We start from the raw sequence: 72,089 nt of genomic DNA, 5'->3' as shown, positions 1-72,089 counted from the left end.
GCCGTGTCTTTTCGCTCCCAACCCCCCTTTCCTCCATTGGGTTCGAGCTGCTTTGATTATTCTTAACCTTAATAGGTGACTTTAGCCCGGTCTGGGAGTTGAGACTCAGCAGCATGTGACCAGCTCACTCCTGTGGGAACATTTGGTGGATGCCTGATAGATCCTATATAATACAATTAAGTAAGTATTTTTTCATGCTTACTGAAGTGCAGTGAGAGAGGTCCTCAACCTCAGTAATTGAGTCACAGAGTTAATCTATTAACCTCACATTTACCACAGAATAATCTATGTAGCCCTGGTTGCCATATGAAAATGCTCCCATACATTTATTAGTACCATGGCTAATTGAGTCCTTCCTGTGTCTGTTGGTGTTTATGTGATACCTATCATACATGAGATCTAGCACTGATTATAAATCCCCACCAAAAATAATTATACCGGTCACAAAGTGGATATTGTGTGGGAAGAGTTTTGGGGAAAAAAAGTCTTGTGATTATTGTTGAGAGTATAAATTAAGAAAATAGAGGCCTTTCTGGTATGTACCTCTCACACCATCTACTCTATCCTAAGGGCCTTCCAAAGTGTCTTCCATTGGAAAATAAGCATCTTTGATGAAGGGCCTAGAGACGGAGAGTACCAGAAAAAGAACTTCTTTGGTACAATTCCCCAGCATAGCAGTGTTGGCAAGGTGCTAGCAAGGAGTAATTGATCGCTGGAGTCTGAAGTAAACAAGTATGGAACTCTAACATGTGCTTGAGAAAATCAGGGTAGGTATGCACATAAACAAATATATATAACATTAAAAGGAAGAGGAGATGGTTAAGAAATATGAAATGGTAAAGGGGTTACTAAAATACAGCACTAAAGTTACAATATAATACTACTGAACTCTTAAACATAATTTTACCACTATCCCTGTCTATAATTCTTAAGACCCCGCCCAACATCAATATTTTAAGATGTTAAAATTATATCTTTGTTGTCAGTAAAACCTTAAAGAAGTAGATTTTAAACATGTGAAATATAGATGCATAGTCAGTGGTTCAGCCTATTGGTGAGCACTTGGAAATATTTAAATTGTGCTTTGCTTGGGATCGTTGGTTTTGCGGTAAAAAAAACACATAAAGAATGCATTTTTTCTTGGATTTGTTGCTCGCCACTAGGTTAAAAAAAGAGGAAACTAGAAACATGCACAAAATCTCTCTAGTCACACATAGTTGGCCTGAGTTACACATTGAGAAAATGTGACAACCCAAACCCTTAGGGTAGTACTTCTGAACATTCTGCGGGGCACTTACCCTGTCTAACAATGGCTGAAATGTGAACTTTAGAACATTTACTTTGTTTAAGGTTTCAACACTATTGGGCGTATTCACCGAAACATGATCAAATACTAACACTCCAATAGAATTATTTTACACACTCAAAAATGCTATTCACTAACATGTGGACGGAGATCTCTGACTATGCTTACCCTGTCTCTAATGTGGCATGAATGTGATGAATTCCACATATGGAAATACACGGTATTGGTGTACTTGTGGGAGAAGCAAGGAGAAGTGTTTGGGAAATGGGGAGTGTCTGCTACAAAATGGGAGGTATAAGGAAAATAAAAAGGCTTCAGGGAGACAGTTGACAACACAAAGCACATATGAAAGATCAACTTAATAGCTATTCTCAAAAGTTACACCTACATCGTTTTCAATAGTAGTACTGATAAACAGGCTCATATCTACCTTATCCAATCATTGAAGTCAGACACCACGCATGGTCACTCATTGATGCTACACTGAAATCACTGGAGGCAGTGAAAAATGCTAACAGCACATAAGGAAAAATAGGAAAAAAAGAAAAAAGAATGATTGAAAAATGTTACTTTTCTCATTTATGTTATTGTATTGATTTTTAAATGAAAACTTAAGCACAAAACAGTAAATATATTTTAAATTTATAGACAACATTTCTGTAAACATGCATTTATTCTGATGCAGCACACCTTCTAATGCGGGGAGAGGGAAATCAATAGGCCTGGCTACATCTAACCCATCACCAGGTGAAACTCACTACAACATCAACACACAGCTTGCCCACATAAGAAAGTAAGACACAGATAGAACAGTTTTTTTGCCATGTTGGTGAATATCTTTGTTGCCTTGCCCTTCATTTTGAGGAAGAGTCACTTAAAGGCAAATAAAAGGATATAAAGGCAGTGAATTAACACCTTTCAGATATCAAAGGAGCAGTAACTGCCAGTTACCTATTCTAACCTAGTGTGATTCTTGACATGGTTGCAACATGGAGCGAATCCCACCAAGAGCCCACTTCCAGGCCGTCACTTTTCATGTCAAAATAATGGCACTTCCCATTCTGGAAAACTGGATCATTCCAGAAATGTTGGTGGGGACACTGTGGGCATGTCACAGTCAAGTCTATCACTGTCCTTGCAATAGGTACTGAGATGCATCACAAGCCATATGCACCCTTTTTATTGTCATTCCACAGTCATTTTTGGAATAGCAATGTTCAGGAAGCGAAACCTATTCCACTACTAACTTGCTTCAGGTATTAAGTGCCATCAATTGCATCCATGTGGAACTTCAGCCACCCCATCACAGAAATAATTTTTGTAACACACACTCCTTCAACATGCATGCTGATTGTGATGACAGTTGCTGCTTCACAATTGGGACCACATTAAGATGAGGATTTGGTTATAGACTGGGCAATGGCAGGTTTGTTGGGGGTGCAGGTGGGTTGTTGATAGGATTTGTGAGTAGGGTGGACTTTGCAAGTTGGTACTGGTTCCTAGCATGACTTGGCGGTGAAGCTTGAGATGGGCGAGAGGGCAAGTATCATTTGCATGGCGAAGGCATGGCACCTTGCATCCTCCTCCCTCAAAAGTTGGAGTTGTTCCCCATGTAACTTCACAATATCTTGGAGACATTTCTTAATGTTCTCCAAGACACAGACCTGTCTCTCAAGCAACCTCTGCATTTGTTCCTGATGGGTTACCATATGCGCAGGGTCTCCCACGTTTGATGAACATCCCTCAGCACAGATGACTGCTGTTAGAAAACTGATCCTCCCATAGGACAGGACGCACCCATGCTAAGCACCGCACCCCATTATGTGTTGCTGTCTGAAAATTCCAGATGTTTGTCCACCATGCATAGGCTTGACATCTGGGTGATTGTGGGACAGAGGATGTTGAATGGGGAGAATTCCTCTTTACCAGTGGTTTCCTCTCCCTCAGAAGATTGAGAAAAGACTAAAGTGGTATTTGCTGTAATGGTGGCGCTGGGCAGTCAACCAAGGTACCCATAGGCAAGTTGAAGGAATGCCTGCGTAGGCCAGGGTGAGCATCTGTGGGTTTGTAGCTGTTGCCTGGGGACTTGCAATCTCCACAAGTTCTCTAGGAGGGAGACTGATGGCCTGCCAAGATATTATGTTAGATGCTTTCCTAGCTGAGACCAAGAAACTCTTTTTCTTTGACTGTGAAGGTTGAAAAGATGGTAGATTTTAGGAGAATAGGGATTTCTCCCAAAAATGCACACTGTCCTCCATTTATGGATGGTATGGCGTTTTGTCGGGCTCTTGGTTAGCAGAAACTGTTAGAAAATGTAAAAATGTAAAGTTATTAGGAAAATAGACTTTACAGATTGTGTAGGCCCAAACATGCCCTATTTTACATTAACTTTAAGAAACAGATGACACATGAGCATAGATTATTGAAACATTATATAGTCAGACAATGGTATTAGTTGGTTATAACATGCACATACAAATAATATATATTTCTGTCTTTACTGTTTCTGCCATGGATCCTTCCTTTGTGGATAGCCCCATGGTTGTCAGCCTTTGAACCAATATCCTTGAAGAAGCCTGTGGGCATCTGTGAGACAGCAGCTGGAGCAAAAAGTAAACATAAACCTCAGAGTTGTGACATTAGAAATGAAGAAATAGATAGGTAACACAAATGGTTTCAGGATTTTGGTCACAGACTTGCCAGACTGACTGATCAGATGAGTAGACAGCTTAGTTGATACTTGAGGATGCCCGCTGATGTCATCTTATGTGTGGGACGTGTATCACTAGAGCCGTTGAGAGAAATATGTTGAGAGTAAGGATATATTCCAAAAAATAGTGTGAGTATATGGTTACGTGTTATTGTTTCTCAGTACACACACACACACACACACACACAGATTCCTTTCCTGAATCACAGCTATTGGGATAGAGGTATCAATTGTAGGCATGAACTGGCATTATATGAAAGAGTGTTAGCTAATGTAGCCCAGTGCATCTCACTTAATGATTTTCAAATACAAAAAATCCATTAGAATTGAGATATGCTGAACCAGAGGACTTTATCATGTTATGGAATGTTCTCAATATCCTGCCACTTATGCAGAGAAAGATGTGATTAAACAAGTTACAACAGAGCAGATTGTTGACTTCTGTCTGGAAACTTTGGTAGGTCCACATGTCTAAGTAAAAGATGAAAGAGCACATTTGAAGCCTATTCAATTACAAAATAATTGTATGTTGAGTACATTGTCTAGACATACATAAAAATACATTAATGGCAGTGCTCAAGTACGTAAAACAGAGATGTACAATTTCGAATAAGGTGCTTGTGATATTGATAACAGTGCTGTATAGAGCACTAAAGCACTAACCTTGCACTCGCTATCCAAAGGGACTGATGCACTCTTCTTTCTTTCATCACCTCCACTAACAAGCACAAGCAATGAGGGCCAATAGCAGAAACACGAAAAGGTGAATGGGATAAGGAAGAAAAACAGACACTAGGCACTTCCACTCTGATTTGTCACTTCTGTTGGGCACTGATGTCTGCAGGTCAAAGTGGGTAACTAAAGGCAGTAAAGGATATCTTAGTAACCTCCCTTGAAAGTCCTGTATTTATTTGTAACATTGAAAAGGATATACCTTATCTCTATATCTGTGTAACCAACTATCTGTGTTCTGATATGAATCTTGCTATTCCTGAAACTGAAGCATTACAAGAGATGACAACCTTTACATATATTAATCAACACTTCTCCTATTTTGGTAAGATAATGGGCTCATACCTATGTGCTCTCTGATTAAGATAAGCTTAGTTTCTAATTGATTCTTGTGCCACCGGAAAAGGAATTAACAAGCATTAACATTCTGTGATTCCTTTCATAGCAGTAAATATATTACTTGCGAAGAACTCCTTACAAATAATCACATACATATGACGTGTAACCATTACCTTGGCACAGATATACTTTCTGTTGTGTCACAGGATCAAACTCCAAGTTTCCTGAACCGCAGATTCCTAAAGCCTTGCTCAAATGCTCAAAGACAAGCTGTGTCACCAATACACTCTCAAGGAAGCTATTGTTCTTTGCAAAACAAAACTGAATTGAAATAGTAACTCCCAGTTTCAGTGACATTGTAGAATATTTGGGATGTAGGGCAGTTTGACATGAGTAGTGTGTTGAAGTGAAAAGATAGAGATGTGTTACATCCTACCTGGTCATGACATTAGGATATCCAGAGGTCAGGAAGGCTATATTGCAGGGCAGGGTAGGAGATGGAGAGGTTAAGTTTATCAAGGTCGGTGTCACGGAGACAGGATCAAGTTCCTTCATCAAGAAGAGCCTTTGTCATCTCTATCCTGGAAAAGTTCTCTTGCACCTACCTCCTCTTTTTTAGGTGCCCCCAGGTGCATCTGTCCAACCCCAATGGATTAACAGAGTCTGTCAGCTCACTGTATGGAGAAAGACCATGTATTTCCATGTAATGAAGTACAAAAAGTTGACCACATAGCTCTCCTCCTCATTTAAGCTCCTCTTCCTCTTGAGTGGGGTGAGCTGTATCCAGTAGATTGTAGCTACAGAGTGTTGTCAAAAAAGTAATGTAGTCTACAAGGAAGAGAACTAGAACCAGGGTTTCACCCAACATACAGCAAGTTTGAAATGCAGTTGTACCAGTAATAGTAGCAATTATATTTTATATTTAATTTCCAATCGTAAAAGTCCTCAATCCCTTATGCAAGGAGGCAACGATTTGTGATCCTACCACTGGGCAGATAAGTCTGGCCGGAAATAGTTGAATTTTGGCAGACATTTCCACCAGGAGGAAATCTACATGTACAAAGATATCCACAGATAGATTCACCTACATGTGTTAGGCCATATGTTGCTTATTATTCTCTTTTTGTTTCTTACCAATATCACAGAAGGTCATGATGTAGGACTGTTTTTACACATGTTAATTGGCGATGAAATGTATGTCTGTACTTATTATTTACAGTAAAACAAAAATTTAAAAAGAATTAACAAAATATTATTTTAAGAGAATGACATCTACACTGATAACCACCTCACTATTCCAGGTAGAACTGTAAACATAACACTTGTGCATAACATGGGAAAAGTAATTGTGTCCTACTAAAGGTTCATAGTGATGTGTGCAGATCCTGAATATTGACTCAAGAATGTCAGTGGATCATATAGCAAAATCAAAATACTATGAATAACAAAATATTGAGGAATAGAATATTAAAGGTAAGTATATTTGTTTTCAGTAATTCTGCAGTTTAAAATATCAAGCACTAAACTATCTTATTTAATATTGTTTTTGCATTTTATTTAATTATTGTGTTAGAAATGATCTTAGAATTAGTAATGTTAAATATGTGTAAAAATTGTAATTAGTAACTTTTTGGATTGTACTGGGATGCGCCATGAGAAGTATTTTTTAATAATGATGTGGGTTTTGTTTGTATTTTCATTTAAAAAATTACTTTTAATTTAGTGTAACATTATTTTATTTATGACTTTGTTTAAACAGTGTTGTGGGATTTATAGGGAAATGGGGAGGGTAGATCTTTTGAAAATATATTTAAAAACATATATTAAAACTTAAAATAAATTAATAAAGTTGCAATTGTATGGAGTTCAACATTTATCAAATCTTATTTGAAAATATATTACATTTGAAATGTTTAGAATACTTGCAATATTGTATAATATAAATAATTATTTAAAAAATATAGACAAACGATGCAATCATTCTTTGGTTCAAATATGTAATTATGTTTATTAAATGAACAATTATTAACAGAATATTAGGAGTATTCAATTTAAAATATAAATTGCAGAGAGAAATGCAAAATGAATAACTGTATTTGAATTACATTGTTAATATTGTTTTAAAAAAGGAAGTAAGCATTAATAATAATCAAACAAAACATAAAATAGTATTTAAATTATATTTAAGGTTACATTTATTTGGAAAAATGTACCTGGAAACTTTAAAAGTAAAGCACATTATAATATACATTATATATTAGGAAATTAAGTTATATTGTGAGACAAGCTAGCAGGAGATATTATTTTAATAATTGTATATTTTGGATATATTATAATGCATCTGTACTCCATCAAATACACTATGCCACCCCAATGCTAGTAGGCCTTCAATTAGAATAATACATCTGAGCTGCTCCAAATAAATTGTATTACTCCACTATTGGTAGGAGTGGGAGTTAAAATAGGACATCTGTATAATTTTATGTTTTCATGTTAATGTTTGGTGATCTGGAGTTAGAATATGAAATATGCACTCCACCTAATATATTATGTTACCCCAATGTTAAAGGCTATGGTGTTAGAATAGTACATTTTCAATCATACAAATATATGCACTTAACCCAATCTATATAGGTCTTGCAGTTAAAATATGGTTTCACCCCCACAAATATCTGCCTTAACTCCAGTGTTTAGTGGTCTTGGACTTAAAAAAGTAAGAGACGGAATTGGAGTTTGGCGGAATGGGTTATTCAATCACAAACAAAACGCCTCTGTATTACAATCGCATAATAGCTTATGAAGATTGTAATACAGCGAATGGAAAGGCTTGGACAGACTTTTGTGACAGAGTAACCCATCCACCAAACCTTAATCAGTCCCTAAATATCCTTTCCCAAAATATATACACATACCACAATTTATGTAGATATTCAAGATAGAATAATATATTTGAACTCTCCAAAACATATACCCTTACCCCATTGTGTGTATGTGTTGGAGGAAGAATAGTAAATTGGCACTCCCAAAATATATTTGCTGTTATACCAAAATGGTTTAGGCCTTGGAGTTCGAATAGTAAGTTTTCACTCTCCAAAAAATACACACATCCCAATTTATGCAGGTCTTGGAGTTAGAATAGTAAATCTCCACTCCCCAAGCATATGCACTTAACCTAGTGTTTGTAGATACTGGAGTTAGAATTCTACATCTGCACTCCTGAAACTGTTTGGCGTTACCCCTATATCTATGGGCCTTGGAGGAATAACAGTCAATTTCCACCTACCCAAACATATGGATTTAGCACAATATAATACACAGGATTCTGTAATCCCTGTATATTTGCCTGCCTCCAATTTCTTTATAATCAGCTACTTGTGACGCACCCTGTAACTGATTATAAAGAAAATCTGTCAGAGCTTGACTATTATAAGTTATTACAGTCAACTTCTAAAGCCACAATGCCTGCTACCAGAGCAAGCAATTGAGATGAAAGGTAGGTCAGGTCACAGAGCATAGTTGAAGCAGCTGTTTAGCAACAAAAATTGAATATTGCTTTTCTTTCTTCTGCTCTATTTGTCTAACTTACAACGACAAGCAGAGAAAACATGTTTATTTTTGTCTCTCCTTAGAGAGTTAAAGAAAAGCTAGAATATTTGTGCATGTCTTTACACGTTCCGAGCTGCTGCAGCTTTTTGTTTTTACACTGACTTGTATTGAACTGTTTCTGTTTGCAACAAATATATATCAGGATTCTGAGGGGTTTAATTTTGCACTGGAGGTTTTATTCTTATCGTTCATGTTAGCAAATACCCTCGCTCTTTCAAATGAAAGAGCCACGCACCAAAGTTTTAAGTAGTTTGTGGGAAAGGTATTGCTGTGACCAATTATATTATATGGAAGAGTTTTACTTGATTAGGATAAGCCATCTATTCATGTTAACACCTTACTTATATTTTGCCCTGCGGAAGTCAATGAGATTAATTTCTCGGAGACGAAACACATGTTGGCTGTTGGATGTTGTTGTGATGAACACATATGGAATCTTTCTGATGTGATGAACATGTATGAAAACCTCGCCCAAGAATAAAGACACTGAACTTTAACTCCGTTTGGATTATATATTGATTTTCCGAAGACCAAGAACCTAACTGTACAGACTCTTATGTTATTTCATATGAGTGCCCTGGCCTTTTGAATCATTGGAGTTAGAATATTATGCACAACTCAAAGGCCTTTATTTCGAGTTTGGCGGACGGATAAGCCCGTCCACCAAACTCCTGACAGGGTGGCCAGCGCCTTCATGGTGACTGCCCCTCCGGACCCATTAGGAGTTTCCCGCTAGGCCAGCCGGCAGAAACCTTGGTTTCTGCCCACCGACCTAGTGGGAAACAGGCAACATCATTGTCTCTGGGTCGTAATTGGGCTGGCGGCAATGCTGTAGCCCACAGGGTGCACTAGCACCCTTGCACTGTTCACTGTCTGCAAGGCAGACAGTGAACCTTGAAACAGTGCTCGGCAGGGGGGACCCCTGCACTGTCCACGCCAAGTGCATGGGCAGTGCAGTACCCCCCCTGTGGCCCTCTGCACCTGTTCTCCGCCAGCCTTTTCATGGAGGTGAAACCACCATGAAAAGGCTGGAGGAGAACAAGGTTGTAATTCACAGGGTAGCGCGCGGCATGCAGCGCTGCCCTGGCGGATTACGATCTCTGCCACCATAAGTGATCCTGACGAGAAGGCGGAACCCTGGTGGTCAGATCACCAGGGTCTTAATGTGGCAGTCGGACCGCCACAGCAGAGGCGGTCCTGACCACCACTGTGGGGCTGGCAGTCTAAAGACCGTTAGCCTCGTAATGAGGCCCAAAATGTTTGCAGATACTTCAATATCCTCTAGGGATCGCTGTTAGGTAATCTCCACTTTCTCAAACATATGCACTTACTCCAATGTATATATGAATTGAAATTAGAATAATATATTCATGTATTTGCATTCCACAAATATTTGCAGTTACCACAGTGTTTTTAGGACTGGGAGTTAAAATGGTACATCTACAGTTCCCCAGATATGTGCAGGCACCCTAATGTATATAGGTATTGTATTTACAATAATATATATACACTCCCTAAATTATATGCAATCACTCAAATATATACAGGTATTAGAGTTGGAATTATGTATTTGCACTTCACAAAATATTTGCAGTTACCCAAATGTTTGTAGGCCTTGGAACTGAGTTGAGTATAGATTATTAAGTGTAACAGCGACCTTGAAATGTATTCTGGTGCTGGTGAAACACAAAAGACAAAACAGACCACCACAAAAAGAAGATAAGCAGAACAGGAGTTTAGAGTGAAGAGAAATAGTAATAGTAAACCTTCAGTTCCCAAAATATATGCACTTACCCGAGAGTATACAGGTCTTTTTGAACAACATATTTGCACTACCTCAAATAATTGCAGTAACATCAAAGTTTGTAGGTCTTAGAGTTAGAATAGTAAGGACCACATGTACAAAGTGTTTTGGTGGTCATAAACGGGCCAATTCACAAAATTGGCCCGTTTGCAAACACCAAAAGGCTTCTTAAAATATACAGAGCCCTACTTGTGATTCAGTAACCTATTGACGAGTCCCAATTTGGGATTGCGATTCGGTATTAGGAAGGGGTGTGCTTAGGGCATCCCTTCCTAACAACAAATCACAATGGTGACCAAACTGTGGTTGCAAAACATTTGCAATTTACAACCAACTTCAATTAGGTGGTAATCCATTTGCAAATGGGAAGGGGCCCCCAACCTATGTACATCTGGACCTAAATCTCCACTCCCCCAAATAATTGCACTGATGCCAATGCATGAAGGCCCTGGAATTAGAATAATACATCTCTACTCCCCCATTTTTATACATTACCCCAAAGTATTAGAATTAGGAGTAAGAATAGTATATTTAACCCCACAAAATGTGTGCAGTTACCCCAATATTTGTAGGCCTCTGGAGTTAGAATAGGAAATCTACAATGTATGTAGGACTTGGAGTTAGAATAACATATTCGAAGTCCCCTAAATTTTCACAGATACCCTAATGTTTTAGGGCTTGAGGTTAGAATAGTAAATCTACACTTCTTTAAATACACAATGCTACCCCAACAGATTGCTTTAGACTGTGGAGTTAGAAAAGTCAATCTCCAGTCCTGCAAAAATATGTTACCTTGTAGCTTGTAGGGCTTTCAGTTAGAATAGTAAATTAGCAATTTTCAAAATTTATAAAATTAGTGTAGTGATTGTAGTACTGATTTTGTAAAAGTAAATGAATACCACAACCATAAAATATTTTCATGTAGTTTAAAAGGGTGGCCGCTGCATTCTTAGCGACTACCCCATTCGGTGTTTCCAGCTAGGTCGGTGTGTGGAAACCTTGATTTCGTCCCACCAACGTAGCAGGACACAGGCTACAGCATTGCCTCTGGCTCGTTATCTAGCCGGCGGCAACACTGTAGCCCGTAGGGTGCACAAGCACCCTCGCAATGTTCACTGTCTGCCAAGTGCATGGGCAGTGCAGGCCCCCCATGCGGTGAAACCGCCATGGAATGGCTGGCGGAGAACAAGGTCGTAATCGGCAATGCAGCGGATTTCAGCGTTTTGATCAGCTGCAAGACAGTATCCTCCTGAACCACTATTAAACAAAAATAATTACTCTCTCTTCGAAAATTATCTTCACTTCATTGTATGGACTTGGTAACATGGTGTAGTAACATTAGCGTGAACATTTTAAATTTCTTCCAGAAGAATATCTGAGAATGAACTATTACAGGTATAACTGTCAGGTGTAATGTCAGTTTGAAATCTTTGTAGATTAGTTCATTTTTGTACAATTTGTGGGTGTTCCTTGAGTTTATCAAGAACTATATGTGTTTTGCCAAAGGCAAACTCTCTTTTAGCCTCATAAATATATTACCTTTATGTTTTATAATAGTCTTGCACTGTTCTGGAGACTCATCATTCTATAAATGTCTCTTTTTTGATTCAAGTTTTTAATATTCTGTTTACATGGCCACCAGACCTTGAGGTGGTGTTAGTACAGATCTTCACTCTTTTTTATAGTGCACGAGCACCCATTTCCTGTGTGATGTGTTGTGTCATGATACGCAGCATAGACTCTGCTCTAGTTCATTACGATCCCTCAAATAAAGCATTCACTAGACATAGTTTAAATTATTTTGAATTTCTTTTGGTCTAATCAACTGACAAGTCTATGTTTCTCAATTTTTGCAACAGGTCAACTAACATTATCCCAAATGAAATGTGGGAATATTCAGTCCAGCTAATCAGTCCAAATTTCAAATTTTTGATTTTAGATTGCCGTATTATTTGTGAGTGCAGATAATTGCATCTTCTGAGATAGAAATTTGAACAACACACCACAGAGTGTCTGTAATATTCTGTATTACTATAGACACAGTGTTGCTTGTATCTTACAGCTATCAATCACCTGTGATAAAAATAAAATAAGTAGATAAAAACAATGTTGACCAAAGTAGTGGATCACTTTAGAAGCACTTGGAGGGTGATACATACTTAATTTCATGATCCGTTTCCATGGCTCACCTTCCTGCGTTCGTTACTCCTTAGTCACTGGCATTGAACTCATTCCAGAGTAGGAAAGGCTGGAAGTGCGCCCAGAGAGTCTGCACCTCTTGTCAAAAGGTTTAGCATCTCTGGAGGATTCCCTAAACATTGCTGCCCAAACACAAACTTCATTTTCCATGAGTCCACATTACTTTTACTTTGTTTAGAAAATGTGGGGGTTAAATTGAAATTATTCAAGTCTAATTTACCACATGGTTCAGAGCATCCTTGCTTGTCAATCGATATACTCTGTTGTGGCAGCCAAGACATTGTTGTCACAATTTAAGAAAACCTTGCAGATTGCTTATTTTCTTTTAGAAATGCATTCTGATATCAACACTGAATACAGAGAAGTATAGTATCCCGAGTCTAAATATATCTTGGAAACAAAGTTGAATATTTAAAGGACTATTTCTTAGTTAAATCTTAAAGGAGTTTAAAGTGTAGTTTTTGTATTTTAGATAGTGATACATGTTTAGGGAAAACATTATTCATTGATTCAGTGTGAATTATAAGTAAGAACCTTGAGTATGTAGCAGAACCAGAGAGCATGCACTCACATACAAGAAGATAGTTACCTTATTATGATATGGAGTGAAATTGGGAAAAAATGTAAGTGTATACTTTACTAAGATTATTTATGTGTTTTAAGGAGAACTATTTCTTAGTTAAACCTTAAAGAAGTTTAAACTGTAATTTTGTAATTATATTGTATTTAAGGTAGCGATACACATTTAGGGAAAAGATTATTCATTAATTCAGCGTGAATTATAAGTAACAACCTTAAGTATGTAGTAGAACCAGAGAGCATGTACTCACATAAAAGAAGATAGTTACCTTATTATGATAGGGAGCAAGATTGTGACGAAACTCAAGTATATACCTTGCTAAGATTCTTGTGTTTTAAGTCCTCGGACACCACATGTTCCCTCCATCACTAGAGAGGTAGAGACATAGACATATTCTGGAGGTCTATCGTTTCTGAAAAAACAAAAAAAGGGAACAAGAGGATTTCTACATTCTGTCACATGTCCACCCTAAACATACACTGCTCACAAAAGATGAGTATTTTCATGAGGTTTTCTTTATCTACTTTGAGAAGAAACTTTTGTAACTTTTCGAAGACTGTTGTGCCTGGGTTCCTAGGGGTATCCTTCCTAGGTTACTCTGACCCTCACCCAATGGGGTGGCATTCTTCATCACCGGGCCACGCTTCATGCTGGGTTGGCAGTCCAATAGCTAGGGGCCCCCTCAAAAAGGGTGGATTTCTTGATAGAGATCTTTTCTTGCCCTTGTCCTAGTAGGTGAAGAGGGGAAAATAATCAGAAGCAGGTATGGTGATTCTAAAGTTGCCTACAAATGACCTTCATAAATTACTTTTATTTTTAGGGGGCATCTTTGGCTGAATTAAAAGCTGGTTTGGACCATTTGAACATAATCTATTCTTTGGTTCAATTTGTGGTAAATGTGTTTCACAGCTTTCTGACTGGGTGGGTGAATGGCGTTTCTTAAGGACCTGTGTAGGGAACCGTACGTTAATATTATATAGCGATTGTCTCGTTCTTCTAACTATATCAACAAACTCATCTGGCCTGTGTATTTGTAGGAATCATTAAGTGTGTCCCTTAATCTGGGAACCCACATGCTAAAAAATCTGAATTCCTAGAAGACAGAAGAACATTTCTATATCACAGGCAAACATATATGCAAAAAGATTTGGCATTGCCATATGACTTTAGTTTGAACCAATAAAATGCAATCACCTTGTCTGATGATGTAAGCACATTCTACAGACTTAGCATGCTCAACCCATGATTAAAAGCTTATTGCTACACATTTAGGCACTCAATGTCAAAAAGCTTTTCTGCAAGTTAAAACCCCTTCGCTAATGGTTCTTACCCAAATTATAGTTGGTTACGGCACCATAATATGCAGGGATTTTTTAATTGTTACAAGTGTAAGGGCAGCACTATATTTGGATTGCAGTGGAGGTAAATGTCTATCCTCATTGGTTCTTGTGTTCTGATATCTGTCTCCAAATGTTGATTTTGTTCACGCAGAGTGACTGTAGGATAATGGATCCTTATCCTAGCATTTGTGATTGAGTCATTCAGGAATCAGTAAGTTTGAGAGCCGCATAGGCCTAAATGGGTTTAGTGTATTTGTATTTTTGGTTTCTCTGATCTTTGTAAATAGTATTTTTTTAGTTACTGTAGGAGTTTGACATATAACAGTTGGTGGAGTAAGGGCCATTCTGTAACCGCTGGCTTTACTCTAAGGAAGAATGGAGTGCATTTAGTAACTGTATCGGGGCACAACACTAAACTTCTGCTTACTTTTTTGTTACATTTTATTGTTTATTGTTTGTTTCTTTATCTTGTGTATCCCCCTTTACATGGTTTTGTGTTCTGTTGTTTTGTGTTTTGTTATTTTGATTAGTTATTATGCTATTTCAGTTATCAAGGCCAGCGTAGATTTGATTCTTTAATAATGGGCTTTTTTCAACAACTGGTACTATATTCCACCAGCTCTTTCATCCAGTATGCATTTTCAATCTTATTTGTTTGTGCTGTGTCCCTTTGTATTTTCTTCCACTAATAGCCTGGTTCATAGTTCTCTCCGGCTCAAGGAGGTGCAACTTATTGAGAGATCATTAGGCAGCTATATATATATAGTTCGCAGAACGACTCATAGGTAATTTACGATTGTGAGGAGGTTTGACACGGAGGCGCTAGCAGTTATAAAACAGTCAGGTGCATTTGTTACTATTGTACGTTGTTGTAGTGTTTGACATTTTTGTTGCAAGCCGAGTGATACATTTTTCAATATCTGTGTTTTTCAGAGGTACAATTTAGTTTAGAGTTGATCAGTGAATTTTTGCAGCTATTAGGAGGAATAACGTGATCTGTCTAGTATTTAGTATTTGCTGTTTGGAATAGTAGGATGAATGTGGATTTTCAATGAACAGTTTTAGTTGTCCCTTGGTAAGTATGTCACGCCACATGCATATTGATTGCTATCCAGAGAGGGAGGGGCATTTTAAACCATTTTTTCTTTTTTCCTTTACTGTTTTAATGGAAATACATACAAGACATTACATATTATTAATGGGTGTGTGAGCATTGTTAGCGACATAAACCATGAGTCATTGTATTAATTTTTCCTTCATATACTTTAGTAGTTAGAAAAGCGCTGACGAAATACACAAAATTAGATTATTATTTTCTGTTGGTTTTTCGATTAGGCGCATGATGACTTGCCATTAGATTCTATGTGGTTTACGAGTTCACGTTATATATTTTTTTTACTTAATATTAGGTTATCTCACATTTCTACTGAAATGCGTGCAGCCGGACATGCTCATTTTTATATGAAAATTGTATTATTATTACTAAATACGAGTTTATGCCCTGATGAAACTACAAGTTATCATTAGATGTGCTTTGTTTGATTAAACCCTGACAGATTGTTACCATCAATGTTGAGCCCCTTGTAGAAAACCTTGAATAGTGGTAATGACTTATAGGTGCTTCAGATAGATCGTGAATGTACTAGCAAAGATGAGCACTGTACTACCATTTTCTTGCACATTTTATGAGTGCTTACTTTTTTTATTTAAAGACTCTGATTTTCACTTTCTGACCCATACTCTATAATGGTTTTCATGATGTAACTTGTAGTTGACCATGCTTTGGCCTTGTCATGTGTGTGACTGATGGTCTTTATGAACCTGAAATAAAAAATTTTGGGCATCATCATTTTCCTAGATCCTTTTTATCAGTAAGAATCCCATCACCTGACAAGAACTGAAATAAATAGATGTTCGGGTTTGGCACCATAAATTTGTACAGATAATGGGGGTCATTACTAGTGTGGCGCTCTGTAGAATGCCACACTTGCGGTGGCGGTTTGCATTGCCGGCAATGCGGTAGTCTGACTGCCACATTAAAACCAAGGTGGTCAGACCACCAGGGAACCGCCAACTCGGCCAGGATATTGGATCCCGACAGTCTGGAGGTAGCGTAGATCCTAATCCACTAGGGCAGCGCTGCAAGCTGCACTGCCCTGGGGATTTCGACCACGTTCTCTGCCAGCCTTTTCATGGCAGTAACATCGCCATGAAAAGTCTAGCAGAGAACAAGTGCAGGCAGCCTGGGGGGCCCATGCACTTGGCATGGGCAGTGCAGGGGCTCCCCTGCCTAGCACCCTCGCAATGTTCACTGTGACAGTGAACATTGCTAGGGTGATGGTGCACCCTGCAGGCTACAGCACTGCCGCTGGCTCGATTATGACCCGGAGACAATGCTGTAGCCTGTTTCCCGCTAGGCTGGTGGGCATAAACCAAGATTTCCGCCCGCCAACCTAGCGGGAAACTCTAAATGGGGCTGGTGGGGAGGTAGCCTGGGTGGAGGCAACCTCCCCATTCGGAAGTTCTGTGGACGGTGAAAACCATCTGCTGAACTCATAATGACCCCATATATCTTTTTTAAGTCTTTTATGGTAAGTTCTTTGTGAGTTTTTGCACTCTTAGAATACAAAGCTTGGTAATCTAATTAGTTCTCATTTGTTCATGTTGAATATTGATTATTACAGGTGGGATCTTGAAATTATTTTCTTTTCTTTTTTCTCTACTATTCTTCTGTCATCTTTGTTTCTCAACTTTGACTTTGTGTTTTTCCTTCTTAGGGTTTGTGTTCTCATGCATATACTGTGTTCTTTCACACACCACGTTATCTGATATTCTGCTTTTACTATATTTTGTCCCTAAGCTATAATCAGCATTTCACTCAGAATGCTTTTTTCTCTTATCTTCAGAAATCAATTATTCTCTGTCTTAAGATGGTCACATTCACAGTCACATTAGAAATTCAGTTGATTCCTTTGTAATGTTATACATTTATGTGGATTTTATAATTTTGGTTATGTTTTTTATTATTTTACTGTAATTTTCATATATATCGTTTTCCAGCCTTGAAGAAGCAGTTTCAGCTAAACAAGTGCCTGTATGATTGGCAACTTCAGTGTCTGTATAATTTGGCAGGTACAGTGTCGTATGATTTGTAGGCATGTGCACATAATATGGACTTTATGCTTTTATGCTTATATGAATAAAAGGCTGCACTTTATATATTTCTGAGTGCAATATTTCTGTATTTTTGAATTATCTGTTTATATTTTGTAATACAATAACGCACTTATAAATATATTTTGTTGCGTTGCATATTGTGAATTTGTACAGAATTCTTGACTCCTTGAGTCTCTTAGTGGTCTGGTTTAATATATGTGTGAGAAGGACAATTGACATAGTGGGTGAGTGTGCAAGGCCGTGGACCCTGATTATCCAATGCTGCTTTAAAGCCTTTTGGGTCCCTTCTGTGAGCTATTGTGTCATGAGGCCTGGACCCTTGGTGGCCTGCTGAGTCTGGAAAGTCTCTCCATCCGACAATCAATTCAGCCGGGGCCAGAAGTAACAGTGTTCCAGGTAGGTTCCCAAGTGGCCCCCCACAGCTCACATGCTGCACCCGCTGCTACCATTTCTCACTTTGCAAGGAAGCTACTAGTCCCAGTCCCACAGTATTTCAAATGCAGGAAACTTTTCCCCCAATTGCTGGACTCTCTCACTCAGGGGGTTATGTCCGATGACCGACTGCCATCATGGCTGCAATCTTGAAGTCTGGCCAGCCAAGTTCTGGGGCTGCTGACAGGATTTATGTGTCCCCCGAGGCCTTCTGCTCCTCCATTCTCTGTATCTCTCCTTCTGCGACCATTGGACGTCCTCTGCAATTGAGGTGACAGCGGAAGATTACAAGGCAGGTGCCACGTTTCTTCAGCAGTCAAGGCACGCCCTGGAGACACTCACAAAATGCAAATATTTATTGGAAAATATTACATAAAATATATTTATTAATGTTTCTATAATCCAAATGTAAATAAAATTATACACGAGATTGACAAAAATAATGTAACGTAAAATGTTTTAAAAAATATATTCTCAAACCACAGTAAAAGACAATTGTAATTAATTAAAATACACACAAAATATTACACCACATACAAACAAAATATAATATTACATTTTCACTTAAATATATATAATTAATGATTTAAACAATACCATTACTCATCCCAAAACAAATAAAAAAATGTAAACTTACAGTTTTGTAGCTGGTGTCCCTGATTACCTCCACAAAAAACAAATCCCCAGAAATATGCAAACATAAACCCCAAAATGCAAAAATGAAAGGTCTAAAAAGTAAAACCAAAGAAATGGTCCATAATCCTATGGGACCATAAAAAAGTCAAAAAAGTGAAATCATAAAAAGCTCTATATGTAACCAATAACGTTTTCTTTTTGTAAAACAAAATACATCAGAAAATTGGGAAAATATTCTACTCCAACTAAAAAACCTGTAAAAAAATGAAATATTCACCCTCACAGAACATACACACTAAAAACAATACATTCTAACAATGCATCACAGACATTATTAAAATGAGAACAACCATTCCAACTAACTACAGTATAAAACCATAGTAAGACCTTCCTCACTGCACTATCTAACACCAAAAACCTAACTAAAAAACACAAATACTACAAATTAACACATTCTCTCTACTCAAAAATCCTAAAGAACAACTTAAATATGGTTTTACCCCATTAGTAGAACAGTAGCAGTGAAACGCGACTGACAGGAACCAAAAGAGCTGACTAATGATATGATCAGAATACTAATACAGATAGCAGTTAGAAAATGGCCACTAAAATAAATTTGGCCCTCATTATGACCCTGGCGGTCTTCTGACATACATGCATTCACTCACAAGCATCCATACATGCATTCACTCACAAGCATCCATACAAAAATACACTCACAAGCATCCATACACACATACACTCACAAGCATCGATACACGCATACATTCACAAGCATTCATACACACATTCACCTCAACATTCATACACGCACTCACTTCAACATTCATACGTGCACTCACTTCAACATTCATACACACACTCACTTCAACATTTATACACACACTCACTTCAGCGTTCATACATGCATTCAACCACACGCATACACACATACATGCACACACGCAAACAACACCCACTCACACACAACACCCTCCAACCCTTCCACCCCCACTCCCTGTCAGACGTCCGACTTACCTTGTCCGGCGAGAAGGTCGCCCGGCAGGGAACGGGAACAGGCGCTTCCTACGCCGGCAGCGCCCCCGCCATCAGTACACCGCCAGGCCGTATTACTGCTCGTAATACGGCTAGTGGAGTCCTTTTGGCGGGCTGGTGGTGGAACCGGCCATTTGCATCCGACTGTCAGCACGACTACTGGAGGATTTCCCTCCAAAATGGGGCACCCGCAGCTCTGGCAGTCTTGGAAAAAGACCGCCAAAGTCAAAATGAGGGCTTTTATTCCTATGAAAAAAAAGGAAATACGAAATATAAAAAACAAATGTAGATAAACAAAATGTGTATGTTTAAAAATTTGTGAAATTTGTAACAGTGTGAAACAATGTAACAAACGAAAACAAATGTATATGTGAAATATATCTTTTAAAGTACAGTACAAATAGATATTAATAAACAATAATACTTCGTAATAGATATTAAAATATGCACATACTGTTACAATATTGGTATACATAGTATGTTTATTTACAATATACTTGCGTAACATGTAAAACCAGAGTAAAATGTGTATAAAAATTACACTACAATATGTTTGCAATTTAAAAAAAATATTTACATGTATATAAAAGTACAAGTATGTTACTTATGTAACCATTTTGTGTTATAAGAAATGTATACTTTACAATGCACTATGAAAAAGTACATGCAAGAAATACAATACATTTTATAAATGAAACATATATTAAGCTATCAAACTGTACTATAAACACCACACCTCAAATAACTACAACCAATTCAATAATGTAATAGTTTAACTTTCTAAAATATATACATACATAACCCAAATAACTCAGTAAACAAAACATAAAAATATTTAAATACATTTATCACACTACAATATTTATTCAAAACACTTACACACTAAAGGAATATGCTATATTATTCTCACACCAATCCAAACCATGTTGGGGAAGATGTTGGACACGAAATGGGTCAAAGTTTCTATTTTCACTTGATCTATACCATTTTGGTGTCACTGAAAGACTCATATTTACTATTCACACTCCAGTCCAAACCATTTTAGAGAAGATGTTGGACACTAAAAGGGTCAGATTTACTGTTCCTACTCCAATCTAAACCATTTTGGGGGAATGTTGGACACTAAAGGGGTACAATGTACTATTCCCATTCCATTCTAAACCATTACCAGGAAACAAGTTTAAAGTTAATATTCCCCCTCAGATCTAAACCATTTTAGGGAAGGGGTTGGACACTAAAAGTGTCAGATTTACTATTCCCACTCCAATCTAAACAATTTTAGGAACAGTGTTGGGCACAAAAAGCTTCCAATGTACTATTGCCACTCCAACCGAAACCATTATGGAGAAGTAGTTGGACACAAAAGGGGTCAGATTTACTATTTACTCTCGAATCTAAACCATTTTAAGGTAGGTGTTGGAAACCAAATGGGTGAGATTTACTATTCTCATTCCAATCCAAACCACTTTGGGAAAGGTGTGGGACACTAAAAGACTGAGGGCCTTGTTATGATTTTGGTGGTCTTCCGATCGCCAAACTCGTGGTGGTGGTCGGACCGCCGCAGTCCTGGCTGTCTGGCCGCCATATTACAACCGTGGCAGCCAGACTGCCAGGACACCACCACCATTGCCAGAACCACGGATCCCAATGGGGTGGCTGTAGTCAGAGTCATGGTCAGACACATCGGTGGTCATGGTGGCACTGCCATGCTGTTCATGAGTCCACTTTCCGCCAGCCTTTCCATGGTGGTTTAACAGCCATGGAAATGCTAGTGGGAAGCCAGTGCTGGGGTCCACAGGAGGGTCCCCGCACTTCCCATACCATGGGCAGTGGAGGCCGCCCCCCTGCCAACACCCTAGGAATGTCATTCCGAGGGTGCTGGCGTGCGACGGCATTGGCCTCGGCTCCCTTCAGGTAGCCAAGGCCAATGCCGTGGCACTGTTACAATGTTTCTGCCAGCCAGCCCGGTGGAAACATTGTAATATGACTGGGGCTGAGGCCGCTGGTATGATTGCAGCCTCACCCTCATGAGTTTGGGTCACACCGAGGCCCAGAGATTTACTATTCTCATTCTAATCTAAATTATTTTGGGGAAGGTGTTGGACACTAAAAGGGTCAGATTTACTATTGCCACTCCAATCTAAACAATTTTGGGGAAGCTGTTGGACACTAAAAGGTCCTATTTACTATTCCCACTCTAATCTAAAACATTTTGGGAAGGTGCTGGGCACTGAATGGATCACATTTACTCTTCCCTCTCCAATTTAGATCATTTTGGGGAAGGTGTTGAACAGTAAAGGGGTCACATTTAGCATTCCTACTCCAATCCAAACCTTTTCAGGGAAGGAGGCCAGGAGCTAAAAGGGATCAGATTTACTATTTTTACTCCAATCCATACCATTTTGGGGAAGGCTTTGGATACTATAGGGGGTCAGAATTACCATCCCTATTCCAATCTAAACCATTCGGCAAGGATGTTGGACATTAAAGGAGTACTATATCCTATTCCCATTCGATTGTAAACATTTGGACAAGGGGATTACACACCAAATCCCTTAAAATATCTACTCCTACCCGTACCCTACTGATATTTATATAAATCTAAAAAAATAACAATATAACACACTTAAAACACCTAAACAAAATACCAAATATGTTCAATATTTAACTTAAAAATCAATACTAAATATTTTTTTTGTACAAATTGACACTAAAACAATAAAAAAATATTAAAGAATCCAACAAAATATTGTATATATATCAAACATATTTAGCAAAATATAAATACATTTACACATAAGGTAATTTCAAAATAATTATATTTGCTAGACTTAAATATAATATTAAAATATATTTTGAGTTTTAAAATATTAAATAATGTTTTTAACTGAACTATTTTAGCAAAAAACTATAACAATTATTTTAATAATTATGAATAAAATTATTACAAATGGATTGAAAAATATACAAAATAATCTTTAAAAAATAAAACAAATGTACAAATGTATTAAAACATATTAAAATAATGGTAAACTTTTATCTAGTCCAAAAAAAAACACAAATATACCAACAATAAATATCCAAAATGTAACAATAACATCTATAAAATGTAACTCTATATTTAAAAAATGTATATATATTGTTTCAAAATGACCCTCACTTTTTTCCCCTATAGGCCCAACGCCCCGCTACTACAAAAAAAGTGCACAAAATATATATATATTCTTTATGTGTACAATGAATACTAAACAATACACTACTTATGAGACATTCCAACTTAAAAACATTACAAAATATAAAACACTGTAAAAACAACAAATGTCAATAAAATGATATTAGTAACAACAATATTTTTAAAACAATATAATTAACAATGACATTAAAAATAAACCTTTAAAAACTTTGGGGGTCATTCGGGGCCGGGGATGCGGGAGCACCGACAACAGGCTGGCGGTGCCCCGCCGGGCATTCTGACCGCGGCGGTTTGGCCGCGGTCAGACAAGGAAAACCGGCGGTCTCCCGCCGGTTTTCCGCTGCCCTTGGAATCCCCCATGGCAGCGCAGCTTGCTGCGCCGCCATGGGGGATTCTGACACCCCCTACCGCCATCCTGTTCCTGGCGGTTCGCCCGCCAGGAACAGGATGGCGGTAGGGGGTGCCGCGGGGCCCCTGGGGGCCCCTGCAGTGCCCATGCCAATGGCATGGGCACTGCAGGGGCCCCCGTAAGAGGGCCCCACTGTGTATTTCAGTGTCTGCAGTGCAGACACTGAAATACGCGACGGGTGCAAACTGCACCCGTCGCACATACCCACTCCGCCGGCTCCATTCGGAGCCGGCTTCCTCGTGGGGAGGGGTTTCCCGCTGGGCTGGCGGGCGGCCTCCTGGCGGTCGCCCGCCAGCCCAGCGGGAAAGCCTGAATGGCCTCCGCGGTCTTTTGACCGCGGAGCGGCTATATGGCGGTTCCCGCCAGGCGGGCGGCGACCGCCGCCCGCCGGCCTCGGAATCAGGCCCTTTATTTCTACCTGCGATTTCCTGTTGTTGATATTTTCAACATCATGATATCTAAGTAACAATAGTCTTGACCCCTGATATTTTAAACTCAATATTTTGTCCAAATACCCTCTGGCTGAAAGCTAACCCTACAAATGGTGGTGCCACACAGTACTCTGTTGGCAACATGCCAAGAAGAGAAGGAAGGGGGAAGAAGGAGAAAGAGGAAGAACAGGTAAAGAAATCAGCAACCTGGTTTTCATGATAGAACAGACTGTATACTCTATCATGAATTTTAAATGGTCAATAGTCATTGATACCAATGGAATTCCCCCAGAATTTGTGTAGGAATATTACCCACTGTGCCCCAGGGTTAGAGTGCTCAGTTAATTATTGGTAATTTTTATTTCTCTGATTATTCTTCACTTGCCCCATTTCTTACTCCTTGAGTGAGTGTGGCCATCCACTCTTTATCAGTCACCACTGCAAAGCTGTTTTTGATTTTCAGGAAAGGTCAAAGAACCTCCCATAAACCCCTCCCCCTCTCCAATCCCTTTATGTCTTATATTAAGCCCAAAGATGGGGCTGATAAAAGAACAGAGTGGGATGGGAGGGTTGCAAGTACAGCAACGAGTAAGAAAGAATTCCAATAATGACTATGATCCAGAAGTAATCTGAGCATTACTTCCTCTTCTTCCATCCTCATTCCATTATTTGCTCCTTGAAATATGCTAGCTCCAGAAACAGAAACTGTACACTAAACTGTGATCATAGGGTAGAATTGTTTTTCCACACAACTCAGTGCATTTCTTCACAAGGCAAGTTGAGCCCCTTACAGCTTCTCAGGTAATTGCATAAAGAAAAAAATGAGTACCAAGTTGGTATAAAACGGAAAAGAAAGAGAAAGAACAAGGCCCTCATGTAGACATTGAACCCTTTAATATTCATGAGCCGAACAATGACTCAAACCCTGAGAAAGGTTCAGTCTGTAATGTGAAATAAATGTGGAATTGTAAGAACTTGTGGCTGCTCTACATATGTCCTCAATGGGACCTCCAGCCCATGAACCTCCCATGTTTCTGGTGTAAAGGGCCTTTACTTCACGTGGTAAGTCCTTACCCTCTACCAGATAAGTGGAAAAGATAACCGTCTTCACCCATTTGGCTAGGGTGCTGAAAGACAGCTCCTTTCCTTTCTTCATGGAACCAAAATTAATAAATAGTACCAAAATTAATGAAATGTCAATCAGAGCTAAGTTCAGATGATCTTAATAGGTTTATTTAAGGGCTATAAGCACTGACCAGGCTTTAGCACTTCAACGATGATTTACAGTGAACCATAGACTTGAAGACGTATCTGATTAGAAGACCCTGATCCCTCACTGGAATCCATAGGTGCTACTGAACAGAATATCCCCAGTCCTGGTGATGACCCACTACTGATTTATGTCTACAAATGGGGTCGAAACGTCAACATGATTTTGAATGTGGATTAAAATTGTAAAGAAATTTTATGTGACTTCAGGGCTTCCTGGATTGACGGAGCCGTTAGAAGTCCATATTATTCTTAAACCACCTTCTGTACATATTGTATATATCACCATCACTTCTTCGCACAATATTCACTTTCACTGTGTTTTTATTATCAGGAGCACCTACCACCACAAGTAAAAAAAATATTTCTGGTTGCAAAAATTTATAATACATATTGCTGAAAATCTTTCAAAAAGAATTACAAAAGCAATAAAGCAAAATTGAAGCAACATAGATTGGACATACATAATTGCCTAATCAATAATTCACTCTGGAAGTCTAGGAATACTTCCCCCTTTCTTGACCATAACGTTTACTTTTGCAGGCCCACTAGTAGTATTTGATTTACAGGACCTCGGCACATCTAATGCACTTTACTAGGGACTTCTCAGTAAATCAAATATGCCTATTGTGGATAACCAATCACCAATACAATTTAGGCAGAGAACACTTGCAATTTAGCACTGGTTAGCAGTGGTAAAGTGCCCAGAGTATCAAAACCAGCCAAACCAAATTGCAGTACAGGGTCCTAAAACAGGAGCTCAGAAGCAAAAAAAGTAGAGGGAAACCACACCAAGAGCTGCCAGGCCTAACACATGTCCCATGCAGCTGAAAGTGGAGAGAACTACTCAACACCTTGGGAGTTCTCTTCAATAAGGCAACAAAAATCTAGAAAGACCATCAGCATTGGTGTGGTATGTTCTAGGGTGGTGTTCCACCATAAAGTCCATTCCCTGTAGGGAGATGGACCACCTCAACAGTTTAGGATTCTCATCCATCATCTGCATTAGCCATCTGAGAGGCCTGTGGTCTAGCTGAACCCAGAAGTGAGCCCCAAACAAGTAGGACCTTAGCTTCTTAAGTACCCAGACTACAGCAAAAGCTTCCCTTTCTATTGCGTTCCACTTCTGTTCCCTGGAACAGTCAGATCAAATGTGCTGAGGAACTAGGCAGATCCCAACCGGTCAATGAGCTTATCAGCTCAGGCGATGGGGTGTGCATCAGTCCAGGTGACAGCATTGAGTCCCCTGCAATCAACACAGAACCTAAAGTCAGGTGTGACACCAGGTAGAGCAGCCTTGGGGGCCACAACCACAGGACTGGGTCAAGGGCTCTTGGAGTGTTCAATCATCCCTAACTCCAGCATCTTAGAAACCTCATCCTTGATGCTGTCTCTCACTTTATCAGTCACCCTGTAAGACTTGAGCTTGACAGGTAGACTATCCCCAGTGTCAGTATTGTGGGTGCACCAATGGGTGACCCCAGGAGTGAGTGAGAACAGGGAGGGGAACTGACCCAGTAACTGGTGATTCTGCTGTTTTAGGGTCAGAGTAGGGGAGAGGTCCACACCCTCTACTGACCCATCCTGCTCTTTGGCAGACAGGAGGTCGGGGAGAGGTTTATTCTCCTCTTCCATCCCAACATCCATGACCAAGAGCATGGTCAACTCAGACCTCTCAAAGTGCAGTTTGAGGCAGTTCACGTGTAACATCATTAAAGGGTTCCTAGGTGTCTGCATGTCCACCAAGTAGGTGACACTACCTTTGTGCTCCTTCACCTCAAATGGCCCAGACTAACGGTCTTGGAGAGCACTGGGGCCCTACTGGGGCCATCACTCACACTTTCCGGCCAGGCTGAAACTCAACCAGAGTGGTATTCTGATCATACTAGCGTTTCATGTCTTCCTGGCTAGCTTCCAGTATCTCTTGGGTGAGTTGCCAGAAGCGGGCTGTCTGGTTCCTGAAGGCCAGCATGTAACTGAATACAACCTGGGGAGGCTTCCTGTGAGCTTGCTCCCAGCCCTTCCTTCATCAAAGTGAGAAGCCCTCTCACAGAATGCCCATACAGAAGTTCAAAGGGGCTGAAGCCAACCACCTTCTGTGGTACCTCCCTGTAGGCAAACAACAGGCATGGTAACAAGACGTCCCACTTACGTCTCATGGGTTTAGAGAGACCCATAACCATGCCCTTCAGGGTACGGTTGAATATCTCAACCAACCCATTGCTTTGGGGGTGGTAAGGCGTAGTGAACTTGTATGTTACACCACAGCCTTCATGTACAGCCACATGAAATTAGTACCCCAGTCATATACCACCTCCTTGGGGGGGGGGGGTAAAGATCCTCATCTGTGCCCTGGCCACAGTGGGTGTAGTCACAGTCCTTAGGGGGATAGCTTCTGAGTACCGGGTGACATGATCCACCAAGAACAGGATAAACCTGTTGCCCATGGCTGTCTTAGGATCCAGAGACCCCACAATGTCAATGCCCACTAGCTCAAAAGGGGTGCTCACGAAAGGAAAGGGTTGATGAGGAGCCTTGCACATCTTCCCTGATTTGACACTTGCCTCGCAGGTCTAACTAGTCCAGCAGAACGCATCTGAGGCCTTTCTCATTTGAAGCCAATATAAGTGGGTGACAAGCCTGTCAAAGGTCTTGCCCTGCCCCAAATGGTCTGCCAGTGGCACAACATGAGCCAGACCCAGTAAGAAGGCTCTGAAACACTGGGGTACCACCAGCACATGGGCTGCTTCAGGCTCTGCAACCTCAGGCTCACTATACAGGGGATCATTCTCCCACTAAAGAAGGTGAGTTCCAGAGGTGTCACCAGCTGCCTGGGCCTCGGCTTGTTTCGCTAAAGGGCGGGACATGTTTTCTGCACTGCGCAGAACTCTTCCATGATGGGACCTCCTTCCTGCTACCAATGGGTCAGCTCAGGCAGGTCTGCCAGTTCAGTCACCTCTTCCCTTGTAGGTTTTTGGGTGTCCCCTTCAGGTTCAGCCTCCTCCCGGAACGTGGGAATTTCAGGAGTGAGTTTTCTGTGCTCCTTGCCCTTTCCTTTCTTGGCAGGCACCTGGGCCACTGTTTCAGGCTCCAGGCCCTCTTGACTACCCTCTCTGGTGGCCATAGACCGTGTGGTCATGCAGGCCCACTCTGGCAATCCCAACATTTCCAAATGGGACCTCCTTCAGAGGAGAATGAGGTCTATGAACCCCCTTCTCAAACACTATGTAGGACCGTGTCAGGGGATCCATGATGAGTCTTATCAGAGTGCTTCTGCACGATCAGCAAACAAGTCTCGACTTAGACTGAAGCACAAGGAAAAGTATATATACTCTAGGGGTCCTTGATGATGATTCTAAGGAAGAATGTTCTCCAAGAAGGAAATGGAAGATTTTGTCACACACATTTGACCCAGAAGGGTTGAGAGTAGATGATCAAATGGAAAAAAAGCCAAGGTCTGAGGATGACACTGATGTATTTGACATGCGTCAGAAGACTTGGACAATTAATTTGCACATTTGGTGAGTATTTCCGTAGATAGATTTAATTTTTTTCAAAAGCGTCAAGGTGCTCAGCAATCTACTAATGACTTTATCATGGGTTTAAAGAAATTGGTGATACCCTGCAAATTTTGAACCTCATATAAAGACCTTATTAGGGATCAAATTATCATCAATGCTAATGAGTCCAATAGGGAAACAACTTTGAAGAATGCCATTGTGAAAAAGGCTGAACTTTCAATTCATTTTGCCAAAGCAGCCTTAAAAACACTGGCAAAGATGATACTGTCTATGCTGTCAGCTCATCCAATTCATCGCCTAAGGAACACAGGAAAGTGAACGGTTATCCTTCTGTGGTCAAGAATTCAAAATCGTTGAGTTAGGATGAAAATTTACAGATGTGGAAGCAAATACTATTTAGCATATTATAGGTGTAGTCCAGCCTTGAGACAGCATTGCTACAAATGTGACATAGTTGGGCATTTTGCCAGAGTGATTCACAAGCAAGAAGTGTCTGCCTCAGTGAAATGTGTTGTCAATTATGATTCATCTGGGGTAAATGATAATGATACACAATGTGTTTTATGTATTGATTATGAAGTATTAAGCCTGCATAATGATGGTAAGAAAAAGCCTTCCAGCTGGGTCGTGTTAGGAGGACTCCTACTTGGCATAGCATGGGACTTGGGATCACTTTCCCATACCATCAATTGCACGGTATGGGAAGACAGGTTTTGTAAAGTGTTCGGTGAGGTCTTAGGACCTTCTAATGTACATCCTGTGAGTTTCACAAGTGAACCTATTGGATATTGTATTTTGAGTTTTGAATTTAAAGAAAGGAAAACAGATGGTAAGCTATGTGAGGTGGAAAAAAGCCCATCTGTGCTGGGGTGGATAGATCAGGGAAATGTGGAAATCGCTTTAATTCCAAACAGCCCACACAGGTTTTAATTTCAGATTGTTCCTCAATTCTGCTTCAGCAATTTCCTGATGTCTCTTAGGGCAAAGTGGGAGTTGTAGATGTTCCAGTATAAGATAACTTTAAAAGACAAGTACATCTGAGATCCACACAAAGTGAGGAATATTCCCTTCAGTGTAAGGGAAGAAGTTAAACTTGAGTTGGAGACTAGTATCCAATGACATTTTGAAAGCATTGAGTGAAGCGACTGGTTGGCTCCCTTAGTGGTAGCACGTCAAAACCAATGGGAAGGTCAGGTTGATCATTAACTTCCATGATTTGAATTTGAATATCCTTGTGGCCAAATTTCCTTTGCCCAAAATAGGTGAAATGCTTGCTATGACTAAAGGGGTCAAATGGTTCAACTCACTGGCTCATACCGCAGCCTACATTCAGATTCCCTTACACTAGGGAAGCAAACCTCTCACAGTCTTCATAACACTTTATGGTTGTTTTAAATTCAAACTCATGCTTCTTGGGCTTGAATCAGCTGCTGGGGCATTTCAGAGATTGATGTATCAGTTATTTAAGGATCTAAAGAGTGATATCTTTTTTCAGGATTATATATTGATCGTGAGAAGAGAAAGACAAGAACATGACTGTAGACTCAGGGAAGTTCTACACATACTTAGTGAATAGGGTCTCAGCAGTATTGAAAAAATGCAAAATTGCTGTTACATCTGTGTCTTATCTGGGTCATGAAATCAGTGAGAAGGGTATGTTTCCAAAAAATAGAATTGTTTGAGACTATGGGCCTCATTATGACATTGGCGGTAAATCCCACTTACCGCCATGCTGACTGCCGCCAACATACCGCTGCTGCGGCTGATATCCGTTCACCATATTATGACACACACACACCAACCAGTCACTATTCAGCCATAGACACAAGTCCGCCAAACCAAAGGTCAGTGATAAACTGGCAGTATCAAAACCCACACCGTTACACCAACAGAACAATGCCCATCACACTATGACCCACGAATCACCACAGCGGACATTCAACTGTGGTAAACCATTGGCGGTATACACCGCCACGCTCAAAATACTCACATACACACAAAACAACACTACATTGGTCAATTTGAATAACACACACCTGACACCCATACACACACCACACCCACACACCCACACCACTATAAAACACCCACCCACATTACCCACAACCCTTTACAGCTACAAGTAATTGCCACCAGAGAGAGACAGCAAGAGCACTCACAGAACCAGAGCCACATACCACTCACACCTATACACCACTCACGCACCCCACATCACACACCCCAACACATTACCCTACACACCCTCACCTACACACCTTACACAACAACCATGGCACCATAAAGACACCCCCGATTCTCAGAGGAGGAGCTAAGGGTCATGGTGGAGGAAATCATCAGGATAGAGCCTCAGCTATTTGGAGCACAGGTGCAGCAGATATCTATAGCTAGGAAGATGGAGCTATGGTGAAAAATCGTGGACAGCGTCAACGCCGTGGGACAGCACCCAAGAACTAGGGATGACATCAGGAAGAGGTGGAACGACCTACGGGGGAAGGTACGTTCCATAGCAGCAAGGCACCAGCTCGCTGTACAGAGGACTGGTGGTGGAGCCCCACCTCCTCCCCCACAACTAACAACATGGGAGGAGCAAGTCTTGGCAATCATGCATCCTGAGGGCCTGGCCGGAGTAGGAGGAGGACTGGACTCTGGTAAGTCAACTCTATACTAATACTACCCTCATACCTGCATGCTATCACATACCCCCACCCTCACTCCCATCACTCCACCACTTCCCACACACCCCACCATCACATCCCACTCATTCCAATGCCAAGCCCTGCGTGCACTACCAATGCATGGACATCACTCATAGCCCTGCATGGGCACCTATCACCAAAGCATGCACACTAGAGAGAATCACCTAGCCCACCATATACCAGCTTACACAAGTGAAAGCTGCCAGGGCAAATACAACCAAAGAGGGCAACCCACTGATGCACAATATGTCACACACAGAAATAATAACACTTCATTTATATCCCCACAGGTATCCCAGCCAATGTCACCGGAGAAGAGGTGTCAGCACTACCCAGTCCCCCAATTGAAGAGGCCCACAGTGATGACAGCAACTCTGGTCGCCTGGATCTGGGTGACCAACCTGGCCCATCAGGGATCTCTGGACAGTCAGTTACCCAGGCACAGACACCCACCACCGCAGAGCCTCCCCCATCTGGTAATACAATCACAGCACCCACCCAGTGTACCCACACCTCTGTCCCTAGGACACGTCAATCAGCAGTGTTTCTACAGGGACCCCAGGGTACACCTCATACCCAAGACAATCAGGGACCTGGGGTCAGTGGCAGTGGGCACACGTTTCAGGTGACAGAGGCACAGGACAACAGTGAAACTGGGAGGAGTGCTGTATGCCAGGGGGAGGACAGGCCTAGGGAACCGATTCTCCAGGAGGCACTGATCCTGGGAGCCTACCAACATTCCCAGAAAACGATGGGCCAGATCCTGAACAATGTGCAGTAGAACAGGTGGCTGCAGGAGGGACAGTACCAGGGGATCAGGGAGGACTTGCAGGCCATCAACACCACCCTGGTCTCCATTGCAGGGGTGCTAGCAGACATGGTCAACATTATGAGGGAGGAAGTCTCACAACAGTGGGCCCCTGCCACTAGCCAGACATCTGAACTGCCTTCCACCTCTGCTGCCGCTACTGGACAGGAGGCCCGCCACAGAACTCACAGGCCACCAGCACCCCTCCCCTGCAGAAGAAGAACTACCCTGCAAATGTTCCCTGCGATCCAGGCAGAGGCCAGAGACTATTGCCAAGACCCCGCCAGGAAATTAGATTCTCCTGATTGTCACCCTTGTGTCCCACTCAGTCACCCTGTCCACCTTGAACTGCCATTGCTCCCTTTCCTATGTCCCCATGGACAATGCACCTGTGCTACAAATAGACTGGAACAATACCCTGGACTTTCCTCCAGATGTTGGTGCCCCACTATCGCTACTGGTGTGATCACTGCAGCCAAATACAGGTCTTTCCTGTACATTTGTATATACCAGTTACATTGCATATTTCTTATTTCTACAGTGTTGATCTTATTACACTCACTTTGGTAAATTCATGTTGCCCTTGCATTTTTCCTCCGAGGCACTGGGTATATATGTTTTATTACTGCAGCTGATTGTGTGTATGGTGTTGGGGGTGGAGGTGTGTGTTGTATGTGTGTGTGTGTCACTCTCGTTTTCCTCCCTCTCTCTCTTGTGTGCTAGACGGCTGTACTCACCGTCGTCATCTTCACCGTCGTTGGTGTTTGTGGTGAAGCAGCACGTAGAAGAGCATTGGGAACACATGCAGCTCGGGCTCCATGGCGGAGTGGTTATTCCCTGTGTCTCCAGTGGTGAGTTCTTTCACTTCTGTGCAGTGTTTCTACCAGGGTTTTGATGTTGTTGGTACCACCCCGGAAAAGGTGGCGGATTGCAGGGTCTTAATAGAGTGTGTGGGCCATTGGCTTCCGCCTGGCTGTAGGCGGCTACTGCCGTGGTGGCTATTGTTTTCGTCCTGGTGGTCAGTGTGGTAAAGTGGCTGTCTGAGTTCTCACTGCCATGGTGGTAATTACCACCAGCCTGTTGGTGGTACTACCGCCACTTTATCACCGACCACCAGGGTTGTAATGAGGGCCTATATGTTGTGCTCCTTCACCCACCTCCAATGATGATGTCAGATCCTTTCTAGGATTAGCAGAATTTTATTCTAAATTCCTGACAGTATTAAAAATTATATTTGTAATGCTGTACCCAACCGTGGTTTTGATCCTAGTGATATTACCATCATTACCACAGATGCTAGTGGGAGGGGCATTGGAGCAGGCTTTTCACAAAGTAATAAGTATAATGTTGAAACCACTATCACCTTTCCTTCTCACTCTCTAACTCTTGTTGGAGAAAAGTTCTCCACTATCGAGAGAGATGCTAGCATGTGTGGGGGTATTAGCAAGTTTAGACAATATGTGTGGGATTCCCAATTGTTATTTGCATGGATCACAAATCTCTTACAAAGGTTTTGATTCTCAGGCATGAATGTAACTATGCCAAGATTTGCACGCTTGTCTTTGAATCTTCTAGATTATAATTACAAGACGAAGTATGTTCCAGGGGTGAAAAACCAAGTTGCTGATTTTATGAGCAGAGTGCCAATGTCTACAGAATCTAACAATTCAGTAGTTAGGGGAAACGATATGCAGTGGTGGTGGTGGTAGACAGGTCTGAGAGTGATGATATATCTAAGGAGGAATGGGTCGAAGGGTACAATTCTGACCCTGTCTTAGTCAAAGTTTGTGATTACGTGTAAAAATAGGTGACCTCTAACAAGTGTATGGAAGAAGGAATCAAACAGTTTGGGGAGGTCAGCGATTAAATGTTTTGGGATGACACCGGATTTTTATTGAGAGGTTAAAGGATGATTCCTCCTGCATGTTTAGAGAAGAACATTTTGGACATTAATCATGAGTAAGTCAAGGAGCACATCCTTAAAGACCAAAAGTGTTATAAAGCCCACCATGATTTTAAACATGGAGTGAATGATGCTACATTAAACTTCAAAGAACCGTGTAAGAAAATCAAAGGGATCAGTAAGTTTATGAGTCAGTTTCAAGTTCAGTTATTCATGAATTCAGCAAAGTTGATGGACGGGAATGTGTGGCATTTTAATAAATTAGGCATTTACTGAAGATTCTAAGATTGCCAAACACAATGATTGTAAGAAGGGTGACAAGTGGTTGTTGATTTTGTTGGACTTGAATACTGGTGATGTGGGTGCTTCAGGTGATCCACGAGTGCTGATGACTTGAGTGATTCTGGTCTTCCCACAAGCAGTAGGGATTTGTGTGATCCCAGAAGGAGTGGCATTTGTAGTAGTTTAAGTAACTCAAGAGAACAGTTGAGGTTGGAGTTGATAGCTAGTTGGATGAGTGCTTCAGGAGTATCTAGCTCTTAAGGAGGGTCAGGGCAGGGTTCTTCCTTGGTGCCAGCAAAAAGGGAATAATAATAAATGACACAATTTCTGGTAGATGAGGGTATATACTAGGAAGATTTGCTGACTTCATAGTTGGAATTGTGGAGTAGCTTTTCTTTTAAGAGTCACAGGCACTTCATCCATGGTGCCTTCCATATAATCGTATTATTTATAGTAGTAGTGTAGCTCATTTAAGTTCACATGTACGGAGCTTTTTGTTGGTCGCAAATGAGCTGATTTGCAGAATCGGCCCGTTCGCAACCAAAAAAAAACATTTCCTGAGGTACAAATCCCTATTTTGAGAGTCAGTATGCAGTTACCGACTTGCATAACAGGGTTTGCGACCTGAGGGTGTCCCTTCCTAATTGCAACTCGCAGGGGGATGTATGATTGTTTTGTGACCGTGAATGAGGTTGTGTTTACTCATTCGTAAACGGGAAGGGGCCCCCAGAGGACCCCTTCCCCTTTGTGAATGGGGACACCAAATATTTTTTCAGAGCAAGTAGTGGTCCCACAGACCACTGCCTACTCTGAAAAAATGAAAAGGAAACTGTTCATTTTTAGGTTGAGCTTACAAGCACTCTGACAGATTGTAATCTATCTGTAGACTTTTAACCACACACACCACACGCCCATCACTATAACTCGTTCACAGGCTTGTCTTTCAAAAATGCTTTGTTATCATTGGTAAATGCTTTACGTTTGTCCCTCCTTGGGGCAGTTTTGTTACCGCCTTGGCCATCGACCTTGTTACATGAAAAATTGCACGTTTGCTGATATGTTTGACTGCGAGTAAACTTCTTTTTCCTTTTGTGTGTCTCCTTCACGCTCACACTCATGGTAGCTGTGGCACTTTGAATTGTAATGCTTATGTCAACTGTTTCATTTTTAATTTTCAATTTATGTAACAAGAAAAGTCCAGTTAAGAATTTACAATTCTAATAGCTCTAACTTGAGCAAATACAAGACCCATTATATTGCAAATGCTTGTTTTTTTAAAAATGCATCCCGTTTTCCTGAGCCAAGCACGCCACCATCCCTGTGAGTGCGGTCATTCCCAAATGGGGCACAAATTGCGACCTACCTCATGGATATTATTAAGGCAGGTCCCTTGCAAACCATTTGGGAATTTCTAACAGTGTCTGAGACACTGTTATACATCAGGTTTTACAACTCGCAAATTGTGAGTCGCAAAGCCTTGCATTTGTACCTGTGGCCCTAAATTCTTATATGATAGTTGCAACCATACGTATTACATTCTTATTGATGTAAAGTTGCTCACATTATTCTTATGTATTAAGTTGTATTCTTTTTTAACTTCTTCATATATTTTTTTATAATCAAAAGTTATTGTTTCATAGTGAGTCAAACAGCAAAATAAACAAAAAACTATAAAATTATAAAATTGCTACCCAGTCAAACCTCATGAATCCACCCGCCCAGATCTTCAGTGATTACATAGATGTTGGTTCACTTATGGGTACATTGTCTCGTGCTAAGGCACCATTTCTCCAAATCTTGTGGAATTTTTTAGGACAATCTCTTGCAATGTAGATTGGCTCCTCTTGCTTAGAGCACCAAACCATACTGGACTTCCACATTACAAGGCTACGTGGTAGTGTCAACTTCTTGCAATGTTCAGCTTGGCCACCAGCGTTGCCAAACACACTTATGTCCGGTGGAACCTGTTTACCCCTAATCCATCAAGGATCCCAAAGAGTACAATCTTTGGTGTTAATGTTACAGGTTGAGCCAAAATTCCAAACAGTGATCTACCAATTCTGGACCAATATCGGGTAATCAACGGGCATTACTATATCATATGAAAGAAGTTTGCTTACGAGAGAAACAACGGGTGCAACTAGGCTCAGGCAGAAAGTCCACATGCCAGAGCGTCTGCGGGTTCCTGTGGGGAAGGTGCAAATAGTGTAATTGAATCAATCTGAATCACAAGATAACAAGTTTCCTGAGAGCCATACAAACCTCTGCTACTGTGTATCATTCAGGTCTTCAATCCATCCCTCCCAATTCCGCTGTAGGTGATCCAACCCTGTCAGGGCATTGCAGACCAAGAAACGGTAGAGCTGGGAGATTCCTCTCCGACCCAAGCTGCCCATTATTCTAGCTTCTGAGGGACTAAATTCCGGTAAGTCAGTCAAGTCACGTTGATATCATGCGAGTGTGTGTGTCTCAGTTGCAAGTATCTTTGGAACTGGGTGGGGGAGAGTGCAAAATAGTACTGTAGGTCTGCAAAGGAGCATATATGTAAGCCCCGCCACACATCTCTTAACACTACAATCCCGATCCAGTCCCAGTATCGAAATCGCTCCAATTGGTCTGAATGTTACCTTCAAAGCGGGGGCAGGGGAGCCTGTTGGGTCAATTTCTTGTCCCAACAAAGAAATCTGTTGGCAGCTCGCCATACCAGGAAGACCATCCTAGTAAGTTCTGAGATAGAAAGAGGGAGGGGCCTGCCGTAGAAGTAATGTATCACCCCATCCAGGCCGAGATGAGCCATTTCCAGCTGGTTGGCCTGGCCACTCCAACCCTAGGTCAGCCACTCGTTGATAACCAAGAGCTGTGACGCCCAGTACAGTCGTAGACAGTGATATTTCCAGAAAAAAAGAATGGGGTTAAACTGCAATTTCGGTAAACCAAGTATTACGGATTTGAAGCAGAAGATTCTGTAGGGTGTATAAGGGCTGGAGTAGCATCACTTTTACGAGTGCAACTCAGCCAAGAATGTTGAGGGGAAGGGAGGACCAATCGGGGACTCTGATTTTGGTTACCCGAAGAAGAGGAGTGAGGTTAAAAGAACGCGTGAGCTTGGGTATTGTTGCTATTTGAACACCTAAGCACTTAAAGCTAAGATGGCGGATCGATATGGCAGATTGCCAGCTAACCAAGGCACTATTGCCTTGCATGGAGATTTGGAGTGATTTGCTTCAGTTCATCCAGAGTCTCGAGGCATGTTCGAAGAGATTCAGGATTTCAAGCATGCAAGGGCCTGAAGCTGAAGGATCAGCTAGGACAAGAAGGGCGTATACAGGGCTATTCTATTGTCCATTGACTCGTTCCACCTCCATCCCTGAAGTCGAGCATCACAACGCTCTATGCGAGCTAGGGGCTCTATAGCATGCGCAAAAATGATAGTAAATAAAGGACATCCTTATCTAGTCCTCTGCTGGACCAGGACATCACTGGATAATACAGAATTGACAAGTACGTGCGCTGAGGGGCAGGAGTATAGGAGGCCCACCAGTTGACGGATCCTGCCACCAAAACCCTTATAGTGCAGCACTGCATCAAGATAGCTCCAGTCCACAGTGTCAAAAGCTTTTTCAAAATCTATAGGCATCAGGGCCGTTGCCCCTTCAACACTATGGACATCGGCAGGGGACGCGTGGATTCAGTGTATACAGTGTCTTGTTCCACGACTAGGCATAAAACCGCACTGATCCGGGTGGACTAACATAGTGAGTACGGGTTGCAGTCTGTTTGCCAATATCTTAGCATAGATCTTATTATCAGTTTTGATCAAAGAGATGGGGTGATAATAGGCGCAGGTGGGCGTCGGGTGATCTGGCTCGGGGAGAACCGCGATGGTGGCAAGATCCCTCTTCAGAGGAAAAATACCTTTTGACCCAGCTTTGTTATATATAAGTGGGGCAAAGGTGTGGCAACAATGTCCCAGAATTTGGAGTAATATTCAAGGGGAAATCCAATTGGGCCTGGAGTTTTCTTGGGTTTCAGGTCATGAATCACAGCCAGGACATCATCCTCAGTAATGGGTGAGTCCAGCTTGACTTTTTGGACTTTTTGACTTTAAGATGGGGGAGAGGGACATCCGTCAGGAGAGGAAGAGCAAGCTCCCAGGTAGATGTTGAGCATATAGAAGTCCGCAAAAACATTTGCAGTTGCCCCTGGGACACTGGTCGGGGATCCAGTACAATCTTCAATGGATAGGATCAGTCGGGAGGTAGCATCTCTAGTTGCAAGTCTACAGAGGAGTGTGCTGCTCTTGTCCCCATGTTCATAGACACACTCAATGGATGCACACCAACACTGACGGACCTTGTGAAAGGCGAGTTGATGCAGGGAAGCACAATCTACTTCTAAACAGAGGATAAGGGATTCAAGGACTCCTCTGTGACATTATTGTTCCCTATTGGCATGTTTAAGGTATGTTTTGGGTATTCCTAAGAGCGTGGCTTCACTTGACGCCCATAGGGTGCTCACTGCTCGAACTGTACACTTATTCAGTTCAAAATAGGAGTGCAGTTCATCAGATAGGTGGTCAAGAAGGCCGTAATCCATAAGAAGCCAGGAGTTAAGGCGCCACATGGGTCTTTGATACTGCTCGGGCACGCCCAACCGGAGCAGCAGAGGGGATCTGAAATACCATGAGGCAGTACAGTAGGAACCAAAGTGAGGGGCACATCTGTGGCAGGAAGGAGTCTGTGATCAATTAGTGACATGTATTTTAGAGATGCCGAAGTGTGAGTATACCTCTGTTTCTGAGGATGCCAGGTTCGGCAAATATCACATAGGCCAACGGAGTCCATCCAAGAGACAATGGCTTTTGATAGTCACAACAGTAACAGAAGGGGGGCACAAAACATCTATATGTGGGTTGGTGCAGTGTTAAAGTCTCCCCAATAAGCAGCACACCAAATGGTAGCACAGAGATCACTCCTGTAAGGTCTCTGAAGGTTTGCATATGTAAGTGGTGGGGTTGTAGACACTAAAGATGTTGTAAGGCTTCCCCTCCAAGCTGCCAGTCACTGACATATCTGCCCTGAGTGTTGTCGATAATCCTGGTAATTGCCAGGGGAAGGTGTTTGTGTAGTGGCATTACTGCCCCTCTGGTTTCTCCTTTACTAACATCTGAGTGGTAGACTCAATCATATCCGAATCTGTGCAGAAATGGACATTGAGTACTTGGAAAGTGGGTCTCCTGCAATAAAGCAACACCCAGTTGGCGACGCTTAAGGAATTAGAGGACTGCAATACGCTTGATACAATCCAGAAGACCATTTGCATTCCAGGAGAGGAGCCTAAAAGTAGCCATGAGGAAAGTATGGGAAAGCAAGTAGTGGTGGATGGAACAACTGCTTAGATCACAGTTGGTGGTGTATGAGGTGTGGGAGAAATTACAACAAAGAATGTGAGAACAAACAAATTTGAAACCCCAACAATACTAACCTCTCATCCTACACTTCCACCCCAGAAGCATCTGTTGCCCAACTCCCATCAACAAGTTAATTAACCTGGCTATGATCACCTCAGGATCTCCACCCAACCCTCCAGCAGGTAGGGAAGCCTACCTGGTACCCTGTGGGCACATTCCATGTGAAACCAGTTTGAGGTCTTCCCCCAACAACACCCCTGATACAAACCATTCTTCTAGAAAGAGTTCTATACTCGGGCACTCTGCCTGTTCGGGTCCTCCCACTAAACAAATGCTGCTCTGGTGGGTGTGAATCTCTGCATCTTCCAGTCGTTCCTGTAGACAGATCACTTCTCTTTCTAGTGATTTCAGTCTTGTAGTATGGTCTAACACTGCTGGGCGGGTGAGGGCCAGCGTGGATTCTGTCTCTGTTACTCGCTCAACCAACTTCTGATGGTCGATTCGCAGGAGATTTAATTCTTGAGTGACTGCATTGTTGTTAAGCTCCAAGGCAGTCTTTGTATCTTTTGGTGCCACTAGTATAGTGGCAATATGGGCCTCCAAGTCACAAACTGCCATTGTCTCAATTGGTTGTGGATTCATAATCGGTTGCCGCAGCGGATCTTGGTGATCTTGGTTCTCTTTTTGCCAAGTTGTGTCCCAGCTCAATCCTGTGTCTAGTTCGAGGCCTTCTGAGCACTTCCCGGGCCCAGTATTCTCAGGTTTATACAATTGGAGTCCCCCCGGGCCAGCCCGTCACACTCTATGACTCAGTTGCCATTGTGGCCGCACCTTCAATCCAGGAGTGACTGTGAACATTGCCACGTTCCTTAGGCCTGGTGGTCTGTTTCAAGTCATTAGTCCTGTGGGGCTAGGCTCTCCCGTAAGGCTTTACCCGCTGTGTGGCTGCTGGCTTTGGAGGAGTGATGTGGCTACAAATGCCCCCAGCTCTTTTTGGGTAGGGGTGGATGTCTCAGATCCCCCAGTCTAGACTTCGCACCCCGGGTCCGGCCCGACATTCTGTATCTCCTTGCGGCTGATCAGGGCCACGTCCCCTTCTTAGGTGTTGCCGCAGCTCCTTTGCTGAAGGTAGCACCACTGGATCCCAGCTGTCCAGCAGGCCAGCATCAATGCTTTGGTGCACCTGGAGTCTCACATGACTCAGGGGCCCTCATCCAACCTGCTGGGGGCTAGGAGGATCACAGTATTGCCATAACTTAGGCCACGGGCACTGGAGCGGAGTTAAGGAACAGCCAACTCCTTTCAACAAAGTAAAACACATAACAGGGTATTTGAGGTAGACCTCCTCCTATGTAGACTCTGGCCATCAAAGAAAACAACAACAAACCCTGGCTTAGGGCCAGCGAGCAAAAAGAAAGTGCATGAAAAGTTACAGTGGCCCCTCGGGGTCCACCCTCATCAGAAGAGTCCACCACAATGGATCTCATGTCACTGTATGGTGCCGAAGGGGCACAAAGTGATGCAGCAAGAGTTTGAGAGTGATCGGTCTCTAAGTCTAAGGTTCCAGGGGAGCGTCTTCCCCATTCCTACCTATTTCAGGATTTAGGATGTTGATGAGTTCGAGGGTGGGTGAGAGCTGTGAGCGGTGAATCGCGAACTTTCTCAACAGCATGATCCAGGGGGTCAGTACGTCGAAGCGGTCTCTGTTCAGCTGCCCATTCCCATGCAGCCTCCCAGGTGTCGAAAAGGTGGGTACAAGATCCATGAATAATCTTTAGTCACTGCGGAAAGAGTAGCATAGAGAGAGTGCCAGAAGCTTCTGTTTGATGTTGTCAAATGATTATCATTGCTTCTGGGTGATTTTAGTGTAGTCTGGAAAGATCATGTTGTGATTGGATTGGGAATGGAGTTTGCCCTGTGCACAAGCCTGATGGAGGATGACATTGCAGTCTTGAAAATGTAACACTTTGGCAATCATGGGTCGCGGTGGTGCCCGGGAGGGAGTGTCTGCGCTAAGGATCGGTGTGCATTCCACCAGTCTGAAGTTACTTCATCTGGACGGATTTTCAGCATCCTCTGCTCGGGCCTCAAGGTTGCAATCCAAGGATATCAGTTTGGTGACCTTTGTTTTTAGGTCCAATGAATTGTCCTCCAGGGTGGACACCCGGCCTTCCACTTCAGTGACCCTCCAGTCACATTGCGGAGGTCCTGAGGAAGAAGCACTACATTAAATCTAACTTCACAAATCCTGGATTCAAGGGCTTCGTTAGAGGTCTGGATAGCATGTAGGATATGGGCCACATTTGTGACAGCAGAGGATTGTGAGCCTTGGTTTTCAGTAGCTTGTTGTTTGGTTGCGTTGGTAGAACAGGTCGAATATTTATCAATTTTCAGGTGTGTTTCTGCAGCTGAAGCCTTGTCCTTCCCCCTGGTTGCTGTATGTGGAGTATCAAGGGCCCCATCATCTGGACAATGGCTCCAAAAGAGAGGTTGCAGCCCCCTGGAAGGCCCCAGATAGTTTTAAGGAGGCAGCAGGATTACGATCCCCAGCCTGCTTAGCTTGTGGATGCGAACAGAGATAGCACAAGAAGTCGGAGAGAGATTTGTCGTTGGTGCCTAATTTCCTTGAGGCCAACACAGGGTGTTGGTGTCACACTGGACCACAGGGGACCGGCCTTCTCAGGCCATCCCACTTTGTATACAACAGATAGTCTATATTATAGCTGGAAGGGCTTTGTACTAACCAAGAATGCTGAGGAGCAGCTGAGAGCAGGTCATGCATGGACACAGTCCCGAAGTCCAGCTCCAGGAAGGTAGCACCCACAGCAGGTGGGGCCCAAGCCATCAAGTTGTCACTGCCTCCCTGCACCCACAGCTCACTCAGTGAGAGGAGGAAGCGGTGAGGGGAGGGAGGCACAGGCACGCCGCGGGCCAGCTTATGGTTCCACGCAACAATCGCAGCGGGCTGAGCAGGCAACAACCAAGCCGGCCTCGCTGGGGTATGTTAGGAAGCCTCACCGAGGATGTCTCAGGACTCAATAGGTTCCCAAAATCCTTGCTCCCCCTACTCATGGGTGGGCACCATTTGAGTGCTCTCTCGCAATGTCTGCCTTGATCGGTTACAGCCGGGATGTAGCAGCACTGTGAAAGTGAAGGCCCTCGTTGGCAAGATGGTATTCTGAGGGTGGTCCGGGACCAGGTGATGTCTATGTTTTGGAGGCCCTGGGCACCATACGCGAAGGGATGGTGGAGGAATTCTGCAGGGCATCTCTCAGACACATCCACCATCTTTGCTGCTTCACCCACGCCCCCTTCTTCATATGTTAATGCTTATTATATTGCTATTAATGTTCATTGTGAAGGAGTAAATGTGTGGTGTTGTGATGTCATGCTATTGCTTGTCATCTGGAATGGTGTGACGTGAAACATTTTGAGTGGCTGGAAGTGACACTCGTGCATGACTTCTTTACACCCAGCAACCCCCAACAGCCCTACTGCATACAGGGTACAAAAAACTAAGAGAAAGGGGGCGGAATTTATGGAAGGTTCTTTGACCTTTCATGGAAATGGAAAGGAACTTTGCAGTGGTGACTGGTAGAGAGTGGTTGGGCACACTCACTCAAGGTGTAAGGATTGGGACAATGATGGAAGAAGAAGAGGTAATCATGGTTCTTGGAAAACCCTGATCTTTTTGCCTTCTCTTGGAATGCTTGTGGTGAGATTTATGCCTCCCCTCACTGTAATTAACAGAGGAAGATTCAGAGGTCATATTATCTCATCAGCCCTATTTCTTGTACCAATACTCACACATATGAGGTGTTCCACCTCTACTCAGATCCACATGCCCTATCCATAACCAATCAAAAAGATATTTGCGCAAAGCCCCTCCGAACCCAATCCCAATCTCCAATCACCCTTCACCAATTCTGGTTATAAAAGGGCTTGAAACCCAGAAAACATCCTGTTTTTTTACTTCTGCTCAATTCAACGGATTGTCTATGCTGTTCTGTTCCAGTCAAAGGTGAGCTCTAGGAGGCTGGGCCTCTTGAGGTTGACTGTATGACTTTTTTTGTGCTTGCTTCCCTGATGGGGTGCTGTGTTGGGCACTGAGCCTGGGGTTGAGGTACTCTCCCTGGCTATTCCCCCTGGTTCTTGGGTTGGCTGGGCCTTCTTCGGGTGGGGCTTTTTTATTTGCATCATAGCCTTGGGATCTTTATTGTTTGGGCTTACCTGTTGTGTGTCCTTGTCAGCGTGTCCCCTCCTCGTCTTGGGCTAGGGGACTGCTGCTGTGATGGACTCTGCATGCATTTTTTCCATTGTGCGCTTCCTCCTGCTTTCGCACGGTGGTTCAGTAGCAGGTTTTTTGGCTTTCCGGATGTTTGTAGTGTCTGGGGTGGCCTGGTTGTGTGGCACCCGTTTCTGCAGATGGCAGTTTGCTTGTAGGAAATTTTCCACGCTGTTGGCGGTGGTCTGTTGTCGTTCAGATGGTTGTCTCTCTAGTAGACTGTCTCCCTTGTGTGGCAGGAAGTCTTTGCTGCAGCTACTGAGATGGTTTTGGCTGCGATTCACTGTAGACCTATTGTGACAGGGCTATAGCTTAATGGCAGAATTACATGTGCTTGGTGTCACAATCCTTCCTGCAGGCATTGGTTCAGTTCCCACATCTGGTACCGTCTTTCCAGTGTTTCTCTTTTGTTTTCATTGTTGAAGGCCATATTAAAAAACAAATACAATTATTGAATAAATTGGATATATCTATGAGGCTCATTGAACATGGATTGGAACTTGTTCTGTGTTTCGTTTATTCCAATTGACTGTGTCATGGCTTTTTTGGCGCTATGGCCCTGATTCTCACCCTGGCGGTAATTACCGCCAGGGCGGAGGTCGGCGGTAGCACCGCCAACAGGCTGGCGGTGCTCCGCCGGGCATTCTGACCGCGGCGGTACAGCCGCGGCCAGAAGCGGAAAGCCGGCGGGGTACCGCCGACTTTCCGCTGCCCGTCTGAATCCTCCATGGCGGCGGAGCGCGCTCCGCCGCCATGGGGATTCAGACACCCCCTACCGCCATCCTGTTCATGGCGGCTCTCCCGCCATGAACAGGATGGTGGTAGGGGGTGCCGCGGGGCCCCTGGGGGCCCCTGCAGTGCCCATGCCAATGGCATGGGCACTGCAGGGGCCCCCGTAAGAGGGCCCCGCAAAGTATTTCAGTGTCTGCTTTGCAGACACTGAAATACGCGACGGGTGCAACTGCACCCGTCGCACCTTCCCACTCCGCCGGCTCAATTCTGAGCCGGCATCCTAGTGGGAAGGTTGATTTGCCCTGGGCTGGCGGGCGGCCTTTTGGCGGCCGCCCGCCAGCCCAGGGCAAATGTCAGAATCACCGCCGCGGTCTTTCGACCGCGGTGCGGTGTTCTGACGGCGGTACCTTGGCGGACGGCCTCCACCGTCCGCCAAGGTCAGAATGACCGCCTATGTCATTTATTTCTGTGGACATTTCCTTCTGCTTTGGCTTCAGGGCTCTTGGGGCCTCAGTTCTTCTGTCAGGCTTCGGTGTGGCCTTCTAAGGGGTCCTTTTTGTCTTTAATAACCGGATCCTGCTGCTTCTTGGTGTCATCAGGAAGCTGTCAGCTAAGCACCATCATTGCTCCAGTGCCTCTCAGGATGGGGGTAAACGCCACAAGTCTCTGGATTCTCTTCCTGGGGCATCTCAGGGTATGGGTCTTCCAGATGAGCATTTCCAGGTACTGCTGTCATCCCTCTCTGAGGTCTAAGGACTTGGGTGGCTCTCGCTACACTCCCTCTTCTCCTACCTCGTCGGTGTCTTCCTTGGTGGTGTCTTCGCCCTCTTCTTCTTCTTCCTGGCCCTCTCCAGATTATGACGAAGACATTGAGGCCCTCATTATGACATTGGCGGTCCAGCTCCACCATGCTGGCAGTGGCGGTAACACCACCGACGCTGTTGTAGTGCCGGATCATCAGATTATGACCACAGTGGTGAACAGGCTGCAAAGCAGCCAGTTCACTGCCTGTACCACCAGGGCGGTCAGGCCACCAACGGTATTTGGAGCCTCCTTTCCACCAGGGAGAAAGGATACTTTACAATCCTGTCGCCAGTATGCGACTCCCCCCAGCCACCCCCACACAGCCACAGTCCCCCTAAGACCCTAGAGATCCCCACACCCCCACCCCATCCAAGCATGCACCCATCACACACACACATGCAATCACGCATTCACGCACTCATACAGACACACACATACACTCACCCGACCCCCTCCACCCGCATCCATTCACGCAATCACAATCACACACATACACGCACACAAACATCACCCCCCTCCAATCACACAAACGCACACTCCCATGCACGCACACTCACTCATCACCCCCTCCCCTATCAGACGGGCACTTACCTTTTCACAGTGGTCATCCAGGAGGGGATGGGATCCTTGGGGCCTGCTCCGCCGCCAGCGACCATCACCACAACACCGCCATGCCTATTACCAACTCGTAATGGGTGTGGCAGTGTTGTGATGACGTGGCAGTGCAAGCGGAGCAGCCTCCACTGCACCGCCGACCACCAGTGTGGCTGCTGGCAGCTCTCCCCCCAAATTCGGGCGGAGAGTTATGAATGTCGGTCTTGTAGCTGGCGGGACTTCGGCGTTATAGACAGTCAAAGTCATAATGAGGGCCTGAGTCTCCGGTGGCTGAGGCTGTGCCTATGTCCAAGTTCCTTCAGAAGTCTGATCTGTTGGCTTTGTTCACATATCTAGGGGATAAACTTAATCCTAGCTTGGGCCTTTTATAGCAGTTTCATTCCCGTCCACCTACTTGTTTGGCTGTCAACAGAGAGGTGTTGGACCTTCTCCTTCATGAGTGGCGGGATCCAGATCTGCCTACATTTTGGATGCATCTTTATCCTCTGTTCAAAGGCAAACTTGAGTTCCCATCCTCCCTGAAGATTGATCTCCTGCTTTCTCACCTAGCTGGCCGTCCTTCTATTACGTCAGAAGAAGTTCCCATTTCAGATTTTATTGATTGTTGGGTGGAGGCTTCTATGAAGAAATGTTTCTTTGGTTCATACCTAGCCCTTCTGGCTGCTATTTATGGTATTTATGCGTCTCAGTCCCTGGTTAAAGATTTCCATTCTTTGACGGAGACAATCCGGAATGGGGCGGAATGCTCCTCTCTTGTTTCTTCCATGAAGAATCAAGCTAAATTTCTGGCGGATGTTTCCTGTGATGTGTTGAAAGCTTCTGCTTTAGCCATGGCCTCTTCTGTTACTCCCCGCCGTAATGTCTATCCCTGAGATTGGAAGGTGAACCCTGCTCAATAGTCAGGGATGTTGCATATGCCTTTCTCTGGCAGCTATCTTTTTGGGGAGAATCTGTTGCAGATGCGCCACAAAGCCTTCGAGAATGAGAAACATGCACAGCTTTTTCATTCACACCATCAGGGTGACATCTCTCTGAAGGCACCACCTAAGAAGCACACAAGGGGTTTTTCTGGGTGGTTTCAGTTCAAAACCTAAGAGGTCTGCCTCCTTTCATGCACACCCTTTTTCCTAATCTCTGCCTCCCCCTCCACCTAAAGAAGGGAAGTGTTCCTGACTATTCCTCCCTCCCAGTGAGGGGTTGTCTGGCCTTTTTTCTTCCAACTTTGCAAAGACATGTCTCAGATGCATGGGTTCTACAGATCATCTCAGAAGGTTACTCCCTCAACTTCATCACCTGTCCTCCCCGTACGGGCATCGTACGGTCATTGAACACCTCATCGGATCTTCCTGTTCTGTCTCCAGAGATTGCGGACTACGTCAGAAAACGGGCTCTAGTACCAGCTCCTGTGGGGCAGTGAGGGAAGGGTTGATACTCTCCAGTCTTCCTATTCCTGAAACCTGCAGAGAAGGTCAGGCTAATTTTCAATCTCAGACAGTTGAACCTGTTTTTGAAGAAATCTCACTTCAAGATGGACAGTCTTCAGCTCATTATTCCCCTCATTCGCCGAGGCAAATGGCTGACCTCATTGGACTTGAAGGATGCTTACTTCCACATTCCCATTGCTCTGTCCATCATCGGTTCCTTCGCTTCTGTGTGGGCAGTGTCCACTGGCAGTTTTGAGTCCTCCCCTTCAGTCTGGCCACCTCTCCCAGGGTGTTCACCAAGGTGATGGCCCCTCCAGTGGCTTATCTTCATGGTCTTGGGGTGATGATTCATCCCTAACTGGACGATTGGCTCCTCCATCATCCTGTGCTGTCCGTCCTCCAATCTTAGATTGTGCTGGTATGCAGGACTCTGGAGGACTTTGGCCTGCTTGTCAATTGGGAAAAGTCACATCTGACTCCAACACAGGATCTGCAGTTCATCGGGCCATGTTTCCATACAGCAGAGGGCTTGATCAGCCTTCCTCCAGACAGGGTGCACAGATTATGCAATCTCCTTGAGGATCTAGGAAAGAGGGATCTAGTGACTGCTACAGACTGGCTACGTCTTGAGGGTCACATGGAATGTTGCCTTTGATGTTCCCTGGTTTTGTATCATGCTGCTGTCTGCTTGGCCTTTTTTAATTGTCTTTCCTTTTTTCTTTCAGGCATTCTGCATGTTTGTCGTCCCATGGGCTCAGCTGCACGTGGGTCCTCTGGTTCGCCATCTGCTGTCGCATTGGGTGCCTTGTCTGCATCCGCTGGACTTTCTGGTGCCGGTCTGTCGAAGCATCTGGCACTTGCTGCAGTGGTGGCTTCATCCCATCCATTTGGCCAGGGGCTTCCCTCTTTCACTGCCCCCACCCAGAGTGGTTACCACAAATATACCAGCATTCTATGTTGGGAGCTACTCTGGGCAACCTTTCCATTCAAGGCTAGTGGTCTCCTCAGGAGATCAGGCTCTTGTCGAATTGGAGGGAATTGAAGGCGATCTATGTTGTACTGATACATTTTTCTCCCTTGCTGAAGTACCAAGTGGTCCTGATGAGGACAGACAACACTGTGGCCCCATCCTATGTCAACAGGCAGTCTGGGACTAGTTCTCAGTCTCTGGCTTCTCTTGCATTTCAGGTGGGAAGTTGGGTGGAATCTCACCTTCTATCCCTCTCTGCCATGATTATTTGGGGGAAGGACAATGTCCTGGCAGACAAGCTCAGTTGGATTTTTCCTTCTTACCTCCACCTCTGTCTGGCTCCAGGTATTTTCTCCCAGATCTGCCACCAATTTGGCACTCCACAGGTTGACCCGTTTGCATCCGGGGCCAATCCCCTCCATCCCTTATTTTTATCCTGGTCCCTGGAACTGGGTTGTTGGGGGGTAGATGCTCTGTCCCACCATTGGCCTCGGATGCTTCTGTATGCCTTTCCTCTGTTCCCTCTTAAATCCCTACTATTGGGCAGGCTTTGGAGGGAGTCAATTTTTCTCATTCTGGTGGTGCCCATTTGGCCTTGTATGGGTTGGTTTCCTCTGTTGCGTCTGATGTTGGCAGTGCCAGAGTAGATTCTCCTGTTCCACCCTTGTCCTCTTCAGAAGCCCATTCTTCCCTGATCCACTTGCCGCCGGAAGTGTCTGACGGTTTGGCTCTTGAACAGAAGGTTCTGATGTTGCATAGTCTTTCCTCTCCTGTGTCTGCTTCCATTCATACCTCTCAAAAAGGTTCAACCAGGAAGGCTTATGCTTATCGTTGGCCTTGCTTTGTTCAATGGTGCATGAGCAGGTCTTTAGATCCTGCCTCTTGTCCTGCCTCTTTGGTTCTTCAGTTCCTTAGGATGTTTTCCAGAAGTGTTTGGCTGTTTCTATATTGAGGGTACAATGGGCAGCAATTTGAGCAACTCACTTTTCTTTTGGTTTAACTGAGTTCCTTCCTTTGGGTTCACGTCTCCTTAAGAGTTTTCTTTACTAAAGCCTCAGGTTTGTCCTGTGGTTCCTCCTTGGGACTTGCCTCTGTTTTTTTAGGAGCCTTCAGTCTCATCCATTTGAGCCCCTGGACACTGTGGGCTTGAAGTTTCTTTCCTTGAAGTTTTTTTCTGGTGGCCATCACTTCGGCTCGGAGATTGGGTGAGCTGGGGTCTTTGTCAATCCAACCTCCCTCTTTGCAGGTGTTTTCTGACTGACTGGTTCTTTGCTTGGGTACTGGCTTCCTTCCCAAAGTTCTCCTCCTTTCACAGTCACCAGCAAATTACGCTGGCGTCTTTTTTTTCCAGATCCTGCTGCTCCTGAGGAAGTGGCCTTACACAGTTTGAATGTGTTGAGGGCAGTGTCCATCTATCTCTCTCGCACCAAGGGTTTTCGTCACTGTGAGAGCCTCTTTGTGAACTTTGGTGTGTTTTGTCATGGACTGAAAGCTTCTACGCCCACTTTGAGTTGATGGGTTCGCTCTTTGATTTCCATGGCTTATGATTCTCAGAATGTCTGTTTCCTGAGTGGTGTGCAGGATCGGTCTACACAGGGCATGGCGGCTTCCTTGGCAGAGGCTTGGGGAGTTTCCCTGTTGGACGTTTGTCAGGCAGCAATTTGGCTACTCTATCTACTGTTGTCTCCCATTACAGGTTGGATGTTAGGGAGCCTTTGTCCTTTGGGTCTCACGTTTTGGCTACTGTTGCTCAGTGATCACCTTGGTCTCCAGTATGGTGCCTTCTGGTTTGCAATAAATGTTTCTGCAGTATCTGGAATTTGTGGTATTTCTCTTTTGTGGGGATCAGGTTGTTCTGTATTTGCTTTGGTGTAGCCTCAGATGTGTAAGTATTGGGGTGAGAAGTAGGATTGAGGAGGTAATTAATTCATTACTTACTGGTAATTCTCATTACTCCGAATACCCTATTTCTAGTACCATTACTTACATCCTGCCCTCCCCCGTGCTTCCGGGATCATAACCTGTTCCCTTTGTTTCTTGGGCTTGGGGATGTATAGGACGTTTTCTGGGCTCCATGCCTTTTTATAACCAGATTTGGTGAAGAGTGATTGAAGATTGGGGGTGAGGGGGAGGGGGCTTTGCCTAAAACTCTTTTTGATAGGTTATGGCTAGGGCAAGTGGGTCTGAGTAGAGGTAGAACACCTCATATGTGTAAGTACTGGTATGATAAATAGGGTATTCGGAGTAATGAGAATTACTGGTAAGCAATGAATTCATTACGCTTTTTTGTGTGCCTACCAGTCTCCATTTATCACCAAAATCGACAATGTCACAAAGCAGTGAAAGTAATTTGTCCACAAGACACAACTCATCAAAGGTACTATCTTTGTACTCCTTGCTCCCTCTTGTGCATTGGTAATAATGCAGCCCTCAAGAGGTTTATACGGCATATATGGCTGCCACTAGTAAATAGAGAAATCTGCATTTGCAGTCTGCGTTCGAGCTGTCTTTCTTCCTGCAAGGAGGGATGGCAGTCATACCAGTGTAAAATACTCCACATTCCAGAATTGCAGTACAGACCCTCATTGTATTAGGGCCCATAGTTCACCTACTTCATTTAACCCATTAGTAGCTGTACCAAATTTCTCAATCAATTTTGCTTCCCAATGATTCAAGATCTGTTGACATGCAGCCCGGTGTTCTTTTTCACAGCAGTACATATGAATGACCATTGAATCTCATTCTCTGTATGTTCAATCTTTTTATAATGTTATAAATAGTGTGCCAACTACACCACATTGAATCCTTGACCGATGTTGGAGTATACATGCTTTAACAGTCTGGGTGGACTTTCCTACATCGTCCAAACCACATGGACATTGTATACAGTAAATGGCATTTTTAGAATTGCAGTTAAAAAAATATTTTGGTTGATGCACTTTCCCATTAATAGTGATTACCTAAGAATTCACAGTGAACTGACATGCTGTACAATTTCCACATTTTAAGTGTCCTATCACCGGACGTAAATGTAACATGTCTCTCAAATTGTACTTTTTCTGTTCTATCCTAGCTGCCTTGACTAGGTGCTCTCTTAAATTCCGTGCCTTGCAAAAAGAGAACATAGGTTTAGGGATCTGCAGAGGTACCAGTATTTTCCCATTTCTTTCTATAATGTATTTAACCTTGTTATCTTTGGGATTATATGTAATGACACATGTCATAAACACATCTATCTGTGTAGTCTGGGGGGTATGAAGGTTTCTCTGGGTGTAAACCACACCCGTTTGGATGCTGACAACCAGTTTCTTGAGGTACCCTCTGTCTAATAGTCTTTGCACTAAAATATTGGCATTTTCAAAGTAATCTTCTTTTCCAAATAGTTCCTCCTGATCCGGAGTGTAGAAATGTACCCTCTTTTTGGAATGGGTACCCCTACGTTTTGCCGGCTGTCAGTGTGTTTTGACTGTGTTCACTGGGATCCTGCTAACCAGGACCCCAGTGACTGTGCGCTCTCCCTCTAAATTTGGTTGTGCCTGACTTTGTACACCCCACAATTGGCATACTGGTGCCCCCATGGAAGTCCCTAGTATATGATACCTAGGTACCCAGGGCATTGTGGCCCCATGGGCTGCAGCATGTATTATGCTAACCATGGGAGCCCATACAAAATGTGTCTGCAGGTCTGCCATTACAGCCTGCATGAAAAGGTGCATGCACCTTTTCACTACAGGTCACTGCACCAAGTCCCCCCTATGGCAGGCCCTCCTAGCCCAGAGGGTAGGGTGCAAGTACCTGTGTGTGAGGGCACTCCTGCATGAGCAGAGGTGCCCCCACAAACTCCAGCTCCATTTTCCTGGACTTTGTAAGTGAGGGGAAGTCATTTTACCCATGTACTGGACACAGGTCACCTGTATCCAGCTACATAATTGTAACTCCGAACTGGTATCAAACATGTCGGAATCATACCCCAATACTGTTGCCAATATTGGTTGTATGATTCCATGCACTCTGGCGGCTCCTTAGAGGACCCCCATCTTTGCTCCTACCAGTTTGCAGAGTTTTCCCGGGCAGCCCCTGCTGCTGCCATCCTACAGACAGGTTTCTGCCCTCCTGCTGCTTGACCAGCTCAAGCCCGGAAGGCAGAACAAAGGATTTTCTTTGGGAGTGGGAGGCAACACCCTCTAACTTTGGAAATAGGTGTTACATGTCTTGGCAGGGGTAGCCTTCTCAAGCCACGGGTATGCTTTGAAGGGCACATTTGGTGCCCTCCTTGCTTAAACCGGTTTGCACCAATCCAGGGACCACTGGTCCCTGCTCTGGTGTGAAACTGGACAATGGAAAGGGAATTGACCGCTCCCCTGTGCATCACCAACCTAGGGGTAGTGCCCAGAGCTCCTCCAAGTGGCCACTTGATTCTGCCATCTTGAATCCAAGGTGGGCAGAGGCTCCTGGGAGCATCTGAGTGGCCAGGTCAGGCAGGTGACATCACAGCCCCCTCCTGATAGGTGGTCACCCGGCTAGGTGACCAATCCCCCTTCAGGAGTTCACCCTGCTAGCTGACCAATCCCCCTTCCAGGGCTATTTAGGGCCTCCCTCTTGGTTGGGCCGATGTGTAAGATTCCAGCAGGACTCCTCTGCATTGTTTATTTCATATTCTGGCCATCGGGACTGCAACTGGACCCTCCAGGAACCGACAATCTGCAAGTCCAGCGATGACTCCGCCTTGCAACATTGTTTCTCTGGCTCCTTCCAGCAACTGCAACATTTCCCTGGCTGTGCATCCTCTGAGGACAATGAGTCTTCAACCTGTACAAGAGGTAAGAAGGAATCTCCCTTGGAGTGAAGGAGTGACTCCCCTGCATCCGCAGGCACCAACTGCAACGACGACTGGCTGCGTGGATCCTCTCTCCTCCAGAACTGCATGGATCCTGCATCACAGGTAGTGGTCTGGAGTGGTCCCCTTGGTCCTCTCTACCAGCTAACCAACTTGGGAGATAGTAAACCCTTGCCTCTCCATGCAGGACAGTACCTCGGTGCACTGCGACTCTTGCAGCTACCAAGGCTTGTTGGCTCTTCTTCCAAGGGATCTTCAGGCTCCTTGTAGACCCGGCTTCCAGCACTCTTCCCTGCAAAGCATAGTCTCCTGCCTGCTGCTCTAGCGCTGTAGGACTCCTGTCCAGGTGTGCTGAGTGGGCCTCACTGCAACTCTTGTTCCTGCTGCCTGTGTGGGCTGCATTCTCGGCTTCTGGCTCTGCTCACTGCTGAGGGTCACCTGGGACTTCCCGCCCTGGGTTGAGTCCCCCTGGACCTTCCTGATCCCCAGCAGCTCTGCAACTCTACATCTGCGACTCTTGCCTTTGCTAAGTGTTGTTGGTGATTTTTCCACACCACTGACTGACTGCAACTCTTCTTCCAACGTGGGACATCGACTGCATCACTTCTGAAACTATTCTTCTGCTCCTGTGCTGCATAGCTGACTCCTGGTTCTCACTGTCGACCTGGTGCTACATCTCCAGAAGGGTGGGTAGTGGCTCCTGCCCCAACCGGACACTCCAACTGGAACTGGACTTTGTCCTCTCCATTTGCAGGTCTTCTTCTGTCAGAATCTATCCTCTGTTTCTTCCAGTCTTGCTTGGGTCTTGCACAGTCCTTTTACAAAGTTTCTCTGTGGGTTTGGGAAAAATAGGTACTTACCTCTTCTCTCCTGGTCGCTGGGGGGGCACTCTGGTACTTACCTTTTGGGGTTCCTAGTTCCTCCATCTCCACTCTACAGATTCCACTTCCTTGGATGATGGACAGACTTTCGCATTCCATTTACTTAGTAAACGGTTTGGTCTCCACCTAGGGTCGCCATTATTTTCGGTTATTGCACTGTTTTCTATTGCTTTCTATGCCAATTCCTGACTACAAATGTATATATATAACAGTGTGTTTACTCACCTGCTAGTAGAGTATTACCTATACCGTATTTTAGTATTTGTGTTACCATAATAAAGTACCTTAGTTTTGTAACACTGTGTGATTCTTTCATCTGTTTAAGTGTTGTGTGACTACAGTGGTATTGCATAAGCTTTGCATGTCTCCTAGATAAGTCTTGGCTGCTCATCCACAGCTACCTGTAGAGAGCCCTGGCTTCCTAGACACCGCATACACCTCACTAATAGGGGATACCTGGTATAAGTTGATAATACCATAGGTTCTCACCATACACACAGGCCAGCTTCCTACACAGAGAAAATGGTCGTAAGGTAGATTTTCTCTCAAACTACGGGTATGCCTGCTAGAAGAGTGAAGTAGTGTGTTCTTGTCTGTAGGTTTAGTGTAAAGGCTGACTAATAATTTGCCCTCCTTTACCTTTATCCAGATGTCCAGGAAATTGATCTTCTTATGATTACTGGGCATAGTGAAATTCAGATCAGCTGTTCTGTGGTTGAGCCATTCGACAAAGCTAGTGAGGGTATGTATATTACCTCTCCATATCATAAAGATGTCATCAATATGTCTGAACCATTGTATGATGCTCTGATTGAAGGGGTATATACTGTTGAAAATCCAACGGTCTTCAAAAAAATCCATCACTAAATTTGCCACCTCTGGGGCGAAGCTGCATCCCATAACCACCTCCTTGATTTGCAAATACAAATCACCCTTAAATTCAAATAAATTGTTCTTCAGACATGTTGTAGCTAAAGTCACCAAGAACGCTGTAAGGATCTGTGAGGTCTAGGTCTTTTCTCTAGGACCTAATGGATGCATATAAAGTCTCATCTTGAGGGATATTTGTGTACAGAGACTGAATGTCCAATGTTACCAAAAACTGGGATTTACGGCAAACTACAGGGTATTAGACTGAGGGCATTAAAGTGCTTTATCAGAAAAGACAGCAAGTTACAGTTTTAGCCGTGGGGAGTTTAAGTGAGTTGCCCAGAATCACAGTATGTTGACCCAAAGCCGGGATCTAACCTTGGTTCCCCATTTTGAAAGTTGTCTGCTCCATTCACAATAGAAACAAATGAAACATAATACAGGCACACGAGTGCGGCCATGCTTTTAAAATACATCCCTTTCTTTTAATTCTTTTGTTGAATAACATCATCGGGGTAGTAAGTGTCATATAATTACAATTAATATGCTATTTGAATTTGGAGTTAAAAGAGCATAGGTACGCAAAAAGAAAAGGAACTCCTAATAATAAACACAGTGCATGAAAGGCAGCAAGACAAACCAGAGCAAAGATATTGGGAGGAATGTAAAAATACAAAGAAGAGACTGTAAGCACAGCAGCCACCCGCCGGGAGTGTGCATCTCAGAGCAATGCAAGCAAGCAGAGAAGTCCAGCACATGAAAGTTATTGATATAAATCACAGCACAGAAATCAAGCAACTGGGGAAAACCGCAAGTATTTAAACACACCGGAGACTGAGCAGGGGTCAGGGGTCGAGCAGTGTATTACATAAGCTGTGCGCTGGACAGTCACCGAAAAGAACGTGTTAGATTAAAGTTGTGAGGGGTGTCCAGCTAAGCGAGCCAAAGGCAATAACAGAGCCTGTGCAGAGGCAGCGCCGGGAGAAAACAAAACCGCCCCAGCAGGTTGGCTGGTGGAGGGGGTGTGAGTCAAAGCATATGGAGCAGTTGAGGGGGTGCGGAAACAACGGAATGCTGAAACAACATGGCAGGGTGGGATAAAAACAAACGGACAAGAGAGGGGCACACAGGCTTAAGCCTATATTTCAAACAAAATTGTAAGCAGGTGACATCGAATACAATGTTAAAAGACGGGTTGTACTGCAGTATTGTAAGACAATGGGGGCTCCAAGGAGGGGAGGTTTGTTGTTTTTGGCTGCCTGACCCTCCCTCACCTTCCACTGCTTTCGCTTTCCATGATTTGGGACAGATATGTTAGTCGGCGGTGCCGGAGATGGTGCCCACAGTGCTCTTTCTATCCTGCCGCCAACCCCGTACCTGGATCACAGTGGTGGGACCGGGATTGCAGGGGAGGCAAAAAAGGCAAGAGGAAAAATAAGGACGAAATACTGAGGAGTGCAGTGGAGCTACAGATGAAAAACAAGCATGTACATTTGGCATGTAGAAAATCTAGAAATGCAAACCCTTCTTGAATATCGCTAAAACTACTTTCTTTAATTTGCGCTTTCCAAAATAACCAGGAAGGTAGCAGGACGAACAGCAGGAATTACTAGCACAATTTAATAAGAGTTGCAGTGCATTGTTTGGACACTACTGCTGTAGGTTTAATCACAAGACCTTACAAAAGGGAACAACAGGTTCAAGTTGCAAACAGGAGAGTTGCTCGCTCACCTGGGGATGAATACTAGTGGGCTGAGGCACAGGATGAAACGGGAGCATAGTAGTGGAAGGAATCCACTGTTGTGAGCGCCCGTGTGAGTCCTTGTGTGCTGCTAGTCGAGCAGGGAGTGCGGTAATAAAAGGCAGCTGTGCCGCGCGGCTCATGGATCCGGAAGCAAGAAGGACTAGATTGTTGAATGAGCCTCGTGTCCAACTGAGTGACATATGCAAGCTTATGCGAGCCAGCAGCTGGACGCATATAATAAGGGCTTCCTGGGGAGACTTATGGGGTGCCTGAAAAGAAGATAGGTAGTGTGGAGTATGAAAGTCCACTGGGGGGGCACATTAAAATTGCATAAAGCGCTGTCCACCACCCAAGAATTGGCTTGAGGAGAGAATACTTACACATGGGGTGCCTAAATGATGATGAGGACCGCAGTCCAGAAGGGACACGTGTCAGGTAGTGAGGTGTGGGTAATCCCACACACGGAGAGCATTAACAATGGCGCCTGCACGTAGGCTTCCAGGCCCGAGACCATCATTAAACACAACTATCCTAAACCACAAACCGACTCAGAAGAAAAAAGTAGTGCGCCGACACTAATACATGGCAGATTGTTAAATAATCCATGTAATAGAGTCAGTCTCCAAGGCATGACCAAAACAGCAAAAGGAGGGACAAATGTAAACTATTCGCCAATGAAAACAAAGGGATTTCGAAAAGCACATGAAGGAACCATTCAAAATCAAGGGACGTGCTGAAAGCACATACAGTCGATACAGCATGTGCCGAGAAACAGCACATGTGCTGCCTAGGTGAGACCTAATAAAAACTTGCTAGAAGGGTGTCTGGAACAGGGATCAACCTCAATCCTACAGACTGTGATGAGGAAGGGGGAGTAGGAGTAATGAGGATCCCTAAACAAACTCTGGTTTGTACAGGAATTAGAATTTTCCCCACATCCACTAGCTGAAAGCTGATGAACATTAAAATAGCACTGTCTAGACAAGGAATAAACACTGAAAAAGGCACTTGCAACGTGTAGAATCAAAAACATAATTTTTGTGGGCTACTGTTTATTAGTCCATGGGCCTCATTGCTAGTGGCACAGTGAGCTGCAAACCCTTTGCAAACAGCTGTTTGCACATACATTGAAGCTATACATGCCGCAATTTTTTTCACACCTGGTAATTACAGGGTGGGATAAAGATCACATTCCCATTAAATTTTGGCAGATCAATACTGCCGGAATCTGAAGGGAGGAATATGCCAGATAAATACAGAGATAAGTTAGGCCCAATTTCCTTCCCTGTGCTAGGTAATTCAGATGTATGTCTAACTAAAGGAAACAATACTCAAGTAACAAATTCCCCCCATTTGTTAGGGAGCCACGAATAAGCTTTACTTCTGAACACAAAACAGAGCCCTCAGAAGGGTAATATAGCAGATTTTATAAATCAAATGTCTTCTAAAAACAGCTTGGACCAAGTTTGTAGCTACTATTATAGTTCAAATCTCTTTTAATATTTTTTAGGAAAACACATACACTCAACTACAACCTTTGGCCGCTGAGGGCAGTATATAAATGGAAACATTAATACAGTGGGGTGGTACAGAGGTATGAAGGTGGGGGGGTAGGGGAAGGAAGGAGGAGAGGTGTAAGGGGGTAGGGAGAAAGGATAGGGGAGAGAGGTGACCAGGAAGCAGAATTATGTCCATCAATTACTCTGAGTAGGTCCGTTAGATGTGTGGGCAGCAAGGTTGTAACTATGTCATTACATGTAGGAAGCTGGCTATCTATGCAGTGTACCAAATGTAGGATTACACTATGTAGGCAGTACAGGCGACCCTTATTAATCCCAAAAGCTCTTTTGTGGTAGTGTGGGCGAACAGTTAGGCTTATCAGAGGGTAGTGCTAAGCATTTGTTGAACCCACAGGGTCAATAAATGAGACACACATTCAAGACGGAACTCGGAACCAATGTTTAGAAAAATAGTTACTTTGGTTATGTTATATTTCAACACTAGAATACGTTCAAGAAAATAAATACTGTTGCAATTTGTATCGACTTAGCAAGTAAGTAACACTTTTAGTCAAATGCGCTTTTATGCGGTAAATGTTCCAAAGTACTTTTACTTGAAAGGGGTCCTTGCAAACACTTCTCCGGGGTCCCCTGTGAACAGTTGGTTGCTAGGAGTTCACGGTCACAAGCAAGACGAGTAATACAGTTTTACCTGCCCTGGGGCATCTGGGTGTACTCTTAGTTGAGTTGGGTGTCCTGCACGTTGCACATTTGGTGACGAGAAAGGCCACCTAGAAAGAGAGAGAAAGGGGGGACTTGGAGGCAAGTCCAGGAGCTACCATTGGAGGGTTCGTAGGTGGAAGTCTTTGACCGCAAGAAAACACCTTTGGATGTTGTTGAACTAGGCCAGGGATCTCGGGTGCAGCAGATCTCTGTCATCAGTGCTACTACATCAAGATGCCCACAGTTCTTTGTGAGACCTGCAAGAAGAGGGACAAAACAGGGCAACTGGGTGACTCTGGATGATGTCCTCCTTGATTCTTACGTCCCTCTATGGCTTGTCTTCACATGTGACGTTTGAATCCGGATTGGACTTCAACAAAGCCTTGGTAGTTGCAAAGTTCTGGTACCCCAGGTATTGGTGCAACTCCACTCTGGTTGATCCTGATATCTTCTCATTTGGAGGGGAGACAGGACTGGCTTCTTGGAGCATAGTGACCTCTTCCTGGGTGACTGCTACATCAGTGGTCCCGGTGGCCAGCAGATCAGTGGACCAGACTTTGCGGTTGGTGCTGGCAGAAAGCCGGTAAGTGGCTCCTTCACTCCAAGGGAGATGCTGACAGGCTGGTGAAGTGCTGGAGAACCTCCAAAGCTTTTGAAGTCCCCACAGCTGCAGGACAAGTCCTGATGTTGTGTTTGTTGGGACAGAAGCAGTTAGGTAGGCAGGGTTTTGCACCAAAAGTCCACTGGTCATTTACAGTTCTCGCTCTTTTGGCTCTTCTTTGTCCTCTTCTTCTTTGGGCCAGATGAATCGGTTCTTCTGGTGTCAAAGAGCCACCTATATAATCAATTTAGGGCCTTTGAGGGGATGTAGAGTAGAAGACAATGGGTAATTTACCTTGGGGTGCCTACACCCCCTATATGACCATTTCCTATGAAGGGTGGGCATAACCCTGTTCCAGAATTCCTAGGTCTACCATAATCAGGGTGGTGGAACCTTTCCTCAAGTGTCCACTTCGGGTAGCCCACCCTAGGGGTCTGGCTAGCCCAAAGGTGGTAAATGCCTACTGCCTAATTAATGTCTCTACCTGGTTGTGGTGCCAAGTAGGACTTCGGGCAGGGGACTGTCAACTCTCAGGTCTGAGAAATTTGGGTCTGCATACCAAAGGCAGCAGGGTCTTTGAAGTCACTGGCCTTGGTATGTAGATTCACTAGCCATCCTGCTGGAGTAAATGATAACACCTACCTCCAAAACAGGCATTGTTTCTGGCCTATGAGAGTGTGGGCTTTCACCTCCAGGCGGTCAGAAACATGCCTGTTGTGGCAGACTGGTCGAAACCAGTCAGCCAGCACACTAGTAGACTTGTAGGTTTCAGACGGGCAGCACCAAGGTGCCCTCTAGGTGCATGTCATAATAAATGCAAGGCTGGCATCGACCCGGATTCATTAAGATGAGGTGTTTAATACCAAACACCATATGTTTCAGGGAAGCCATTAGGTAGCTGGGAACTCGTAGTGATGAGTGTCCACTGCATACCTTAAGATGGCTTCCCAGTTCACTTGCAATGTCCAGAAATCAAACTAGGCATTACAGGGGCATATCTGCTCATACAGATATGTCTTCACATCAGATATAATGCACCCTGCCTCAGGGCTCCAAGGCCTGCTGTAGGGGTGACTTACATAGATTTAGATGCAGCAGTGGGGCATGGCACACAATGGGTGTGCCATGTTGTGTTTTCACCTGGCTTACACCAGGACCGGGGTAGCATTTACTAGAGACTTAGGGCCAGATGTATCATGCATTTTTGCAGTCGCAGATGGCCCGATCAGACTGTTTGTGACTGCAAAAATTTATTTTGGTATGTATGAATTCTAATTTGCGATTCGGTAACTTGCTACTGAATCGCAAATTGGAATTGCGACTACATACCGATTCGGTATTAGGAAGGGGCGCCCGCCACCCGCCGGGGTCGGAATGACCCCCTTGGTGTATTCGCCAATCCGAAATCCAGAGGTGAGAAGTCCAGCGCAGTACGTGACAGATTGCAACGCCAAAAGATTCTGCGTTGCGAGAGCGCCATGGAAGATCCACAGGGAGAGGTGTCAGAAAATGCTCAAGCTATGTTACAGACTGTCCAACAACAAGCCCAAGAGTTACAATAGTTACGGGCAGAGAACACTGCACTACGACAGGTCTTGTCTTCCCGATCAATGGACATACCACCCGTATCTGCTACTATTCCTCAATATTCCGGAGATCCTTTAAAGATGAAGGAATTTTTGGATGCCCTGACGGTTTTATTTGCCTTTCGTCCACTCCAGTTTTCTTTGGATAAGACTAAGGTGGGCTATCTGATCAGCGCCTTGTCTGGTCCAGCGCTTGCTTGGGCGACTCCTCTGGTTTCTGCAGATGACCCAGTCCTGGCTAACTATTCCGCTTTCCTGACTGTTTTCAAACAAATGTTTGAGAGACCTGGGGTAAAAGCAGCAGCTGAAGAAGCCTTATGTGACATTCAGCAAGGTAATCAGGATGTACTGCAGTATATAACCCGCTTCAAACAGCTGGCAGCTGAAACCTCCTGGGTAGAACGCACCTTCGTAACCCTTTTCCGCCGAGGCCTGCGTGAAGAAATTAAAGATGAGCTTGTACACTCTTCCCCAGCTTGTTCTTTGAAAGAATTAATGGATCAATCTATGAACATCGAGTATAGACTTCGAGAGCGCAAGATGGAAAGACGTAGAACTAGAGCTCCATACCAGCCCGGTACCTTTCGTGCTAGCAGTCGGCGAACGGAAGATAGTCCATCTGAAGCCTCTCCACCTCCCCATGAAGAGCCCATGCAGATAGATCTGGTTCGTGGGCCATTGACGGATTCAGAAAGGGAGGAACGACGATGAAGGGGACTTTGCCTATACTGTGGTAAGGCTGGCCACTTGATCCGTAGTTGTCCGGTACGTCCCTCAAGGCCTGCGGGAAACGCCAGCTCCCGTCCCCTGTAAGGAGGAAGGAGACGGGAGGAGCTGAAGTACCATCAATATGTTCCTCCAAAGAAAGCATGTCCACCCTGTTTATCCTCTCGGTCAAGTTACAAAGTTCACAAGATCAAGAAGAACATCTTCTGGCTCTCCTTGATTGTGGAGCCAGTGGACTCTATCTGGATGAGACCTGGGCTACTAGTAAAGGAATTCCCCGCATTCCTAAAGAAACCCCTGAGCAGGTTCACACAGTGGATGGCTCTCCGTTAACCTCAGGACCTGTGGTGGCCTCAACTCCTACTCTTTGTTTGACATTTGGGGGGCATCAAGAACACGTTGCCTTTGATCTCATAGCCTCACCAAATCACATCATGATTTTGGGAATTCCCTGGTTAGCCCGACACAACCCCTATATCAATTGGGAAACACAAACTATATCCCTAACGTCTTCATTTTGTCAACAGAACTGTTATTCTACTACTTCTTGTTGGACCCCAAAAAGGTCCTGTCAGTCAACTAAGGATAACACTAACTCTATCAATACTATCCAGGGGGTTCCAGATTGTTATCAGGAATATATCAGGATTTTTCAGAAACCTAGTAATCCTATTTTGCCACCTCATCGCAGTTATGACTGTGCTATTCCTTTAATTCCTGATGAAGTCGTTCCCTTCGGTCGAATGTATTATCTGACAGACCAAGAAAATAAGGTGTTAAGGGAATATTTAGACGACAACTTACACAACGGTTTGATTGCTCCTTCCACGTCCCCCGCTGGGGCTCCTCTCTTCTTCGTCCCAAAGAAGACTAAGGATCTGCGTCCTTGTGTGGACTTTCGTGAACTCAACAGAATAACGATTAAGGATCGATATCCACTGCCTTTAATCAGAGATATACTGGATGCCATTCAAGGAGCCAAGATATTTACTAAATTAGACTTACGGGGTGCCTATCATCTCCTTCGGATCAAGGAAGGAGATGAATGGAAGATTGCTTTCCGTACCCCTTTTCAGCACTATGAGTATCGTGTTATGCCCTTTGGACTGACCAACGCCCCTTCTGTTTTTCAACGATTTATGGATTCAGTGTTCTCTGATGTACTCAATCAATATGTAGTCATTTATTTGGATGATATCTTGATATATTCCCGTGATCCTGAGCACCATGTAGATCATGTCCTACAAGTCCTGGAAAAACTCAAGAAAAACCAATTGTTTTGTAAACCTGAGAAGTGTGAGTTCCATAAATCTGATGTAAGGTATCTCGGGTTTTGTATTAATCAACACGGAATATCCATGGATCCTGACAAGGTCAGTGCCATATTAGATTGGCCTTCTCCAACGTCCATTAAAGAAACGCAATGTTTTCTTGGGTTATCAAACGTTTATCGTCAGTTTATTCAGAACTTTGCCCACCTACAAAGTTTCATAACACAAACAATTAAGAAAGAGAACCTGAAGAAGGGTTTCATTTGGACCAAGGAGGCTGAACATGCGTTTCAAGAATTAAAGACAGCCTTTACCCAAGCACCCGTGTTGCGTCATCCTGACAATACCAAGAAATTTATTGTTGTGACTGATGCCTCAGACAGAGCTATTGGAGCAGTTCTGCTGCAGAAGCAAGACAATGATGGATTGGAACATCCTATCTTTTATCTGTCGCATATTCTATCAGAGGCTGAACAAAATTATTCTGTACTGGAACGAGAACTACTCGCTCTCAAAGTAGCTTGTAAGGAATGGAGGCATTTCCTGATAGGTTCCAGAGAGACTTTTGAAGCTAGGACTGATCACCGTAATCTCCAGTGTCTTCGGAGCTTTCAGTGTCGCAACAGTCGTCAGGCTCGATGGGCTTTCTTCTTTAGCCAGTACGATTTCGTGATCACGTACATACCTGGTTCCCAGAATTTAGTGGCAGATGCCTTATCCCGCAGATATCCTGACATAGCCCAGAACTCCTCTCCACATCTTATTGAGTCTAGCAGGATCATCGGAGCTACTTAATCTTTTCAAGAACGCGTTCAATCCGAGTACCAGTTTCTGTCTGCTTCAGAATGGGATAAAGCGACTCCTTTTTTGCAGAAGAAGGACAACTACTTCTATCATCAACATGCTCTCTTCCTACCTACCAAGAAAGTGCAGACAGAAGCCCTGCAAATGTGCCATGATTCTCCTATAGCCGGTCATCGAGGTATCAGGAAGACCCAGGAACTGCTTCAGTGATCTTTTTGGTGGCCTTCACTAAAGACAGACACTGAAACCTATGTGTCAGCATGCCCAGTCTGTGCCCAGACTAAGACACCCCGAACTAAGGTGACAGGTTTATTAAGACCTTTACCGGTTCCTTCCGCTCCTTGGTGTACTCTATCCACGGACTTCACATGCTCTCTACCTACTTCCTCTGGTAACCAAGTAATCATGGTAACCGTAGATTCATTCACCAAGATGGCCCATTTTTCAGCCTTGAAGAAACTACCAACGGCCCCAGAAATGAGTCGCATTTTTCTACGAGATATTTTTCGCCTCCATGGTCTTCCTCTAGAGGTCATTTCGGACAGAGGGCCTCAATATGTATCACGTTTCTGGAGAGCCTTTTGTGCCTTCTTTAACATTGAGATTTCTTTATCCTCGGGTTTCCATCCACAAACGAATGGGCAAACTGAATGAGTGAATCAAGAACTTCAGCAGTATCTGAGATGTTACTGTAATGCCACACAAAGCAATTGGTCAGAATATCTTGCTCTTGCCGAGTTCTCCTATAACAACACAATACATAGTGCAACCAAGACCACACCCTTTTATTGTACTTATGGATTTCATCCGAGGACTTTCACTACTGTTTCTCGAACATCCTCTTCTGTGCCTGCAGTCACTTCTTTTTCACGACAGATCCGTCGAATCCAGGGCCTACTTCACACTACTCTCCTAGCTTCGAAACAAGCTATGAAGCGAAAGGCGGATCGTTATCGGCAAGCCGCACCTTTGTATCAAGTGGGCCACAAGGTATGGCTTTCTTCCAGATTTCTACCATCCCGGTTTTCCACCAATAAGTTCAAACCACGTTTTTATGGACCCTTTCGAATTTTGCACATCCTGAATCCTGTAGTTGTGCGTCTCCGCTTACCTCATACCTGGAGGGTTCATCCTGTTTTCCATGTGTCCCAGTTAAAACCCTTTGTTCCTGATCCTTACCATCGCCAGTTCCAACGTCCACCTCCTCTTTCTATCAACGGACAGCCTGAGTATGAAGTCCAGGAGATCTGTGATTCCCGAATTATTCGCCGCAAAATACAGTTTTTGGTCCACTGGAAAGGATACCCCCTCAGTGACTTTTCGTGGGAAGATGCTTCCTCCGTCCATGCTCCCCGTTTGGTTCGCCTGTTTTTTGACGCTCATCCTGACAAACCTGGAGCCTCGGGGAGGGGACCTACTGTAACACCGCGCTCTGACGTGGCATCTTTTTCTGTCCTCACGGGTGGAACACGCTACCGATATTCGGAGCGCCGTTCTCCGCGTTTTTTGACTATGCTTTCTGGGAAGCATCCATTTCGCTCCCGGTCACGCTACACTTACTTGTAGCCTTTTTTCTTCTTTTATTGTTGGTGGTGGGTTTTTTGTTGGGCCTTTTGCCTGTCTCTATCCATGTTGTGTCCATCTTGTCTTCTTCGGGATTTTGTCCCAGCATGCTCTGTTTTTCTTTTATACTACTTCCTTTTTCCTATACTGGTCTATGGGCTTTTCCCAATCCAAAATGGTGTTACTTCCCTTTCCTGTGATGTCACTTCCCTTTTCTCAGTATATAAGTCAGTCAGTCTTGTTCCTCCTTGCGTTGCAAACACTTCCTTCTGGTTGTGCTGTTCGCTCCTGTTCTTTGTTCCTGCTTTTTTGCCTTGGGAGATTTTTGCCTGTTCTTTGTTCCTGCTTTTGCCTTGGGAGATTTTTGCCTGTTCTTTGTTCCTGCTTTTGCCTTGGATATTTTTGCCTGGTCCCTTTTTCCTGCCTTGTACCCTGGATATTGCCTATTTTTGTTTCCTGTTGTCAAGTCCTGTTTTTTCTTGTTTTCCTTCAGGAGTTCCTGTTAGAGGTTTTTTCCCCAGTTTTGGGGTTTTTTCCCTCTGGGACTCCTTCTGGAGGATACGGTCTGCTTTGGCGTAGCCTGTAAAGCGGCACCGTGGCTACTAGAAGGGGTCGCCCTTATCTGGGAACATCCAGGACCTGTAGAAGACTTGGGCCCTCATTCTGACCTTGGCGGGCGGCGGAGGCCGCCCGCCAAAGTCCCGCCGTCAGGTTACCGTTCCGCGGTCGAAAGACCGCGGCGGTAATTCTGACTTTCCCGCTGGGCTGGCGGGCGGTCGCCTTCAGGCCGCCCGCCAGCCCAGCGGGAAAGAGGCTTCCACGATGAAGCCGGCTCGGAATCGAGCCGGCGGAGTGGAAGCTGTGCGACGGGTGCAGTTGCACCCGTCGCGTATTTCACTGTCTGCGCAGCAGACAGTGAAATACATGTAGGGGCCCTCTTACGGGGGCCCCGCGACCCCCCCTACCGCCATCCGGATCCCGGCGGTCGGACCGCCGGGATCCGGATGGCGGTAGGGGGGGTCGGAATCCCCTCGGCGGCGCAGCAAGCTGCGCCGCCTTGGAGGATTCAATGGGGCGGCGGTACACTGGCGGGAGCCCGCCAGTGGTGCCGGTCCGACCGCGGCTTTACCGCCGCGGTCGGAATCCCCATTGGAGCACCGCCGGCCTGTCGGCGGTGCTCCCGCGGTCCTCCGCCCTGGCGGTCTTTGACGCCAGGGTCAGAATGACCGCCTTGGTGTATTCGCCAATCCGTAATCCAGAGGTGAGAAGTCCAGCGCAGTACGTGACAGGTACTTGTTATAAAATGAGTACGAGTGACATCGAGAATGCAAAGCTATCCTTAGAATATCCAGGACACACAGAGAAACAGTTATCAATTACACAGAACATGACAGGAGGGCAATAATTTACTATCGGTTCTCACCTATTTAGTGTTGGTAATTCAAGTTAATATTCGTTCGCGTCCATCGCCATTTTAAAGGGACGCGCCGGCTGGATGGAGGATCTTTTATTTGTAACCGGTATTTTTTTAATTTTATTTTAATTTATGTTAAAAGTGACAGATTTGCATGATGTCTTACTCCTTCACTAGTGTGAATATACACCAGTCTGCTTCTTTAAACAAAAAAAATGTGATAGCCATACATTTTTTGTAAAAAACATGTTTTAATTTTCTTTGTTATGACCAGATGCTAAATCAATAATGAACAAAAATAGGATACATAAAGGGACTTTTGCAGATGGAATGTTCCTCCACATTTATGCTGGAGTATCCTGTCTGGAAAAATCATAATTAGGCACAAGATGTGACTTGTTAGGAAGCTTTAGGAATGGATCAAGGTTTAAACTGTTGCATATTGTGATTTGCATTTTTATTTATTTTTAAATTTAATTTTTTTTAACAATGGTAATCCACACTAAAAATAACTCAAAATGTTTTAGAGGTGAATTTCAAACATTTTAGCTCTGTAATAAAATGGATTAGAAATGTATCAAGCCCTATGTATTTACATATGCTGTAGAAGTAATTTGAAAATCCTCAAAAAATTATTTCTGCATTTCTGCACCAGCATTAGTAAATACATAGGGTGTGATACATTAATAATCAACTTCAGTACTGAATCCATGAAAATAATTTTCACATTTTTAAAATACTTAGGTTACTTGAAGTAATTGTGAAATGCCCTAACAAAAGAAACAGTCCTTCGGTTTATACAAATTTTGGCACAACATTGCAGGAAATATTAACACACCTTGATTTGTGTTTATTTTTAAAAGTTGTAATGAATCAGCTTTTTTAGCCTTGTACACACAACATACAAAGGAATTTTTGATTTATGTTATTCTTTGTGACATAAGTTCACTATTCAAAACAACAAATCCAAACCATTCTGTGGTGTTAAACAGTTCCTGGTGAGAACTGGAAATGGTTAAGAGAGATTATAAAAAATGTGAGCAGTAATCGGAATTTACAAAACTGTGCCCAAATGGTTTCTGAAGATGTTCCCTACATGCAGGGGATAATGGTAAAAATGAACCAAAGTTTAAGAGTCTTGAAGCATGTGAAATAAATAATTTTTGAAAATGTTTTGAGAGAAAAATTCATGATCAGTTATATTTACACAGATACTTTAATACTATTGTCTTTACAGCATCTTCAAGAGCAGGTGAGGCATTGGCCAAGAAGGAGGGGAAGCAGCTGGTCACTTTGTTTCAGGTGGAGAAACATCTAACCCCAATGGACACAGTGGCATGGAGGGTGAAGGGACTGGAATGGAGGCCACCAACTCGTCATCATCTTCAGAGGCCTCCACAAGCAACCAGTCCATAGTGGTGGTAGGCCCTACAGGAACTGTACCAACATCATCCTTGTTCACCACTCAGAGACCCGACCCCACCATCCCTATTACCCTCTCCCCCACCCAGTTGGCCAAGGCCAACCCCCTAAAAGGGCCGGGGTCTCCTTACCACAGGACATCACAATCGGCCACGTCAACCCGGCTACGCTAAGTTAGGAGGCTATTGACCTCGTATGCAGCTTCTCTGTAGGCCAGACTGCTATTGGTGATGGCATCCAGGGCCTTAGTTGCCAAATACAACAAATTGTTGCATTTCTGGTACCATTCATAGTTCAATGTCTTGACGAGATCACTTGCAAAAATAGCCTCCTTACTGATCGCAGATTCCCAACCAGCCAAACCATTCCAATCTTGTGCCCCAACTCCTTTGTGAACCCAAATCACAAATCCCACTCCAATTCCAAGCACACACACTTCTATGCAAGTAACCATTCCAAAAGACACAAGCAGTACACTCACACACAGATAAACACAAACACATGTGGAAACTCAAAGAAACACAAACAACATACACACACTATTGACACTACACCCACAGGTACCACAACTTCCACCACACCCATAACGACCACCACCACAACCATATCCACAAGCACCGCAACCACTTCCATACCCATACACCCCACAATCACACCAAGCACCTCAACAGCACACTCATCCAAACCACTCACAGAAAAGCACACCTACATGCAAAACAACACCACCCAAAACCAAACACTCATACTCACCTGAATACCACACACCTGTAAAAAAAACATACATCCAAACATACACAGCATACACCAGACCCACATGCAACACCCAAACATACAGACATGCACATCACCCAATCCATCTCCCTCTACCTACAAAACCCAAACCTCTCCCACCCATCCTACCCTTCCTCCTCCTTCTAAATTCACTTCTTACCTCACCTTGACCTCTGTCATGCCAAAACCCACCCCTCCATAGAAAGATCCTTGAGGTGCCTGCTCTGTGCCCACCCTATGCCCCTTCCTGAGATAGTTACCCTTTGGCACTGTGTATAGGACGCAAGTGTAGAGCAAAACAAGCACAGCCTGTTTCATTTTTAAGCCTTTTGTTCTCTTTTTATATTTTTATTTTATTAAAACATTTATGAGAGAAGAATCTCATTTATTAATAAAAATTATTTAATTTTACAAAGTTTGTCCGAACATTATATTGTTTTTACAATTCATTGATTCATAAAAATGTTTATAACGGAAGTGTGATTTACATATGTTTTACTTACATATATGACAGGAAATACAACATTTTTTTAAATGTCTTAGTTCTAGAGTCCATACATTAGTGGAAACAGGAATGTGATGGACATAAAACTTTTGGTGCAAGCATTCATTATCGTAATGGACACTTACACCCAAAACAAATTGAACGTTTAAAAAAACAATTTATAACTGTTTTTATTGGTTTTAATAAACTGAACCATCAAAAGCAGTACAATGCAGTGCGCATCAATACAAGGATGACATACTCTTTTTCTTTTATACCTATTCGTCAGATTCCTGTGAAATAAGGCAGACACGTATGCATGTATAAGAATCTGTGATACCCACTACAGTGAGTAGTACATTCCCCCTGTACCCCAGGAAGGGTCCACCTAAGACCAAATCGTACACATCTTAAGAATTACGTAAACACAATCTAACCATAGTTGGTTGTCGTTCCTTAAAGCATGACATATATCATACCATCAGTCATCCTCATCCGGCTCCCTTCTGAACTTGACTCCTCCACACCGGAGAAGTGCTCCATTAATGTCTACCACTGAATCACATCCGTGAGTGCCCCTTCCCCTCTCCGCGTCATGTGCAGATGTTGTTCTTTGGCAGCCCCCCATTCCATCAACTCTCTAATCCAGCAGGAGATGGTAGGGCACTGGGAGCTCGACCAACGAATGGCCACCCTACGTTTGGCCAACACTAAGGCCAGTTGTGTGAGTTTGTATGGGATATTCCTATCCCGGGGCCTCTTTATCACTCCTAGAAGGCATGTCACAGGTGACACCTCGAGCCTTAGGCCTCATTACGACCCTGGCGGAAGGTGGTAATTTGGGGAAAGGTACTGCCAACAGGCCAACAGGCTGGCGGTACCTTTCCCAAATTATGTACCACTCCGTCCACCAGGGTGGTAACAGCCACCGAAGTCTCCAGCCCGGCGGCCATCACAATCCCACCCTCTGGAATATGACCCCACCAACCGCCATGGTTTTCATGGCAATCTTACCGCCACAAAAACCATGGCGGTAGGCACTATCAGTGCCAGGGAATTTCTTCCATGGCACTGACGGGGTCTCCCCTGCCCACCCCCCCTCCCCAGGGTGCTCCTCCACCCTTCCCCTCCCCTTCTGACCCCCCTGACATTCACACACCCACACGTGCATACATACACACACGCATCCACGCACGCACACATACATACCCACACCCCGCAATACACACTAACATACATTGTAGCACACACGCATGCACAACATACACGTACATTCACATTCATTCATTCAGACACGCATACCAAAACAGACACCCCTCCCAAACAACACCCCCACACATGCACACAACACCCTCCACCCCCCTCTCCTGTCAGAGAACCTGACTTACCTGCCTGCAGGTGGTCCTCCAGCAGGAGACGGGACGCGGCGCTGCTTCCAGCAGCAGCGTCTGCCAGCAAAACACCACCATTCCGTATCACGGCTCATGATACGGTAGGTGGTGTTTTTCTGGTGTGGCGCTGCTGCCGGCAGCAGCGCCACCTTAGCGCCGTCTGCCGACATGACCGTGGACGGAATACCACCAGCCTTCTGACGGTATTCCGTCTACGGTCATAATGCAGTTGGCGGCTGGTAGCCACAGCAATGGCCGCCAACATACCGTGTTGTAATGAGGGCCTTAGGGCCGTTACCTCCTCCACTTTACACACCACTGCCTGCCAGAATTGATACACCATCTGACAGGGCAATGCCATATGAAGAAAAGAAGCATCCAACAGGCCACATTTAGGACAACTCACCCCCTTTCTCGGTCAAACTTATTGAGCTGATCAGGTGTCATGTACGTTCTGTGCACAAAGTTAAAGTGTAATAGTTTGAACCTTTGGTTACATGACACAGAACACACTAGTGATAATGCCACTGCCCAATCCGCATCCTCCATGAGCTCTCCAAAATCACACTCCCATGCCCTGCGTGCTACGCTTGTAGGACCAGATTGGTCCTCTCGAATGGCCTTATAAAACCGAGTGATCAGATGGGTGTAATCACCCCAGTTCAATAGTCTATTCAGCACCAACGATGGCTCAGGGGCCAACGGAAATTCACACCAGATCTCCTTGGCCACACTCTCCATCTTGGCAGAACTGCCCTGGACCCAGTCTGAATGTATCCCGAGCATCGAAGAATGAGATAACTTTTCTATTGGGATATAAATCTCCCACCACTGCACATCCTCCCAATCTACAG

The sequence above is a fragment of the Pleurodeles waltl genome, chromosome 2_2, assembly GCF_031143425.1.
Source record: "Pleurodeles waltl isolate 20211129_DDA chromosome 2_2, aPleWal1.hap1.20221129, whole genome shotgun sequence".
NCBI classification, from domain to species: domain Eukaryota; kingdom Metazoa; phylum Chordata; class Amphibia; order Caudata; family Salamandridae; genus Pleurodeles; species Pleurodeles waltl.
The sequence above is the reverse complement of the archived record's forward strand: the minus strand, read 5'-3'. Positions refer to the sequence as shown.